At 38.1% G+C, this 71,900-nt stretch overlaps 5 protein-coding genes and 1 pseudogene across 8 annotated transcripts in view; 3 read left to right on the forward strand and 3 right to left on the reverse strand.

The window, feature by feature from the left end:
* Window positions 1-10,282: 10,282 nt before the first annotated feature.
* Window positions 10,283-14,255, forward strand: LOC143616707 (uncharacterized). The gene is made up of 7 exons (XM_077089463.1): window positions 10,283-10,586; window positions 10,999-11,352; window positions 11,763-11,855; window positions 12,512-12,646; window positions 12,726-13,028; window positions 13,245-13,306; window positions 13,694-14,255. Exons 1-7 carry the CDS (start codon window positions 10,370-10,372, stop codon window positions 14,177-14,179), a joined length of 1,650 nt encoding a protein of 549 aa, XP_076945578.1. The 5' UTR covers window positions 10,283-10,369; the 3' UTR covers window positions 14,180-14,255.
* A 2,665-nt stretch (window positions 14,256-16,920) lies between these two features.
* Window positions 16,921-20,215, forward strand: LOC143616708 (pentatricopeptide repeat-containing protein At3g03580 pseudogene; annotated as a pseudogene).
* A 3,907-nt stretch (window positions 20,216-24,122) lies between these two features.
* Window positions 24,123-25,789, reverse strand: LOC143616704 (dolichol-phosphate mannose synthase subunit 3-like). Its single transcript, XM_077089460.1, has 4 exons — window positions 25,699-25,789; window positions 24,906-25,053; window positions 24,726-24,833; window positions 24,123-24,307 (listed from the first exon to the last, which is right to left on the reverse strand). Exons 2-4 carry the CDS (start codon window positions 25,005-25,007, stop codon window positions 24,248-24,250), a joined length of 270 nt encoding a protein of 89 aa, XP_076945575.1. The 5' UTR covers window positions 25,008-25,053; window positions 25,699-25,789; the 3' UTR covers window positions 24,123-24,247.
* Window positions 25,790-27,357: 1,568 nt separating this feature from the next.
* Window positions 27,358-29,506, forward strand: LOC143616695 (FHA domain-containing protein FHA2-like). 2 transcript variants are annotated; one of them, XM_077089448.1, is made up of 3 exons: window positions 27,358-28,000; window positions 28,912-29,066; window positions 29,182-29,506. In XM_077089448.1, exons 1-3 carry the CDS (start codon window positions 27,463-27,465, stop codon window positions 29,389-29,391), a joined length of 903 nt encoding a protein of 300 aa, XP_076945563.1. In that variant the 5' UTR covers window positions 27,358-27,462; the 3' UTR covers window positions 29,392-29,506. The 2 variants fall into 2 exon arrangements, with proteins under 2 accessions (XP_076945563.1, XP_076945562.1); XM_077089447.1 differs by having other exon boundaries at window positions 27,359-28,018.
* A 730-nt stretch (window positions 29,507-30,236) lies between these two features.
* Window positions 30,237-32,738, reverse strand: LOC143616702 (ethylene-responsive transcription factor-like protein At4g13040). 3 transcript variants are annotated; one of them, XM_077089457.1, is made up of 7 exons: window positions 32,517-32,738; window positions 31,876-31,932; window positions 31,576-31,700; window positions 31,402-31,483; window positions 31,043-31,217; window positions 30,690-30,811; window positions 30,237-30,471 (listed from the first exon to the last, which is right to left on the reverse strand). In XM_077089457.1, exons 2-7 carry the CDS (start codon window positions 31,913-31,915, stop codon window positions 30,335-30,337), a joined length of 681 nt encoding a protein of 226 aa, XP_076945572.1. In that variant the 5' UTR covers window positions 31,916-31,932; window positions 32,517-32,738; the 3' UTR covers window positions 30,237-30,334. The 3 variants fall into 3 exon arrangements, with proteins under 3 accessions (XP_076945572.1, XP_076945570.1, XP_076945571.1); XM_077089455.1 differs by having other exon boundaries at window positions 31,043-31,226; XM_077089456.1 differs by lacking the exon at window positions 32,517-32,738 and adding an exon at window positions 32,028-32,094 and having other exon boundaries at window positions 31,043-31,226.
* A 28,823-nt stretch (window positions 32,739-61,561) lies between these two features.
* LOC143616696 (nuclear transport factor 2-like) overlaps window positions 61,562-71,900 on the reverse strand; it is a 13,311-nt gene continuing 2,972 nt past the window's right edge. The window contains exons 2-10 of the mRNA XM_077089449.1: window positions 65,387-65,441; window positions 64,192-64,329; window positions 63,809-64,097; window positions 63,377-63,711; window positions 63,033-63,207; window positions 62,826-62,947; window positions 62,691-62,756; window positions 62,512-62,578; window positions 61,562-62,106 (exon numbers count right to left, since the gene is read on the reverse strand). Of these exons, the coding sequence (XP_076945564.1) occupies window positions 61,835-62,106; window positions 62,512-62,578; window positions 62,691-62,756; window positions 62,826-62,947; window positions 63,033-63,207; window positions 63,377-63,711; window positions 63,809-64,097; window positions 64,192-64,329; window positions 65,387-65,422 (1,500 nt within the window). The 5' untranslated portion in view covers window positions 65,423-65,441 and the 3' untranslated portion in view covers window positions 61,562-61,834. The remainder of the gene's footprint in view (window positions 62,107-62,511; window positions 62,579-62,690; window positions 62,757-62,825; window positions 62,948-63,032; window positions 63,208-63,376; window positions 63,712-63,808; window positions 64,098-64,191; window positions 64,330-65,386; window positions 65,442-71,900) is intronic.

A 71,900-nucleotide genomic window follows, 5' to 3' on the forward strand; every position in this document is an offset into this window, starting at 1 on the left:
CATTTTTTTTAAAATTCAAATTACAAAAAAAAACATATTAAAAATTAAACAAACAATAATACTTAATAATAACACTAATCTAATACAAGATCATCGGGTCGCCTCGCCCACAAATGTTCAACCAACTCATGTCGAAGATCCTCGTGTATCTCACGGCTCTTGATATTTGCTATGTTATGAAGTTTTTGTTGATCACTGATTGTGGACGGTTGTGGCGGAATGTCACCTTGGTAGTTTTGGCAGATAGCTTTGCCCTCGTCTTCTAACGTCATGTTGTGTAGGATCAGACACGTGTAGACGACGTCCGTTATCCTCTCCCGAGTCCAATAACGTATCGGGTTCGCCAGAACATAATATTGTTTTTTATAGCTCCAAAAGCTCTTTCAATATCTTTTCTAGCAGACTCTTGCTTCTTCGTAAAATACTTCCGTTTGTCGGCGATTGGATCTGTAAAAGCTTGAACTAACAAAGCTCATTCGTTGTAAATACCATCGACCAGATAGTACCCGTACTTTAAGAGTTCTCCATTTGCAACAAAAGATTGAGGTGGTTCAACCCCGTCGATAAGGTCGTTGATCAAATTTGACTGATCGATAACATTAAGGTCGTTATTTGACCCAGCAACACCAAAAAAAGCATGCCAAAACCAAAGATCCTGTGACACCGCCGCCTCAAGTATAAGGGTCGGCCCTTCATGATCACCACGGTGGAACTGACCTCGCTAGGCCGTTGGACACATAGCCCATCCAACATGCGTACAATCGATGCTACCTAGCATCCCAGGAAAACCATGTTTTTCTGCGTGCACCTCATATATGCGTTGGATGTCATACATTGTAGGTTTACGCAGATATCTCCGAGCGTAAGTCGATATGACTCCTACGTATAATATATATTACAAAATGTAATAAATATTTAATAAAAAGTAAAATTAATGTTTTTTACCTTGGCAGGAAAAATGAAGGGATTCACGTGCAACCCTTTTCGACATCTGTAAATACTCATCCAAAGCGTCCGACGAGATGCCGTACGCTAATTGACGGATAGCAGCCGTGCATTTTTGAAGAGGGGTAAAACCGGGGAGACCCCTAGCATCCTCCCTTTGTTGAAAAAAGGGATACCGTGCCTCTAAATCACTTGCTATACGCATGAACAATTGTCTGCTCATTCGGAAACGAGTTCGAAAATCCGACTCCTCATATACCGGTTGAGGGCTAAAATAATGCCTAAACAAAGTATCGTTAGCACCCGATCGATCACGATCACGAGGTGGTGCTCTAACCCTCAGGAGTCGAGGTTGATGGGCTTGATTTTGCAAGAGATCGACCACGGTTGCGGTCAAAACCCCCCTACATGAAGAAGCAAATCATCCTCTTCGGAGGAGTCGGAATCAGACGAGTACGACGACATTATTTTTTAAAAAAAAATTGGGAAGATGGGTTGATTTTGGGTTTTATTTTGAAGTTGTGGTGATTGATATGGGTGAAATGGGATATTTTTATAGATGAAATGGGGTATTATATAGGAGTTTGGGATATTATATAAGGGTTTTAAGGTTTTTTTTTTTAAAAATAATGAGAGCCAACGGCTCTTTTGGGCGGGCCCACCGGCTTTTTCTCTCTCTTCTCCCGCGACCACACTCACGCCTGCCTGGGGGCTCGCGCTCGCGCCCCGTTCGCGCCCCGGTTCGAGCCCCGGTGGTGTGGGGTTAGCGCCTGGGGGCGCGAGCGGAGGGGCTCACGCGCCCAGGTTAGCGCCCCACACCCCTCAGCCTTACACTGACTTACACGTACAAGTGTATATTTTAATGTTTTATACTTTTTAATACAAAATTTTATTTTAATGATTTACTCGTACATGGTGCGAGTTTGGTCTACCTTATGTGTTTTTGGTCGATACTCTTAGAGCATCTCAACAACAAATCAATACAAAATGTCACGTAATCGTTACATCATATTTTAAACTTTTTATAAAAATCTTATTTTCTTACACAACAAAAAACATACACCCCTCATTAAAAAATATTAAAGTTGTATATATCTATGCTATATATAAAGCATGAGTGAATGACCTCTTAATTTTTAAGAGATACAATCACTAATGCTTAATATACAATCACTAATGCATAAGATTTTGAAATTTTGAGGGCAATATAGTAGTTTTGACATCATGTATAGTTAATAATATTTAACTTTAGAAAATAGTTACAAAAATGACCCTTCAACTTCAATACAATTTTGTTAATTTGTAAAGTAATTACGCATAAACCCTTTATCTTTACCCATTTAATTGACAAATTCATTTAATTTTTTTATTTCTTCAATATCTTTTAATATATTGTGTTTTAAACAAAAACGAACTTACCATTGCAATATGCTTATTTTTGTTGACGTTTCGATGTAAATTTTGTTTTATTTTGAGATGTTGATTATAATGTACAAGTCAATTAAGCATAAAAGTACAACTCAAATATGCAATTATTAACCTAAAATACAATTACAAATTTCACCCTTCAACTAAACTCAAATTTTATAAATTTAATCAATAATAACTCTTTCATCCCCTTAAGTTTACCTATATAATAATCTATATTCTCTTTCTTTGTTTTTCATTTATATCTTAGAATATAATACGTTTTAATAAATTTCAAACATGCAATTACAACGTGTTAATTTTTGTTGGCGTTCCAATGTAAGAATATTTGTGCGCATGTTATAAACTTATACCAAAATGATTTGGTTTCAATTAAAAAAAATATCAATTTTGGTTCAAGTCAAAATAATCATTTTGATCATTTTCTTTAAAATACTTTTATTGTTTCGGGTCAACGATTGAGGACTTTGACAGGTCGAAAAACCTTCGAGTTATAACTGGATGTAAGTCAAATGAGTTTATGTCAGTATAAAAAAAGTTTAAAATATTGCTTAGGCCAAAACAGACAATAAGTAAAATGAGTTTGAGCCATTTAAGAAAAAACAAAGTTGTCAATTTTGGTTCTGATTAAAAAATATTATAAGCATAATGAGTTCGAGTCATCTTAAAAAATGGTTTTGGTTTGCGTCAAAACGATTATATGCAAAATGAATCCAAGTCATTTAAAAAAAATATTAATTTCGGCTTTGGATAGACATTAAATCTTTGGTCGTTTATGAAGGTTTCAAAAGACTCCCAAATAACCGTGACTAACATAGTAGAATTGGTTCAGGTCAAAATACCCAGCAAAATAAGTTTCCATCATTTGTTTAATATTTTTATTTTTTTCGGATTAACGATCAAGGACTTTAATATGTTAAAATGCGTTCGAGTTATAATGGGATGCAAGCCAAATGGATTTAGGCCATTATAAAAAAAATTAAAGTTTTGTTCATATTAAGATGGATAATAAGTAAAATGAGTTTAGGACATTAAAAATAAACTGTCAACTATGATTCTGGTTAAAACATGTTATAAGCATAATGAGTTCGATATATCTTTTAAAAAAATAGGTTTTGGTTTGCGTCATAATAATTATATGCAAAACGAATTTGTGTCATTTAAAGGAAATATCAATTTTACATATGGGTAAACATTAAATATTTGGTCATGCATGAAAGTTTCAAAAAAACTTCCCAAATAACCGTGACTACCATAATAGATTTGGTTAAAAATGCTCAGCGAAATGAGTTTCGATCATATAAAACTTGTTTCATATGATTCGTATGGTAATTGTAACGTACAAAAACCAACATTCATTTTTTGAAAAAACTGTATCGTGCCATATGTTTAAATAGTTGTAACTACTCAAAATCTGTTTAAAAATATTGTCATCATCGCAGCATCCCGCGGCTAAACTACTAGTATGTTATATATGTCTGTGTATGTGAGACAAATGACCATATAATTAGGTTGTTTCTAGTTTGCTTCTACAAACTTCTTGCAGACATTAAAGACATATTCTACCTCCACAACAAAAAGATTTGTGACTAAAAAATTTATCACTTACCACATGGATTCAAACCTTAGTTTTGTAGCCTCTTATATTTAGTTGACAAGCACGTGTGTCACAACAAGGAGAGTTGTAACAATGTGTATATGATTTTGAGAATTGATTTGTAAATTAGAACTATTCGGCGAGAATTGATTATCTAGGGAGCTAAACTTTGGATTGTTCTTAAATCTTTGAAAATTTACAACTTTAGCTACACAATTTGCTTAAACACTATGCTTGATTCATAGGATATCTTTTAATGCATATATCATTATTGTTTTATGTCTATAAAGTTAACATTAAAATTTTGATGTTAATTTAAGGGATATTGGTTTTTAATACTCCCAACTTTTACTTATTGGTAGATATCACTCCCAAGTTACGTTTTGTCTCCCACCACTCCCAACTTGTAACTTATTTTCTCATGTCACTCCTCAACCTAACGGGACCTAACTCCGTTAGTTTTTTTGCTGACGTGGCAAGTTTTATCTGATGTGGCATGTTATTTATTATAAACCAATAAATAACATTTTAAAATATACTATTAAAAAGAAAATCTAATAAAGCCAGCTATATATACAAGCCCTCGCCATCAACGCCGACCCGTCTACGGCCATCGCCACCTCACACCACTTCTCCAGCCAAGGACTACGGCCGTTATAAGACGTTATTCGATGATCAAGAATAGCAAATAAGAAAGGAATCACCTGGCCGTTATAAGACGTTATTCGATGATCAAGAAAATCGATGTTCCGGTGAAGCCATGGCTGACAGGGGTTTACAACGTGATGTAATTGCTTTTCTTGTATGAGAGTTAAGCCTATCATTTTCAACTGGTTTTAAGGTTCTTTCAAAATTCAATGAAGGAAACATAGAGAGGAATGGATGGAGGAGGTGAGCTTCAATAGTGTTATTAAAATCTCCTCTTTTAGTTTCATTGATTAGGGTTTTTATTTGTAACAGGGATAAAAGAGACGAAGGGGAAAAAATACTAAAAGTTATCGTGGCCGACAAAGAAGATAATCTGTGGTTGTGGGTTCCGGCGGTGGCTGAAGGGGATGAACGTGGTGGTGGGTAAGGGTTTCGGCGGTGGTTGCAAAGGTGTGGTGGTGGTGGCCGTTGACTTCTCTCTAGTTATTATTTATTAGCCATTTTAATATTTTTTTTTTGAACGTACTAACAAAAAATTTTATTAATCAAACTTGTTATTATTTATTAGCCATTTTAATATTATTAATATTATATTATAATAATAGGGTTGAAATTACAATTATGCCACATCAGATAAAACTTGCCACATCAGCAAAAAAAATTAACGGAGTTAGGTCTCGTTAGGTTGATGAGTGACGGGAGAAAACAAGTTACAAGTTGGGAGTGGTGGGAGACAAAACGTAACTTGGGAGTGTTATCTACCAATAAGTAAAAGTTGAGAGTATTAAAAACCAATATCCCTTAATTTAATACATTTAATCCTACCATGGGGGGTAGTAATGTTAGTGATGGAATATTAAAAATTAAAATATGATAATTTTTATTTCAAAAATGAAATAATAATATACATAAAAAGTTATATCTATCAAAATGCCAACGATCCTTTGCTCGGTTGGCAAATGCTAGCTGAGTTAAGAGTGAGACAAAGGAGATTGGTTCTAACTTCTAACCACACATGTGACAAGAATAATGTGAAAGTCTCTTGGGATCCTTGTTCAACTCTAACAAGTATATGTCAATAATAGAAGAAAAGACCACCGTTCTGGAATTAAAACTTTAAGGTGTGTTATATGGGTGTGAAGCCTTTAGTTATGTTAAAGCCGTTAAAAAAATTAAATTAAAATGTTACAAGCTGGTATCAGTCTCCACGATTACACCTAAACTACCTTAGTCCTAACACACCATTTCGTAAATTGAAACATATTACCAAACCTACCTAAGAAACGACCACACATGTATAAAATATTTATACTTATGGTCAAGAGAACCTTCTTGAAAAACAACTCAAACATTGCCCCAATTAATTAATTCATAGCCCTTTTAAAGAAATTAGATAACCATTGATTAAATTTCAATTAATTATTTTTTTTCTAACTAGTTCTTAACTTCTTACCCACTATGTTGTGTTTTCATAATCAACGTAAAATTAAATGAATAAAGAACAAAAAAGTATAAACATTCACAACGGATACGAAAATGGTAATTAGATTAATTTTTGAACATTTATAAGGGTTTGGGTAGGTGACACTCACCCGATTACCTAACCTCATTACGTGACACTATACTACCTTTAAATATTTAATTAAGCATATGTTGTAATTGTTAAAAGTTTGAAATTATTAAAATTGTAAGAAGTGTAGCTAATAATTTTATGTTAAACTCGGTTATTAAGGTAAATTTAAAATCAGTTTCGGGTAAGACGCATGTCAACGGGTAGTTTTTAACACATGTGCGAAGAAAAAAAAAACACCATGCAACCATAAAACGTTAAAGTGTTAAACAACATAGCGGAATCAATCTTTCTTTGGCTAAACTTCTCCAACTCTAATGAACTAGTTAGACAGTTACAATGCAAATAAACAAGGTATTTAAGATGTAACAAAAAACAACCCAAAAACAATATACAAGTACTATGGGGTGTTTGGCCTAGCTTTTTTTTACCAAAGCTTATAGCTTTTTAGCTTTTTTTTATATATAAAATAAGCTTCATTTGGTGTTTGGTTTAGCTTTTTAACTTAGGCTTATAAGCTTATATAAGCTAATTTGCAGAAGCTTATTTGAAGATGGTTTTTTAGCTTATTTGAAGAAGCTTATTTGTTTAAGGGGGTAAATTACTCATTTGCCTTCAAATGGTGATGGATTAATAATATTGAAGTAACTTATTACTATAATAAATTAAAAATGATGGATTTAACAACTTATTAAGATGTATAATAAACTTGTAGAATATAAGTTAATCCAAACATTTAAAAAGGGCTTATCAAATGATATAAAATAAGCTATAAGTTTCAAAAGGATATAAGCATAAGCAAAAAAAAAATATAATCTAGGCCAAACACCCCCTGTGTAACAATAAAGAGGCACCAAATTTTAACATGGAAAATCCTTTGTATGAAAGTAAGCACCATATGAGTATGTGACTAGTGGCTACTGGAGCCACTTCAAACTACTATTACAATTATTATATTAATACAAAGTCATCTTTAAATATACTAGATGTATGCATTAATCTTCATATAAGAATAAAAAAAACAAGACGAATAAGAAATATCATAAAAAGAAAATCGACCTAAGAAACTCCTTTTTATTATTCACGAATGAGTTTTCTGTTTTTCTCACTTTTCAAAGTAGGACAAATTGAAAAAAAAACGTGGGCTCATATTGGGCCTTTCTCATAGGTCAATAAACCCAACAACAAGCCGATAAGGTATACAAACGAACCCAGACCCCAGTAGCTAATAAACAACGAGTATTCAGCGGTCATTAGACCAGTTATTAAATAAAGTTCTATAATCAAATATATGACAAAGATTATCAAAACTTTACTTATTGGCACCATTCATCATCATCATTATAATCACCATCAAGTCATCAACATATAATAGGGTATGAGGTGGGTAAAATGTAGACAACCTGATCTACCCCATATGGATAGAGAAGCTGCTTCCGGTGAGACCCCTGGCTCGATAGTAGTTTTGCATTATGGCTTGTTTGTGTATTTGGAAAGCTAGAAATGAAGCAACGTTCTCCGGGAAAGCGTATACGACCTCCGAGATTATGGAGAAAATAACGTCTTTGAGTTTCATGTAGATTATAAATAGGTCTCTGTTCAAGTCGTTCTCTTGGATTGATTTTTGTGACTTTTCGTTTTAGTTTGGTGGGTTGTTTTCTTTGAGCCTCTAACTCTAACGCCTTATTAGTTGTGCCGATTTTTTAATGAAAGTTACCAAGAAGAAAAATAAAAAAAAGATAGCTCCGGCTCTAAATATCAAAATGGTAATGCCAAACTAAAATACTAAATGTGATGGGTTTAAAAGAAATTTTCAAAAGAATTAAAGTCAACTATTCAAAAGAATTGAAGTTAACTAAAAAATCTTATGGTAATTGATATAAACATAACTCTATTTATCATGAATGTTCCAAACAAAATTCTTGCATATCCCTAGTAAGAAAGTTTTAGGAACATGTTACCAAGCCACGTGCCACGTATATGCAAAATGACACGAATCACTCGATCACGTTACACTTGTTATAGCCAACAAACAACCTACATGGATTATATACCCACGGTCACCTTTGGATTTCATTCACAATTCATAGTATATCACGAGTGGTGGCTGCATATCTCTGATTAAGAGCCAGGAAAACAACGAATCAAAAGCAGACATCCCGTTCGGAGATTTAGGATTTCGAAACACGACAATAAGAAAAAACATAATCACTGTCCCTAGTTTGAATTGTGAAGGTACGTACAAGTTCCTTGTGGCGGCGACAACAACAGCCCATTAAATCTCACAGTAGGGAAACGGGAAATCTTACGTCTATCTATTGTTATAGAGAGACTGCTTCTAAAGAGACATCCGGCTTCAATACAAACATATAGAACTAAAACTATCAACATAGAAAGTTACCAATAACAAAAGAAGTAATGAAAGAGTAATATAACATCATAAATATCATATAGACATATAATCGAAAAGATAATTACTTGCTAAAAGCACCTAAATTGTAGGAGAATGTAAGCCCTTAAGACAAAGCTAAGACACAAAACAACCATCTCCTAAAAATCCTTAATGTTAATCATGCGTCTTCACAAACTCTTAACATCAACTATGTTCTCAGTGAGATGCAACTCTAGCGATTCTTGCCTAATTCGCTCATCCCTTGGGCAAAAGAAAATGTAATTTATGAGTATAGTTAGAGAATGTGTGAGCGTTCATTCTAAGAAAAAGAGTTGGAACGGTTAAACAAACATTTTATATACTATAGTTATAGCAAATATTACAACTATTATGCTAGTATACTTAATTATTGATTGTAATGCAAGTATCATGAATATTTATTTCCAGTCGTAGTTCTTATCGTTTGCGTTCAAAAAATTTTATATGTAAACTACTAATTAGTCGTATTTGGTAGGTGTATTTAGAGATTAAAATTAATAATATTTGCCAGCTGTCGATGCAGGCGAATTAAAAATTTGTATATTAATATAAAAGATGATAAGTTAATTAAAATAATGTATTCACATCATTAAAATTGTTCTTACTATGTTCTAATTTTTTTATGTTTGAAGTTTGGTGTCTATAGATACTGTTTTCTTATGTATTAACACGGTTAGTTAATAAAAAGTAATGTCACTTTATTGTTACATAGACACTGAGCTATTAACTAAACAACTCATAAATCATTTATACGTAATATATAAGGGGTTAGTTAAATATATGAATGTATGATTATGATTGATTTAATTTAATTATGGTCCCACCACCTTAAGCACATTTGTTCGTTACCGCACCAGCGCCCCAAGGGGTTGAACACGGGTTTGGCGCCCATCCTTCAAGGGTTGTAATGGTGGATGACGATAATTATCGGTGATGTGGCAACAATTGGTGCCATAATACCACCACGACACACGGTTTAAGGAAGTATAAGAGATTACCCAGACATGACTTACAAGTTTATGGTTATGCAAGCGTGTGTCTAAGGTTTGAGAACAAAATCTTTGTTATAATCATGGGCATATATAGTATATAAAATGCGCGGTTAACCGACATAGTAGATTTCTTACTTTTATATGTCACGTTAATTTCAATCGATTTTGGGATTTTTGAAGGTGTTGATCCCAAGTACTTTTTAACTTAGTAAAGATTAATCTATATATGTGGTGTGTGAAAAACAAAGTAAAAAGTAAAAATAGAGTATCAGATGCGATTAACTACTTAAATTATAATTATTTTAAAATAGTTAATTAGCGAATGATGCATTATATTTTTGTCTTCGTTATCCCCTGAAAATCCCCACTTTGACTTTCAGTTTTACTTATAACAATGTAAAGTTATCATCATTTATGTGACTCGACCCAACTTAAACCAAACCAAACCAAACCAAAAATTCAACGTCAAGTTAAGACACATTGTTTTTCACACGTTGTAACATAAATCACAAAATCATGGTTGTTAACATAATTCAGAGCAGAAATAACTTCAACTACCTTTTATCAATAACTGCATTTATATTTTTAACCAACCTATTAATAGAATTCTTAGACTAAAATTATGAACACGTTGTAACAACTCTTGACTGTGTTGCCTATAAAAGCAATAAATGTGAGGTACAACTTGCCCATAAGTAGCAGCTATAAAGTTACTACTTAGTTGTTGCACTGGTGTGGTAGTTTTACAAGCTGCGAAAATGGAAGTAGTGATGAACCACGACACCATAACCAACGATGAGGAAGGTAACTTCATATCCGAGGTGTATACCGACGTAGAAGACCCTGCGGAAGCCGGGTTGAAAGCGAGGAGACGGCATCAGTTCTCCGAGGTTGTTGTTCCCGTTGTCACAAAGGCGGACAACGGGGATGAAGAAGAACCGTCGAAGAATAGTACTTATTTAGACAAGTATGGAGGTATGTGAGCTAATTTTTGTTACACTTAACTAATTATGTTAAGAATCGTTTTATCACCTTGCATGGATCGATGATTCCGGATAATCGGGTTCAAATGATCCGAGCTACTCACGAGCTATTCGAGATTGGATAGCTCTAGCAAGCCGAGCCTGAAATAAAGCTCGTTTAGTTATAAATCGGAGCTCGAGGCTTGTATAGGAAGCTCATTTAGGCTCTTTGAGCCTCGTGTACTTTTAAGTTATATCGCTTTTGAACTTTTGTGTATTAGTTTTACACTGAACAGCCGAGCTTAAGCCAAGCTTTGGCTCATTTAAATTTCCACATGAGCTCAAGCCGAGATTAGGTTCGTTAAGGTCTTTCTCAAAAAAAAAATATAAAAATAATTAAAAACGGATATTGGAAACAATTTCAGGTGCAATTGAAGATCTGAATATTCAGAGAGTTCTGAACTCCGTTCAGTACGACGCCAATAATAATGGAATAGCAGAAACGGAGACAGAAATAAAAGCAAAATCGGAACAAATTGAAGAAGAAATCACTGAGGAAGAAGTGGTGGAACTGGAATTCGACAAGGCGAAACGCAACACACATACGATGCACTGTCCTAATTGTGATCATCAAATCACGAAAGTAGTTCTTCGCCGGAAAATAATCAGGAGGCAGCCTCCGGTCACCGAACAACGACAGGAGCCTCCCGTCACCGAACAACAACAGGAGCCTTTGGACTTGCTCGGTTGCTTTTCGTGCTTTAGCTTGTTCACTAACGGTACAAATTAAATTAACCTACTTAACATACAAATATAGATAAATCATTATTCATTTCTAGTATTGAACTACATAATAATTTGCATTACAAAATTTGAATTAGAGTAGAGTAATAATAATTACTCTAGTTTAAAAATTATAAAGTAATAATAATTAATCTAGTATTAACATATTTATTTTAGTTAGTTGTAATGTTTACCGTTTAGCACGTTAAATCTATTTGTATTTGATCTTAGCGGAATTAAAATACCTAGTTTTCAATATGAACATATATAATTATTCACCTTGTTTTATTCTGAACAAAAAATGGTAAACATGATGATGATTTTATGCATATTGTTATGATTTTCTCAAAATCTTATTACTATGATTTTTGGCATGAACATGACTGATTTATGAAATTTATTTCAGATAATGGAGGCTTTAATCCTTTTCCTATATTTGGAAATAATAAGCCAACTCCGAGTGCAGTTGCTAATGGAAACAGTGTCGTTCATGAGGATGGTAATCTATGAGACCATGACCTTTCTAGAATATTTAAATTATTTTAATACAACTCTTTTATTAAAATATTCACGTCTATACCATTACTGCATTTGTATATAAAAGTCAACCTTCCTGCAATGCACGTTATAAGATTTTGCTAAAGATTTCATGTCAACTATATATTTTTAACTTTAAATGTTACATCTAACATATTTATTAAAATATGATGTATACAGTTTGATCTAATACCTTATAACTCTTCAATATAAAAAAATGTTATTATTATAAAATGGCTAACTCATTGATAATAAAAAGTTCAAGACATTTGTTTTTAAAAAGTACAAGATTTATAAAGTATGAAGCATTGATAAAATAGTAAAACAATTTAGATTTCTTCTTTTTTTGTTTTCATAATAACATAGGAAATTTGAAATAGTATATCAATCATCAGATGAGATTTTAAAACGAAAAAAATATAAAATTATAAAAATCCGGTCCAGCCAAGATCGGGTGAGCAAGCTTAACCATCTGGTGCATCATAAATAAAGACGGTTCAAATGTACTTAATCAGACCGGTTGTGACATTTATGCCCGATCCAACCGTCCAATTCTATGCAACGTCCAAACTATATCGTGAACACCCTACTGAAAAATGTTTTGTTAAATTTAAACAGGGAACTGTTTCAGCATCTTTCGAGTTTTCCGTAAAGAAAAAGATTCTCAACAACCTGAACCCGGAAAGGTTGATCCTCCATCTCTTCCCATAACTGAAATCAAAGACGTTTTAAACAAACTTCCAATTCGACAAGGTAAAGTTTTGTATATGTTTAGTCCTTCATGATTATTTATTTTAATGTTACATGAACCGAACTGGTCGAAGTTTTGTAGGACAAAATGGCCAGCCTGATGTTGTAGGAGAGCCATCTAAGCCAGAATATCAACTGCGTGATGGTGGGGTCCCGTCTAATGATGATCAACCACGTTTGGGGGCTAAACTACCTGCGAAAGACGACACAAGTATAGATATTCTACCAGATACCCGTACTGAAATCCAAGATCCACCACGAAGACCAGCGGGACAAGATTCTACCTCGTTTGAGATCTTGAAGAGCATTGTTTATGGAGGTTTGATGGAGGTGATTGCTAGTTTAAGCATTGTAGCATCTGCTGCTGCCGGTGATGCCTCAACATGTAAGTTTTTAATATTATTGCAGTGTTTTTGGACCTCCTAATATAAAAAATAAATACTTTTAAAAATCGTATTTTAATCAAATTTTATCAAACATAGAAAAAATATTAACCAACATAATTTTTTTATTAAAAACATTAGTTACATGTTATGTAAAAAACTAAATATGATGATAAATGAAAACACTTGAGTTTAACGTTGTCTTTTGAGTTTTGCAGTGAACATCATAGCTCTAGCGTTGGCGAATCTAGTCGGTGGAATCTTCGTCATTGGCCACAACGTAAGTAACTAGGGTTGTTCATCGATGCGAGTTTTATTTTCCTCGAATTGACTAATTTTAGTCGAAACCTGAAACCAAAAACCAAACCGAACCTCATTAAAACCGACCCAAATTAAATCAAATTCTAATTGGTTAGGTTTTGGTTTCAAACCTAAAAAATGAATTCTAAAAAGATTAGTGTTCATTTGTTCAAATTTCGGGTTCCGGTTTTGTATTCCCTTAGGAGTTTTCTATAACCGAACACCGATGACCTAATATGGTTTTGATTCAAAACCAATTAAAAAATTGAATATGTAATTCAATTAAAGTTTCGGTTTGACTAACTAGCCGAAATGGTTAAAACCCCATCTTAATTTCAAATAATTTGACCACAAACTCTAAACACAGCTTTGGGACTTAAGAGACGACTGCCACAAATCCTCTACCGAGCAAACAAATAATAACCAAGAAGCTCGTAACAAATACAAAGAGTTACTAGGATCCGTTGAGCATTTCCCATTACACGCATTCTTTGCTATACTATCCTTCCTCGTGTTTGGAGTCATACCACCAGTAGTCTACGGGTACTCATTTCACGAGACCAATGATACGGACTTCACCATGGTTATTGTTGCGGGCGTTTCTCTTGTATGTGTCGGTTTGCTAGCGATATTCAAGGCTCGCATTGAGCAGTGCACAATGTTCTCGGGGTATGTGAAGACTATTACGTATTATTTGACTACTGCGGTTGCTACCTCGGGTGTGTCTTATGCGGTTGGAAATTTGGCAAAGAGACTTATTGAGGAACTCGGGTTGTTTGAAACGAGTTCAAACGTTGCTACGGGGATTCTTCCTGAAGTCGTGTCTATGAATCCGGCTTTGGCATATTATTGAGTGTTGATTACTTATGTTGTTGTTTCGGTCGTTTGTTGATCTTTTTGTAATTGTGGGAGATGTTTGTCATATTAATGTTGTGCTGTTATTTGGGTCCGGTTTGTATTAATATCGGTGTACAAATTTTGAAACGGTGTCGTTTACTCGTTTGATTTTTTATTTTTTTATTTTAATGTTTTCATTACTCTTTTTTTTCTAAATGCAAAAAATAAAAAATAAATAATTAGTTACTCTGAACGAGAATTCCACATGTGTGGTCTAGTGGTAAAAGACTTGGGTTCTCCAGTGAAGACTCAAGTTCGAATCTCACTTATGTTACTTTTGGGTGAATATCGGCAATGAAAGATTTGAGCTAGGCCTTCTGCAAGGTTGTCAGTTCGTTTCGTCCCACTATGTGTTACGCCAGAGGATTATGCTCTTTGTGGCACAGCGACTGTTAAGTGGCATTTGGCGGTATGATGTCTCGGGGGAACGCCCATCCAAACTCTTAAAGCCAGCGTGAGCCCAGTTAAGTTTGGCCAGAGTGGGGCATCGGGGCTCTCCAAATCTGGAGAGCACGTTAGCATAAATACAAGAAAGTCGTCGTTATAAAAAAGTTACTCTAAACGAGATATGTCAAGTCACCTCATCCAACATTATACTATATATAAAAGGAAATCTAATGGTACAGTAAAGATAATATAGATCCAATCAGTGGGTGTCATGTGGCAGCCACTAAGATTCTTTTTTTTTAATATTTTGAAATCTGTTTTTTTTATTTATTGAACTGAAAGTAATAAAAGTAATAACAATGGAAGCTATTGGGGTGTTATTGCTTTATTCTTACAACTTGTAGGTCGCGGGTTCGAGGCTGTCTTAAGCCGGTCTTTGTGCTTATTTTGTTTTTTTTTATGTTTTTTAAAGTAGAAATACATTTTTATATTTCTAGATTTCATGCTAAATGAAACAATGAAAAAGTAAGTTGGTGTAGTGGTAAAGTTATTATAACGTACTATGTTTTGTTTGTATATTTGGAAAGCTAAACAGGAAGCCACCTTCTCCCGGAAAGCGTATACAACCTCCTAGATCATGGAAAATATAAAGTATTTGAGTTTCATTTGGATTAAAAATAGGCCTCGTTCAAATCCTTATCTTGAATCGGTGGTTGTAACTTCTCATTTTAGTTAATTTGGTGTGTTGTTTTCTTTAAGCCTATGGCACCTTGTTAGTTGTAAGTTGCTAAGAAGAAAAATAATAAAAGATAGCTCCGGCTCTAAATATCAAAATAGTAATCCAAACTAAAATACTAAATGTGATAGGTTTAAAAGAAAATTTCAAAAGAATTAAAGTCAACTATTCAAAAGAATTGAAGTTAACTAAAAAATCTTATGGTAATTGATATAAACATCACTCTATTCCAAACAAAAGTCTTGCATATTCATAACTAAGAAAGTTTTAGGAACCTGTTACCAAGTCACGTGCCACGTATATGCAAAATGACACGAATCATCACTCGATCATGTTACACTTGTTATAGCCAACAAACCAACATAGATTATACACCTACGGTCACCTTTGGATTTCATTCACAATTCATAGTATAGCAAGAGAGGTGGCTGCAGACGTGCATTTCGGAGGATTAGGATTTTGAAAAACGACAATAAAAAAAACATAATCAGTGTCCCTAGTTTGAAATTGTGAAGGTACTAGTCCCTTGGCCGAGAATAACAACCACCCAGTAAATCCCACAAATAGTAAAGTTGGTAGTGTTAAGGGAGGGTGTGAGCCGTGAGACGTAGAAAAATCTTACCTCCATCTATTTGCATAGAGACTTCTACAAGAGAACCCCCTAAAGACATATAGAACAAGATACAAACATATAGAACTAATGCTATAGACATAGAAAGTTATCAATAACGAAAGAAGTAGTGAAAGTGTAATATAACATTGCATAGACAGGTAATCGGAAAGACAGTCACTTGCAAAAAGCACCTAAACTGTACGAGAACGTAAGCCCTTAAGGCAAAGCTAAAGACACTAAACAATCAACTCCTAAAAATGCTTAACATTAATCATGCGTCTGCACGAACTCTTAACATTGACCATTGTTAAACTTTGAGCAAGTGAATCAAGAACACGAACACGAGATTTATGGAACTCTCTAAGAATCTTTATAAAAAAACGACAAATGAGAAAAACTTAATAATTATCTAACACATGGAACCTAGGGTATATATAAACTCGCGGTTTCAATCCTACACTAACTCAAATACAGAATTTGAATCCAAAACAAATAGTATTAAATAAAATAAGACCAACTTATCTTATAACAATGAACTAATTATTATATTAAACATTTTCCAAGATACTAGGGCCCTTAAATATGATATTTTCCAAGACACTAACAGCAAACTTCACCATGGAGAACCTTGCGGGGAAACAACCCCCAACTCAACATAACAAGTTACTTCTTCTTCTTCTACTCAAGTGTTAAATTTCTAACACTCCTTCCAGATTCATACTCAAGAATTTTCAGAGCCTGCAACACTTGTATTTCTTTCCGACTTGTCACACGCCTTAACACACGAACTCTATCGGTCACTCCTTAATTCACACAGGATTCTAGACATATCCATCTGCTCCGGGAAGAAGAAGATGATAACTATTACTATTACTTGCCATTCTGTGGTATTGTTACAGGAAGGAAGAATCGAACGATCAAGATTAATAAACCCTAGGTATATTATAAGCTATGCTATGCGATGTTGAATCTGATCTCAAAAGCATTGTGTTCAGCATCAAACATCAAACAGCTTAACAAAATCCATTCAGTTTTAATCACTTCAGGACTCCATCAAACGGTCTTCTTCTCCGGCAAACTCATCACCAAATACTCTCACTTCAACTCCCGATATTCATCCTCATTAATATTCTTCTCCGTTTCCCCTACAACCAACGTTTACCTATGGAACACCATCATTCGAGCCATGACTCACAACAACTTCTTCACCCAAACCTTATATTATTATTCCCAAATGTGGCTTATTATTATACCCGACACCTTCACTTTCCCTTCGGTTATTAATGCCTGTGCCCGATTACTACTGCACCCCCAAATAGGTAAGACTGTTCACCAACATGTCTTGCGTATTGGGTTTGCATCCGATTTGTATATTGCTAATGCTTTGGTTGATATGTACGCCAGATTCGGTCAACTTGATTACGCACACCAGGTGTTCGACCAAATGCCTAACAGAGATGTCGTTTCTTGGAACACGTTGGTTTCGGGTTATTGCGCGCACGACAAGTGGGAGAGTGGTTTGGAGATGTTTTACCGGTCCAGGACGGTCGGGGTGACGCCTGATTCGTTTATGCTCTCGAGTGTTTTGCCCGGGCTAGGTGATGTTATGGAAGGTCACATGGTTCATGGTTTGAGTTTTAAGCTCGGGGTTGATGTCGACACGCGGGTCTGCAACGCGCTTCTTTCGATGTACTTAAATTCAACAGCTTAGAAGAATGCCAAAGGGTTTTTAGTGAAATGCATACCAGAGACGATATTACTTGGAATACGGTTATCTGCGGTTACTCACAAGCTTATTTATATCAAGAATCGGTCAAGTTGTTTATGGAAATGCTGCGTGAGCGACACAGACCGGATATGTTAACGATCACTTCGGTTCTTCGTGCGTGCAGTCACGTAGGCAACTTGAAATCGGGAAGATTTGTGCATGATTACTTGGTTGTAAATGAGTACGAATGCGACACGAAAACAAGTAATATCCTTATTGATATGTACTCAAAGTGTGGTTATTTGCAAGCGGCAAAGGATATATTCAACAAAATGGAAAACCGGGATTTGACGTCATGGAACACGTTAATAAACGGTATTATTAAAGCATCACAGTATGAAGACGCGTTGGCAGCTTTTAGACTTATGAAAATGGAAGTAGAACCTGATTTTGTGACATATGTGACAATTCTTTCTATGTGCACACTTCAGAAGAACTTAATGTTAGCAAAAGAGATCCAATGTGAAACAATTAAAGCCGCATTTAACGCGTGTGTGATTGTTAGAAACGCTCTTATTGATGTGTATGCTAAATGTGGTAACATGGAAGATGCATTGAACCAATTTGAGGACATGAAAGACCGCGATATTGTATCATGGAACACCATTATTTCTGCATGTTCTTATTCAGAAGAGTGTAATCTAGGGTTTGAAATGATCACACGAATGCGACTCGAGGGAATATTACCAAATACGACTACCATTTTATGCGCATTACCCTTATGTTCAACTCTAGGAGCTAAAAGACAAGGTAAAGAGATTCATGGTTGTGTTTTAAAGTCGGGTTTCGGGTCAAACATTCCAATTTGTAACGCGCTTATCGAAACGTACTCAAAATGTGGTGATTTGAGAAACTCGGTTCTCGTTTTCGAGCATATGAAAAATCGAGACGTGGTGACGTGGACCGCGTTGATATACGCATACGGGATGTATGGTCACGGAACAATGGCCACGACCGTGTTTGAGGATATGAAAGCTTCCGGTACCGTTCCGGATGAAATCGCGTTTCTTGCGGTCATCTTTGCGTGTAGTCATTCAGGATTGGTAGAAAAGGGGCGGTTTTACTTTAACCAGATGAAAAAGGATTATAACATTGACCCAAAGATTGAACATTATGCATGTGTAGTTGACCTTCTTGCGCGGTCCGGGAGGTCAACCGAAGCCGAAAAGTTCATACTTTCCATGCCAGTAAAACCCGATGCAAGTATATGGGGCTCTCTACTTAGTGCTAGCCGAGCAAGCGGGCACATGGAAATAGCAGAACGCGCTTCAAAACATATTATTAAATTAAATTCACAAAATACAGGGCATTATATATTAGTTTCGAACGCGTATGCATCTTTAGGGAAATGGGATCAAGTTAGAATGGTGAGAAAATCCATTAAATCTAAAGGGCTTAAGAAAGAAGCTGGTAAAAGTTGGGTGGAAATTAATAAAAAGATTTATGCTTTTAGTAGTGGGGATAAGTTTTTTGAACAATATGAGGTGGTTAACAAGTTGCTTCAGGTTCTTTATGATTTAATAGGTAAAGAAGGGCATGTTCCTAACTTGAAATCTGTGTTTCATGATGTGAATGAAGATGAGAAAAGGGGTATTCTTTGTGGGCACAGCGAAAGACTTGCAATTGCGTTTGGTTTATTAAATACAAAGGCTGGAACGCGGTTGCAGGTGATGAAGAATTTACGGGTTTGTGAGGATTGTCATACGGTGACAAAGTATATTTCTAAAATTGTGCAAAGGGAGTTTTTGGTTAGAGATGCAAATCGGTTTCATTTGTTTAAGAATGGATCGTGTAGCTGTGGCGATTATTGGTGAATAAGATATTTGCATCCACATCTGACATCTGATCTATTTCAAGCTTTATTAATTACACAGTTTGACCCATAAACAATTTGAATTTTAGCATATAGTGATGTAGGAGGTTGTATAAAGAATACACTTTGGTCGATTTTCAATTTATTTAACGACCCCAACCAGTTGACCAGTTATATTAATAGCTAATATTTTGATTAGACTCGTTTGATATGAGTGCCATCACGGTTAGTCAATATGGCATGTAATAATCAAGACAATAGTGTTGCAGCACATATAGATTAACACCGTTATGCTCTTTTGCAAGACATGAATGTGCCAGTTTATACTAGACTTAAAAAAACAACATACAAAGAAAATCAAGAATGAAAACTTATTCGAATAGCTATGATCTTGTCAAACATGTATATGAGCCAAGTGACTCGAGCTGAATTACGAGTGAGCCATTGTTGATAAAGAAAAACATTCTTAATTACTATGAAATCTTTGTTTACGTTTGTCTTCTATATGATATAGTTGTAAGGCTGGTAAAGTTGTATCTTTATTAATATGGTGGACATATAAATTGTTTTAGCAGAGTAGATTAACAAAGGAAACAGTCTATAGCAATGGTTATTCAGAAACTATAAGAAGCTTAAGTTCTGTATTTACAAGGAAAACTAAAGTAACAAAAGAAATAAAATACTTAACTAATTACTTCATGTGACTAGATAAGTGTCTAATGTTCGTCCCACATCGACCAGAAGACAAATCTCCACCTAGTTTATATAGCTTTGGTCAAATTCAATTATAATCCCTGGCATCTGATAAAATTGGAATGATACAGAGAAGATTTTTTCTCACAAATCAAGAAATGGGAACAATAAAAATTTTCCTTCCCTTTTTTCCCGCAACAATTGTTTTTTTTTTGTCTTTGAACACTTTGTTCAGTCTGTGCATAGTTTTAATATCACATTTGCTAGAGTTTTAGGAGTTATGTTACGAATATTGTCTGCTTAAGTTCGATTTCTTATGTTGATACATTCAATCTGTGCATAGTTTTAATACGAATATTGTCTCGCTTATCAACAAGACTCGAGTAGTTATAATAAAGGTCAAGAATTGGATTTGAAGAGATGATGCTAGCTGAAGCTACCTTTGGAAGAGAGTCGGGCAATGGGCTTAAAAGTATCCGAAACAAGGTTGAAATAGATTGTGTTTAATATGAAAGTGATTTGTGTTTTACTCCAGCTCTAAGCATATGCATAGGTGTAATATTTGATTAATCTAAATTTGTACAGGGCAAATGAAGGAAATATTTCTGACCAAGCTGCAAACTTCTGTTCAATGTAACATGTATTTCATTGAAAATGAAAATTACATTCATTAAACCCTTCAAATGGATATTAAAGGTGTTCGACTAATAAAACTGAGGCTTAATACAGTTAATAATTGGTTGGACTTTCTCAACTCGTAGTTTTTCATATCTTTCTCTATCAAACTAAAGACTTTTAACACCGGCTCGGTATGAAACTTCAAACCGACCATGTAAATCAAACTGTTTGTTTATAATCCGGTTCAGTGGGTTGCATCTAGGGGTGGCAACCTTGACCCAAACCATTCCAAATGGGTCAATTTGGGTTGTTTTAAAATTCAAATGGGTTGATTTGGGTCATAGATTTTAATTAAATGGGTCAAAATGGGTCACTTGAAATTCCACATTCTTATTTTTGGGTCAAAATGGGTTGACAAATTTAACTACATGGGTTGATGTGGGTTAGTGTCTTAAGGAAAAGTGACATGTTTGGGTTGAAACGGGTTTTAGATTGGAACAATATCGGTTTAGGTTTCGGCTCCGATCAGCTTTCGTGCCGACACGAGTTTTAGCACTGGACGGGTTGGGTTTCGGTTTCTTTCGAGTTTTCGCACTAGACGGGTCGATTAAGGTTTTTGATTCGTTTTCGTCGACATTTCGGTTTCGGTTAATTTGTCGGGTTTCTTTTTTTTTTTAATGAACGAGGATAACGGCGAAAATATTTTAGTTTTTTTTACTTTTTTCGTTATTCGTTTATATTTTGAGTTATGATTTTTTATTTGTTTTTTTTTAGGGATTTTGATCTTAATAGAAACCATCAAAAAATATTCAAAAAAATTAATAAAAAAATCATAACTCAAAAAATAAAACAAAAACAAAAAAATGTAAAAAAACTAAAACGTTTCGTCCGTTGTCCTCGTTCAAAAAAAAATCGACAAATTAACCGAAATTGAAAAGTCGACAACAACGAAAAAAAACATGCTGAAACAAGCTGTTAGGTGATGAAAGGAACTGAAAAATCGCTAAAGCAAGCTGTTAAGTGCTGAAACGAACTGAAAAATCGCTTAAACGAGCTATTAGATGCTAAAACGAACTGAAAAATCGCTTAAACGAGCTGTTAAATGCTGAAACAAACTGAAAAATCGCTTAAACGAGCTGTTATGTGCTGAAACGAACTGAGAAATCGCTTAAACAAGTTGTTAAGTGCTGAAACGAATTGAAAAATCGCTTAAACGAGCTGTTAGGTGCTGAAACGAACTAAAAAATCGCTTAAACGAGCTGTTACGCGATGAAACGAACTGAAAAATCGCTTAAACGAGCTGTTACGTGATTAAACGAACTGAAAAATCATTTAAACGAGCTGTTACGCGATGAAACGAACTGAAAAAATCGCTTAAACGAGCTGTTACGCGCTGAATGAACTGAAAAATCGCTTAAACGAGCTGTTACGCGCTGAAGCGAACTGAAAAATCGCTTAAATGAGCTGTTACGTGCTGAAACGAACTGAAAAATCGCTTAAACGAGCTGTTACCAGTGTTGCAAAAATCGCTAGTCGCTAGTCGGGCGGTGGGGTGGGGACTAGCGATTAATCGGGATTAGTCGAGATTAATCGGATCGGACTTTATTGCATAATTTTCAGTTTTATGCATACACACACACATTTTTATATGTAATTTCCAGTTTTATACATACACAACACATATTTTGGCTGAAATCTCGCTTGAATCCGCTAGTTTTTGTTAAAGTCTCACGCGGAACCACTGATTTTGGTCGGAATCTCGCCGAAAACCGCTAATTTTGGTCGGAATCTTGCCGGAAACCGCCGATTTTGGCCGGATTTGACCGGAAACCGCCGATTTTGGCCGAATTTGACCATTGACCGATTAATTGGCCGACTAGCCCAAAAAAAATCAGTGAAGTGGGGACTAGCGATTAATCGGGGATTAATCGTTGACTAGTCGGGTTTTTTGCAACACTGGCTGTTACGCGATGAAACGAACTGAAAAATCGCTTAAACGAGCTGTTATGCGCTGAAAAAAACTGAAAAATCGCTTAAACGAGCTGTTACGCGCTGAAACGAACTGAAAAGTCGCTTCAACAAGCTGTTACGCGCTGAAACGAACTGAAAAATCGCTTAAACGAGCTGTTACGCGCTGAAACGAGCTGAAAAATCGCTTAAACGAGCTGTTACGTGCTGAAACGAGCTGAAAAATCGCTTAAACGAGCTGTTACGCGATGAAACGAACTGAAAAATCGCTTAAACGAGCTGTTACGCGCTGAAACGAACTGAAAAATCGCTTCAACGAGCTGTTACGCGCTGAAACGAATTGAAAAATCGCTTAAACAAGCTGTTACGTGCTGAAACGAAATGAAAAATCACTTAAACGAGTTTTGACCCAAACCCGTTTTGACCCGTTCCAACCTTTACCCGTTCTAACCCGAACCTGTTGACCCTAACCCGTTCCGACCCGAACCAAAACAACCCTTTTTTAAGTGACCTGTTTCGACCCTAACCCGTTTCAACCCTAACCCGTTCCGACCCATGACCCGTTTCGACCCCACCCAACCCATTTGCCACCTCTAGTTGCATCATAACCAGCTACGAATTATGTAATCTGTTCCAGGTCCAATTTGTCAGTCCAACTTTAAGAACACTAATATCAACTGTAAGTCCTACCTAGATTTATATTTTAACACTAGCCTTTAATCATAAGAGCTATGCAGTCAATATCAGTGGTATCTCGATTATCAATCCTCGCGTGATAATCAATCCTCGCGTGATATATCGGTTATACTGAGTGACATAACACTGATATTCACGATATCAGTGCTTTAAATTTTATTTGACAATAAAATTCAAAGTTTAATGAGGTTAATTAATTGAACTTTCTCAACTTGTAGTGATGCAGGTGAATCTCCATTATCTTGTATTTCTGTGTTTTTTCGTACCTTTCTCTATCGAAGTAAAGCCTTTAATAACTGCTCAGTATGAAACGAAACCGACTATGTAAACAAAACCTTTTGTTTTGAAAATCCTGTCCAACCACCAATCTGGTTCAACCTTTTGTGTCATATCCGCCAGCCCAAACAAAGGCAGCTCAAGAGAATTGTACAACACCAGTTATGTAGTTGGTTCACGGTCCAATTCATCAGTCCGAATTTAACAACACTGATATCAGCTGTAAGTCCTACCCAGATTTAAATTTAAACACTGGGCTTAAATCACACAAGAAATCAACCAATAGAATATGCTTTTGTTTTGTTTTACAATTTGTTAAAAGTCGTATACTTAAATCTGTATACACGTATAGCTAACTCAATTTTATCGAACATATAGTAATGTGCATAACGACAAACAAGAGATGATATAACTCAAATCAGAATTCAAAAATCAGATACACAAAAGTAACAAGTGTCAATCAGAACCCACATCTACCCCATTATGCTTCAAGAATTGCTTTGCTTCAATTACATCCTGAAAAAAGACCAACATAAGTTCATACAGTTGACCCTTTAAGTCAAAGTCACAGTACAACAACAATTAAAATGCACTAAAAAAGATACATAATACATTTTATAGTTTCTGTTCATTTTAAAGCAGATGATGAAATGATACAAACTAGAAACAGTTTATCACATTGGTTAAAAATTTAAACATGACTAAAATAAAACGGACCAAACATGTACATTTCAAATGCTTACGGCACGCGTTAGACTTTTTGAATGAACAAATAGTTTAAAGCATTTAATGAAAAAATGTCAACATGTTTCACTTGACCCGTTAGATATAAAAAGATAACCCAAATCAACTCATTTCTAATCAAGCGGATCAAAGTTCTAACGGGGATATTGAAGCAGAAAAGAATGAACTTTATTAGCATAAAGATAAATACCTGCTGTAACAAGGTTGCTTCATGAGGGCAAGTTGGAAATCGCATCAAACCAACTCCAACCATTAGAAGCCCATAGCATCCTAACGACACAATGAAGTACAGCGGCAACTGTTTCAAAAATAAATAAAACAAAGGTCAGCAGACAATTAATTAAAACTCAAAACAAATCATTTCACTCACCAACCAAGTATGACTTTGTGGAATCATTGCAGTCTGCAATAAACTGATCCATACGGCTGTTACAGCCACCAAAAAAGTCATGATCTTCACGATATGTTTCATTTGATATTCACAGAAACTGTTAACCCCACACTTGCAGTAACTTAGTCTGTAACATTATAACATGACATTATTAATCAGAGCTCTGATTCTGAAACCACAGAATTAAGTTTGTTAACAAACCAAACGAACACAAATGGATCATACTCGTGTTCGTTCTTTAGCTTAACCAAACAAAGGATCGAACACTAACATTTAAACAGACAAGGTTTTATTGTTTGTGTTCATTCGTTAAAAAAATGAAAATGTTCATGTCCGTTTGTTAATAGTATAAACAAACAAGTCACGGGTAGATATAAAAAAACATAACCAACCCGACATCAATCAAAATTAAACAAATTTGTAATGAGTGAAGTGATATTTTAATTAAAAAAAAACTAGACAAGTGATATTTTGCCTAACAATAAACTGTTTTAGGCCTACAAAAATAAAAAGACACAGTTTTTTTTATAAATAAAATTACTAAGTGAAACCAAGTGCAGATCAATGAAATGAACATAATCACTTATAATAATTTGCCATCAGGTGGGATGGTTATACCGTTGAAATTATTTTTCATGGTCCCGTTTACGATAAATTAGGGACTCAAAGCCCTTGCGCATTTTCCCAAACATCATTTGGCATTTCAACAATTAAATTATCAATTAGCACAATGTAATTAGCAGCAATTAACACACGAGATCGTAACGATTACCTTGATGCGAATAAACTGAGTTGACGGTTAAGGTTTTTAGAAAGGAAAGATGAATTATTGGTGTTCACTTGGTATTGACGCTTTCAGCTGCCAAGATATTAAAGAGTGTTTTACTTTGGATTGGATTGGATTGGATGCTGATCTGATTGTGTTTTGTTGTTTAATTACCAGCCCAGCCCAGCCCAGCCCAGCCCAGCTCAATAATTTAAGGATGAGCTCGAGACCCGATCTCGAAATTTGAAAATATTTTATACTGGTATTGATATTTCATGCAAAATTTGGGAAATTCTAGACGCTAAAACAACAAATATTAATGTGTGGTGCAAAGACATAAATGAATCATGTAGTAGTCTTGAAAGACAACTATTTTACATGACACACTAGTGAAGGGGAAATGTTTATTCTAAACAGGAACATGACGCTTAAATTTATATATGTGTCTTTTTATTTCATTATATATGTGGTTCTAAACAGGAATATGATGTGATTCATGTTGCTATTCTAGGGCGACAACTGATATATCCATTGACATTCTTGTTAAATTGAGATGTAATTTGATAACGGGTACCTAGTTTTGCACTCATTGTTTCTTCTATAAGGGTGTGCGGAGTTCTCAACTCAGGCTCCGCGAGCTCTCTAGGGGTATGTGCACTCGGTCATGGTGTGGGTGTTATGAAAATGGTATTATTATACTTAGGGGGAGTGTCCCTCCCACTGTAAGGGAGTAAGGGATGAGACTCATCACCACTATAGTTTGTTATTATGACTAACTAGCTTTATTTGTTAAGAACTTAGTGTTAAGTGTTAACCTAATATCTAAGTACCTAATTTGATGCAGTGCGAAAAATGTGATTCTTTTGTGCGAACATGAACATTGAAAAATGTTTAAAAAATAGACTAGGAGATTTTAATTGAATTATAAAAAACATCATTAATAAGTATCGCAACAACCAAGTAAGGTAATGAGAAAAATTCGAACACTTTAGTTTATTACTGACAACCCAAGTCTTAAAAAGATAAAGAGATAACAATGAAATCCGTAAAAAGACAACAAAAAATGAGCATCTGCTTAAGGCATGAAGGTCGAGCAAAACCTTTGAGCCAAGTGACGTGACATAATATAGGTTTAAATCTCGTGTGTTTGCAAAATTGATTTATATAATCTCGCTTACCGTTGGTTAACCGTTTGTTAAAACTAAGACGTCCAAAAATGAGAGCAGGTTGATGTAAGTCCATTTTAAAAAGATTGTTTAAAAAAACATGCCAAGCGGTTTGGTTATAGTGAGTAATTTAACTTTAGATGCTAGTTAGCGACTAAAACTATTTGGAGATAGTCATGACGTAGGAGATTGTGACGGTGGTGCTGGGGAAGGCGGCAATCGCCACACTTTAATGTACAAATAAAGCCCCTATAAACATAAACATGGTGTGATGATAAAATGTCTTCACTCTATTCTAATGTGAGGGTTCAAATTGCTCATACCAGAATTAAATGTAAAGATATTTTTTTTGTGTCTTGTAAATAAATTTACAAATAAAAATTGTATATTTTGGCCTTTCTGTATAATTTTTTTCTGGATACATAGAAATGGATGCATATGCACACCTCCATAATAATATTTCATTTTGTATAATGAATGAAAAAAGAATGACAATAATAAAAACTGAAACCAAAACAAAACAAAACAAATCCACCCCCAAAACACAAAATTTCCCCCAATTCCCAATTACCAATCTCCGATCAAACCCTAACCCTAATCACCGATGTCAACCACCGATGTAGAAGCCGGATTCGCAAAGCTCCAAGGCGAAGACTTCGAATACTACATGCAAACCTACTCCATCATCCTCGGCCGCAACTCCAAGAAATCCACCGTCGACGTCGACCTCTCCTCCCTCGGCGGCGGCATGAACATCTCCCGCCACCACGCACGCATCTTCTACGACTTCCAACGCCGCCGCTTCAACCTCGACATCCTCGGCAAAAACGGCTGCTTCGTCGAAGGCGTCCTTCACCTACCCGGTAACCCTCCCGTCAAACTCGACTCACAAGACCTCCTTCAGATCGGAGATAAAGAGTTTTATTTTCTGTTGCCGGTTAGGAGTATCCTCGGTGGACCGGTTTCGGTTCCGCGGGGTTTGAATTATCATTCGGTTTTGCCTCCGTTGTCGGGTAGGGGTTCGGGTGGGAAGAGGAGGAATGTGAGTGAGTTTGATGATGATGATGTGGAGGATGATGTTGTGGGTGGGAAGAAGATGAGGAGAGGCGATGTTGTGGCGTACGGTGGGGCTTCGGGCTCCGGTGGGAAATCACATTCCGGTTAGTGGTTTTATTTGTTGTGTTATGTTTTGAAATTATGCATTAGGATTTGCTTGTGTAATTAGTTTCAAATGTTATGTGGAGTAGAATTGACATGTAATTAACTGTAGGGCTGTTCACGAGTCGAGCGTAGGTAGGTTTGAGCTCAAGCTCGATTAAACGAGTCAGCTGAGCTAGGCTCGAACTTGGGACGAGTTTGGCTCGGTTACAAAAATGAGCCAACTCAGCTTAGGTTGTTTCAAATCAGGGTTTTTTAGCTAGTTTTATTCGAGCTTTTTGAACAGCCCTAATTGACTGATTATAACCAAGTACATGGTTTATAATAGTAATTGGATTAAGAGCTATTATATTTGAAAATGATCATGAGACTAGATAAAGTTAATGGGTAAAGGCGTATTAACGGTTGCACGAAAAAGAAATGAGAACAAATTTATTATCAAATATCAAAAGTTATCCAAACATTACCACCCGCTGGTGCATTTGGATTTTGGAAGACTTGAAACGAGGCAGTTTTTGAAAAGACAAAAAAAAAAAATTACTCGTATTACTGAGGAGATAAAAAACAGCAGTTTCTTATGGATAAAAAACAGGGAAAATATGGATGATCTAGCCTAGGATATGTAGCGCAGGTTCAATATGTAAAGTTGGATTGAGGTGTGTTTCTCTTTTGTTTGTCCCGGACTTGGCGTTATGCTTTGCTAATTTGCTTTACAGGAGCTTTTAGTAACCAAAACCCTAAGCTCAATTGAAGTGAGTGGCACGTCAACTATTGGCTTAAATGAAATAGAAAATGTAACTAGATTATTAAGGTTGTCAAAGTAACTAATATGAATGTCTTAAGTCTCAGCTGTACCTCAAATAATTGTGTTTTTCCTTTATATTTGTGATTGTAGATAAGAAAGATGGAAGAATAAGAGTTGACCGGGAATCTGATAACCAGCAGCTGTTACAATTAGAAGAGAAAGATGTAGTATCATCTGTAGCTACTGTGCTTTCTGATCTTTGTGGTCCGGGTGAATGGATGGCATTGGAGAAACTTCATGCAGAGGTAACCCACTAACCATTAGCTTAGGTCAAATGGTCAAACACATCGGCTATAAAACTGTTTTGTACATAATTTTTGTGGATAACACGCTAACATTTATTTTCAATATGGGGTGCAGTTGTTGGAGTTATATGGAAATGTTTGGCACCATAGTCGGGTTCGAAGGTATCTGACTTGTGATGATAGTTCGGGGTCTGAAGCTCAGGGCAAACCGTGGGCCAGGCTGCTTATGTTGTTGAGGAAATACCCTGAACATTTTGTGATTAATACTAGATCTAGAGGCCGTGTTACACTCGAGTTTGTGTCACTTGTTTCACTCCTTTCGTGAAGTGGCTTGATATTTAGGAAATGATGTCTAGTTTGTACTCTGGTATTGTACTTTTAACTATGAAGCTTTTGACCATTTGCTTTGCTTCAATATATTGTCAAAATGTTAAATCTTATAGCATGTGTTTACTAATTTTCTTTGCTTCAAGAAAGCAAGCAAATTTAATCTATAAGTTATAACAACCGGGCCTGGTATGCAATAGGTTTGGTTGATTTTGTTTGAACCTGTATAGTGAAGCAACTAGGAGTCCAGGATCAACAGTCCGGTTATAAAAGCACTGGTTATACAATATAAGCAGGCTTGAAAATGGACCGAGAACACAAACAAGGGCTTGTTTTTGTTCCTTTATTTAGCATCGGCTGAACAAACATGAATACTTAAATTTTGGATTTTTTTGTTCGTGGTCGTCGTTAAGATGCTTGTGTAATTCGTTAATATTATTTTCATTCATTAATATATTAATTGAACGTAAACAAATGTAAACGAACGAAAATGAAAGAACATAAATGAAGATAGTAAATGAAAGTAACTAGTTAATAGATCTAGATGACTATGTAAAACAACACAAAAGAAACAACATATATAATGAACATGAATGAACGTTTGCGCAAGTGTAGTGGATTGACTGGGATATATGTTCATTTCGTTCAATTAAGGGTACAATAAAGTTTGTTCATAATCGTTGATTCAATAAATACAAACATAAACGAACTTTTTTCGAAATCTAATTATACGAAGATTTAAATCATTTTTTATTCTGTGATCCTCAAGAAAACTCAAGGCACTAAATGATTCAAAACAAGTACTTGATAGTTGCCATGTCATTTTAATGGCATGCTCCTAGGGTGTGCGTGTGCCTGTGCATTATAACCTAACACTTGCTAAAATCAGGCTAAAGATTATAACGGTTTAATAAAATGTATTGCAACAATAACAATTTTAATCATAAGGAACCCGACATCTCTGCATCTTCAGATCCTGAGGAGTTTTTTCCTCCTTGATCCGCCTTCATTTTCGGGTCACCATTGCTCTGTGACGGTTGCTCAAACTTCATTCGGGAGCTCACCCTTTTCTGATGTTCTGAATAAAAAAAGTATAGTCTTCATTTTTAAAACATATCTATTAAATAAATAAATAAAGAATGGTTACATTATAAGCCAACATGTTTGATCCATGAAATGTCAAAAAGCTTGCTCAAAACTCTTAATTTTCATGAATTTTTGTATTATTATTGCATTTATTCCAAAATTCTGAAAATAGTCTGACCACTAGAAAAGATGAAGAGAAAGTCGAATTACTTTTGCTGTTGATTGCTGACCGAGTCATGGTTAAGAAATCATCCCAACTCAGTTTACTGAGTTCGTCCTTCTCCTCAACCGTGAGCTCAAAGTTGGGTTCTCTACCACACATGAAAGCCGCCCTATATGAACATGAAAACAAAATGGGTGGGTCGGTCAGGTTGGGTGACAGGCCAAAACAGTAGAGTTATACGTGACATTTTTATAAAATTACAAGTAACTTTAATGTGCCAAGTGATATACTTTTTATGCATACTTATCATGTATCAACCCGTTTGACCTGTTTATTTTTTAGTTAACGAGTTAACGCATTTAATAAGAAAATGGTAAAATATTGTGATGCAAATAAATACCTGTCATACAAACAAGCAGCTTCTTGTTGGGAGCCAACTGTACCTAAATGGATTTGTTTTTTGTCCACTTTAATGGCAGCTTGCCATTTCATGTTCTTATAATATACCCCTCTCATTAGGCAAGGCTCTTGGTTCTCAAAATGTTTTCTTCTGTGTCGTTTCCGCCTTTTGAACACTGAAATAGCTACAAACTAAAATGGTCAAAAAAAATATTAAAAATATAAAAACAAAACACCATTTGTATAACATCAAATTGTTGGTTGAGTCACTGAAACCGTCTTTTACACAAAAATATGTAGCAAGTTTCAACCTTTTTATTTTCTTATGCTATGAAAAACTATAAAAGATGAGAGATAGACCTGGATGTCGAATGGGCTGCTTATTTGATGAGCTCGATTCATTGACATTTGAAGACTCGGGTTCTTCAGATTTTGTTTTCTCCTGCCAAAAACACGAATAACATGAATATATAACAACATATTATTGTTATTACACAAATGTGATATGAATATATAAGCTATTATTATTATTACCTCTGCGGACCGGCTAATGTCAACCGAGGGTGTTGGAGGCACGCTGACATGTCGGGTGTTGTGGGCCCAACTTGGAGGTTGCCCGTTTTCAAATGAAGGTATAAAATCTAGAGGAGGACTACTCCCTGATACAGATACCATAGTACAACATTAACACAATCACAACAAAAATAGCATTAAAAAAACATGTCCATTAACAAGATTCATAAGATAAACAATATATACTTAGTTTCAAGTTCAACTAATTAACAATCAAGATATCTTTATCATATAACAAGTAAAACAAGTATGAAAATGTACCATAAAGCTTGATCAATCTTTGTCGACGTATGCTCACCATAACTTCCAACCACAAATCTAAACCACTCAATGAAAAAATGTTCTCAACAAAATGTTCACACATATCAAAAAACAAAATTCAAGTAACCATGAAAACCTGTTACAAAACTCACAGGACCCATCAATACCCTGCTAACCAATGAGATCAGCTAAAACACAAGTCAACCCCCTTAAAGGTTACACACTTACATGAATCAATCTTGTATACAAAAGACAAATGTTTTCTTTAAAATTTAAGATGCACAATTAAAACTTATTACAGAAAACATGACTATATGTTTAAGTCAACCCCACTAAAGGTGACAAAAATCTTGTAATCATGTTCCTAAATCAAACATCCCAAATGGGGAAAAAGTTCAAATTCCTGAACTTACACAGACCCTACACAATATCATAACCTAAATTAAACAAACATATGAAAAAACCAAGAAATCAAACACAATTGTGTTGATAACATTTAAGTCAACCCACCAACCTACCACCTTTAATAAACGAATGGTTGATAAAAACCCAAGTCTTAATATTTAATAAACCACACTTAGAAAACAATAAAAAAAATCCCACTAAGATTTAAAAAGTGAAAGAATTTGTGATGTATATACCTAAAAAGTTGGAAGATAAACTGGGGTTATGATCTGGATGGTAGTGAATAGATTACAAGGGCAAGGTGGTAAGGTTGGAGAGAGAAAGTTGAGATATAGATATAGAGAGAGAGATGTACATATAAATTGTAGATAGAGAGAGGGAGTTGGTCATGCATCTACCACCTTTTGTTTTTATTTCACATCTCATTATGTGATTATGTTTTATTGTGTTGAGGGTCCTAATGAAAGATCATTTCTAACTTAATAGCTCTAATATTTAATTTTGAGGTCATAGGTTTTCTTTGGAAATTACTAAACTACCCTTGATGATAAGTTCAAACCTATAATCGATCGAAAGAAGCGGCAATGAGCATGGGTCGATTCGATTATCAATCAAAATCAAACCTATAATCGATGTTTGGTATGGAACAAACAAATTAGTTACAAAATTAAAAGAATAAATTAGCATCGGTCTTGTAAAATTCTTCATGAAAAACAAAGTTTTAATTGGAATATTCAAAGAAAAGGCGAGGAACGGGGAGGGCACAAGATTTTGAGAGGATATGTGGATAGGTGATTTATCAATGTACGTGTTTAAAGTATCAAAAATTGTTTTGTTTGGAAACGGATTAGAGTCATTCCATTGCTTCTAATTGAGGAGTGGAAGGACAAAGTTGGTTTTGGCGAAGACCGATTAGGGGTGGAGTGGAACATGAGCAACTTGACCGATTAATGACGGATATTTCTCAGATGGTGTTCAACAACAATCAGGATTGGTGGGTTTGGGACTTGATGTTGATGATCATTGGGGTGAGGGTGGGAGCATAAGCAATTTGATTGTCTGATTGTGATATTTCTCATATAGTGTTCAACAATTGGGATCCGTGGATTTGGGACTTTGATGTTAATGATTCGTGGGGAGAGTGGAACATGAGCAATTTGGTTGTCTAATGGTGGATATTTCTCAGATAGTGTTCAACAACAATCGTGATTTGTGGGTACAAGAAATTGAGGCTCTGTCGACAAGAGCTATAGAGATGACATCTTTTCGTCGACATAGGTTTGTCTATAGCTACAATGTGTTAGCCGTATATAATTTTTCAAATCTTAGGTAGTGTTTCGTACATAGGAATGACATGTGAAATGGAATAAATCATTATTAGGGAATGAAAAAAGTGTGATTGGTTGATCAATGGAATAAAATCAACCATTACATAAGGAATCACATTCCATCAAAATCATTGCCTCCCCCCTTCCCGATTTTCCATTTCATTCTTCTTTAACCTTAGTTTCTCAACACAACCGGCACCATCGTCCCTACCGCCACCGCCACCACTTGAAAACTGTTACCACCATCACCACCACTGTTGTCGCCTCCAACACTGTCACCACCACCATCTGATCATCACCACTACCTTCGCCACCGCTGTTACCACTGTCACACTGCCACGACCGCCATCGCCATTGCCATTTTTTATTTTGGTAAATTTTCTTTATTTTTAGTAGGGGCATTTTTATCACTTGTATTTCATTCCTGCTTATTTTTGTGTTTAGTGTTTACCAAACAATATAAAGTAATAATTCATTCAATTTTCACATGTTAACCAAACAAAACAAATAAACGTACTTATTTACTATACTCCCTTGTACATTCCATTATGTCTCCAATACATTATCTCATACCAAACAGACTTTTAGGATTTTTGTTACATGTCTCGACTTGTATTCGCCATAGTAGTTAGGTGGGATTTATGAAAAGTACTCTCCTAAATACGAGTACAAAATATGAGGGGTGGAGGGTTGTTTAGGAATATAACAATATTAGATGAGAAATAAAGTGTGTAGGGTAAGATAAGAAAAACACACAGCCCAAGGTGGCTAAAAAAAGCCAATAAATAATTGGGCCGGTTTGGTTGGTAGCAAAAGAACGAAGGATGTATAGTGTAAAAAGCACCGACGAAATGGTTGTTTGGTGTAGCGGCTTGCCATCAATACAAATAGGGGTTTATTGTATGCTAATATAAACATAAAGGATTAAAAATGTAACTTTTTTGTTGTTATTATTATTATTATTATTATTATTATTATTATTATTATTATTATTTTAGATGTTATTAACTTGCGTGATGATATTGTAGATTATTTCTTTAGCATATAAAAGTGATTTTTCTGTATTTTTTTCTCTTAACTGCCAAATTTATTATAACCCAGCCAAAAACAATCGACTAGCAAGCAAGATGCTAGACGACCAAACAACACATCAAAGGGAAAATGAACACTATGTTTTCCAATCCAATCTCTCTAGCCCTATATGATTTACTTAATGAAAGAATTTTTTCATTTGAACGACTAAATTTTACATCTTTCAGGGATTGAACACTTGACCTCCTATTTTGCACCCTAATTATCTTACCACCCTGTTAAAATAGAAATGACTTTAATCAAAGAAAGCTAAGTTGCTTTATGTCTTCCTTAAGTCTATTAACTGAGACTCTTTTGTTGTTGAAAATGCCATTGTTTCTTATATATCATATGCATCAACATTAAATGAATATCACCGCTTGAATTGCCTTTCATTTCTTGTTATGAACCCCTGCAAATAAAGTAATTCATTTGGAGAATTTGAAAATAAGGCTAGGTAAATTGGTTTTATATAATAAAAAGAATATGTCAATTTCACATATCAAGTTTTTTATGTAGGCTAGTGTTCATTGACTTATCTACCTATACTAATAAAAGAAAAAAAATTCTGATACATGCCATTCTGAGATTAATTCTCACTATCAAATTCCCCTTCAAAATCACTTATCTTCTATTAATGGAAGAGAAAAAAAAAATTCTAATTCTAAATATAATATTGATTATAAATTCAACATACAATATTAATTGGTTAATATCATAAATTATATTCTAAACATACTTAATATAAAAAAATATTAATATAATAATTATGTGTTATAAATATATTTTCTTTAAGATTGAAATGTATATATATATAAAAGAGTTTATGTTTAAAGAGCACATTAACATTCAATTTTTTGAGAAATCTTCATGTTGAAAAAAGCTATAATAATTTTTTATTTTTTTTCTTTTACAAATATTTAGTCTTAAAAATCATAAACAAATTTTTTATTTTTTATATTTATTATAAGACTATTGTGATAGTTGAACAACAATGTGTTTATAAGGACAACATGAAAGATGTTTAAAACGGAAAATCGGTTGTCTTTTTTGTCTATGGCATGGTTTGGAACGTATAACATTTTGCTACATCTTTCACATCGAAATGTCTCATTGTTTTAAATGTTGTTTCCAGTAACATTGTTTCATTATTGTATACCAATAATAGAACAACCCATTATCGATTTAAAATTCAAATATATTTGATGATATAAAATGACTATATTTGCAATACATTTTTTTACATAATATAAAGAGACTTAATTATCTTTTTTTATTTATATTAACTTATTCATTGTGATTTATACATTAATTTATCCCGTATAATACAGGGTTTCTAAAGCTAGTATTATTATATTATTATAACTTGACCATTAGTAAAGGTTGGGCTTAACATAAACGTGGGCTTATCCACAAGGCCCACACTCTCGGTGTTCTACATATGACCACCCCCTTACGAATTTACCCCAAATCTGGATTTTAGTTTTCAACAAAAGGACATGCCCACATCATTGGTGAGCCCATAATTTACATCGAATAGATTAAAAACTTTCTAGACCTGTTTATTAGAAAGGTAAGATTATTAGATTATATTTGTTATATAATATTAGCTATTTGTAATCATATTAATTACATTTTCTTTAAACGTGTAAATTCATTTGTTCTCTCTTTCTTACCACTGTTGTTGTCAGCCTTTTATTTTTTTAGTGTTTGGCTTGTGGAACATTTGCTCGTTCATTTCATGAAATTCGTAGTAATTTAGAGAAATTGGAAGTTAATTTCACTTGTATTGTAGATTTTATAGTTTGGAGAGAAATGACAAAACATCATGTTCCTCAAATAAAAACTATGGAGAAAATTCATGATAACGTTCAAGTTCAACTATATATAGATTACTGTATGAGAACTCAATAATACACTAATTCAACTAAAGAACCGTACGAACACTTGTACAAATGTATGTACTATGTGTGTTTACAAGAAAAGAATAGTATGATGAAAAATAAGTACCATAAAAAAATCAATAGTTTCGCTTTCATCACTTAAGATTTGTACTTGGATGCCACTATTCACAATAACTTATAAGTCAATGCATTTTAGAATATTATAGGCTTCAAGGAGTGAGTGCCTGGAGGGGATTGGTACCGCTTGGCCTTGATGGGAACACCACCCTCTCCCCTTGACATAGAAAAAATCATACCCCGAGAGGAGGTGTGAGCTCGTCCCGATGGTGTCCAACGTTCATATGACTGTTCAACGGTCACGTTTAAAAAAACAAATTAATAACAATGATTTAAACACATACATATTAATCCATCTGCACATTTTTCAAACCAAACCAAAAAACTTCTAAAAAAATTCCGTATTCACAACCCACAAATCTATCCATTTAAAAAAATCTGAACTAAATTAAAATTCCACCAACTAGCTCCGATTTTGAAAGCGATAATAAGCAAGAAACCATATCATTCCTTGGTCTAGACGCACAAGCGGCAAGTCATCCTCGAATAGAAAGACGAGTTTCGGTGAAGAAGAATTGCGAAGCAACACATGAACAACTAATGAGAGATTTTTTCGTTGAAGCTCCCAACTTTAGTAGAGAAATATTCATGCAAAGATTTTGGATGCCTCGAGGGCTATTTTGAGAATTTTTGCTAATATGGAAGCAAACTTTGAGTGTTTTTTAACAATGTTCTGATGCTAAATCTGGAAAGGAGTTCTCAACAATTCAAAAGTGCAACAAGCAACGAGGTTGTTGTCGACGCTTACAGTGAGATACTAGCTATGTCTGAAAGAACATCGTGACACTTTACAAAACTTTTGTGACGGCATTATTCAATTGTACGGAAAATAATATTTGCGTAGACCTCAACCTGTTACGACATAGAAATTTTATACGACGCTCATGACAAACTGCATGTATTTCCGGGTATGATATGAGGCATTGATTGTAAACACTAGGATTGGAGGAATTGTCCAAAGAGTGGTGAAGCCAATTCATGTGAGGCGATAATAAGTACACAACGATATCATTCGAAGCAATTGCCTATAACATGCATTTTTTTGTGTTGTCGAGTCGAACGACGAGTTAATGTTCTATGCCAGTTGTCGTTACTCAACGTGCAGATGAATGGCGGCACCGAAGTGCTTTTTTAATGTGAACGGCACTATTTTCTCTCTCATGTTTAATTAAATAATACATTTTATACCTTTATCATTATATATTCTCTCTCTTCTACTCATAACCACTTTAAAAAAATATTAAAAATTATACGATATGTATAGTGAATTCTCAAATTTAACTTTCTCATATAACATTTTCTTCTCTCCTCTATTAACAACCACTCATAACTGTACCATATAATTTACAATTCTTTCTCATTTTAAGGAACGAATTAAAAATGCTCTTATTTGTGTGTGTATATTCCAATTGTTGTACTTCTATATTTTTATTAAATGCAGGTTAATTTTGTCTGTATTTTACGCTCCAATTGTTTTATTTTTATATTCTTATTATTGAATGCCTTATTTTCAATTAATGTTCAATAAATAAAAAGATGACCATTGAAAGTGATAACTATTTATGTATTTATTTTAAATTTCAAGCTTTTATTATTTTATCATATAGCTAGAGTTCAACATATTTATTTTTTCTCATCATTTTCAACAAGAATTTCTAGATGATATCACCAAATATATTTCACCCATTTCTAGTTTCTGTTCAAAAGATTTATAGGGTTCTAACATAGGAAAAAATGCTTACCAAGAGTTATTTTTTGCTTTAGGCCGGGCCGGTAACTATAAACCCTAAACCCTTTTATTGTCAACTTCAATTTTCCCGATTTACAGACCTCTTTGTTTCCGTCTAATCTTGTCGATCTTCCGATCACCACATATACACATATATTTTTTTTCAGAGCTCCCCTACAAACGTTTTATCCTTTAAACTTTTGCTAATTTAGCATCCTTAACATTTTAAAGTCTCTGTAATCACCCAAAATTTCGTAAGTTTAAGTTATATCAACAAACCTTGTAAAATATGACAATACGATACTCCAACGTTAAGTTGATTTAAACAAAGAGATAAATCTTCCTTGATATTTCATGATAGTTACATAAATTATAAATTCAAAATTTGGAATATAAATGTTGGATGCTGATCTGATAAGCTACGTTTGATGTGATCTAAAGAGTAAATAGTTAGAACACATAATACTATAGTGATGGATTAAAGACCGTAAACCATTACTAATATTGATGGTATTATTACTATTAAAAGAAAGAGTTCCTCCTAATGGGAACTAATTGTTGAAGTTAAGAATTTCCTACCGATGGAAGTTACTAGCTACTAATGAACAATGCCTTCATGTTGATAAAGTTGTTAGTACTGATTATGATTATGATTATACTACTGAGTAAGTACCTTTTGTGGATGAGAATTTTTATCTTGTTAAGAAAACCGCGTAAAATCAAAGCAATACTATGATAGAAGATTTGAAGAGTTTTATCTTTAATTTGCATTCATCTCTTGTAACGTTGTTCGATCGCAATTATCGTTTGCATAATTTCAAGATCTTAGGTAGATTTAGATTTAGGATTTGTACAAATTCAAACCGTAATTTTAATAGTTCTAAAAGCGTTGCAATTGTCATATTGCAACAATTTAAGTGTAAGCTTTCAGTAAGTGGTTATACTGAAGATTCACACATGACCCTAGATACCCTCGTAGGGATCTCGTCTTTCCAATCATCGCGTTAGATTGACTTTCTTAAATATTTATGGCGTTTTTTTTGTCTTTTTCTTGACCTAATTTCTTTAGGGTTTCAGTTTGTCTAACTAAATCTCGGCTTATAGTACTCATCCTCTATAATTCCTGCTACTGCACATTAGATCTCCGGTATATTGCTAAACATTTCACCTTTCTGATAAGCTTCAACCCTTGAATTTTGATCTTAGAATCTCTTTAATGATGCTTTACCACGTGGAAGATCAATTTTCTATCAAGATTAGATCGATGGTTTCAAATTTTATTGTAGTTTATAGGTTTCGTATACGGTCTTTCCAAAGTCGTAAATTTAATGTGAATAGTCTTAATTAGTTAAAAACGTGTTTATTTGTTTTAACATTCTATAAGTAGTTGGATGTGGTGTGTTGATTACTTTGGTGATGAACTCTTTGCTTTTATATCGGTTTCTAATTCTAATCTTCCTCCCCAATCTGATATTATGGTGTCGGTCACATCAAAATTCAATATAGTTTAATTCTAAGTGCAATAAATATTAGGACCTTATATTTGATTGATCACAATTCTATAGATTTCATTTACTATGAAGGCTCCTAGAGAAGTCATTAGAGGGATCTTTCCTATTAAAATTGTTTGTTCTTGGATATAATTACTGTGACAATCGTCAATTTCAGGTTAACTCCGTTAACAACTCCGTCAACTCAAACTTAAGATCACTGAATCTATAACGCACACCTCATTACATTTAAACTAGGGTTTAAATGACACTTGACACTTACTACATGTGTAGTCTTTCGGGAATTGCACCGAAATGCAAACGAGTTGACGAAAACAATTGGTGAATAAACGAAAAACGTCAAAACAATAATTATGTGATAATTATGTGTTAACATATGTGTTACTTAATTATATTATATGTGATGCTAGACAAGAAACAAGAACTAGTTAATTAAGCTAGAAAAGTAACAATTAAAAGTTGAGGGACTAAAGTGTAACATCTTGTTATTATTAATATTAACCTAGAACCCTAATCTCTTTCTCTCCTCTCCCTCACAATTGACGGCAGCCTACTCTCTCTCCTCTCATCACAATCGGCTCACACACACACACATATCTCTTGATTTGTGATCTTGTTTTTCACAATTGAAGCATCCTACACCCGATTCTAGTCATCTTCTACCTTCCCCTTGCTTATTTTTGTGCTTTGGAAGGTATAATTATAAACCCTAGAATTTGGAAATTATATACATGATGTTCATATGTCTTGTTTTGATTTAAAGATGTATTGATTGATGAATTGATAGCTAGTATTGGTGTTATTGCATGTTAATCGTTTGTTTCTTGATTTGGAGTTCAAGTAAAACCCTAATCATGGATGTAATGTGTATTTGATGTGCATAGATAATGATTATGGTGTCTATAAGGTCATATGAACGGATTATGGTCCATAGATAGTTAATAGGTTGAGTTTTGTTGCAAACAGTTTCTGGACAGATTGTGTTGTTGATGTTCAATTGACTGTAACGGGGTGTAAATGTGAAAATTGGTTGAGATTATTGATACTAAAGTAAACTAGGTTGAGTCTAGTTTCTAAAGAATATAAATTTGCAATTTTTGGACGTGTGAAAGTTAACTTTTATGATTTTACAAAAACGTTGTGCAAAGCTGAGTTGTTAGACATGCTGTTAGGTTGTTTTGTAAATGTTATATCTCATGAACTACGACACCAATTGGGTTGGTTCCACTTCTGGAAGTTGACTTGTTGAGTTAGGAACCTAACCCAAGTGGTCTTGCATTTGTTGGATTTTTCATTTAACGGGAATTTCAAATAACATTCTGTTGCGAATGAATTTGACTGTTATGAGTTTGCTGTAATGTTTTGATCATTGTGAGAAACATATGTGGAATAAAAATAAAATAAAATATGTTCTGGAAACCTAATACATGTATGCTTTTGTGATGATTTTTGGTAAATTAATTGAGATGCTATGATCGGTGGAATAGACTAGTTTTACAAGTAGAATTCTGTTATTAAGAAACTAGTTGCTGAATTTTGTAAAAGTTGCATGAAACATGGTAATTGCTAATTAATTGTCGTGTTTTGACCAAATTGCCCTTGAGGGGAATAATTGCTAATTAATTGTCGTGTTTTGACCAAATTGCCCTTACGGGGAATAATTGCTACTTAATTGTTATGTGTTGACCAAGTTGCCCTCACGTGGAGTAATTTCTAGTGATGTACGTTATTAATACATGACACGTAAATAATTGCTCACACATGTAATGTATCACAAATGTACTTGTTAAAGTCACACACGATTCACAAACGAAACACGAAACATATTGTGTGCATAGGTATTATGTGCCGAGTCTAGAGACTCGATAATAGTTCCGACACTTAGAAAAAAATCTCTTTGTTGTTTTAGAACGCTAGAGAGAGTTTTTCTGTGACGCGCGTCCTTTGGTGATTTATTTTGGGAATTCTTCGCAAACAATGAGTTCACTTACCCCTCTAAACTATTTTCAAACGCTTTTCACTTGGGGAGATAACATACTCCGAAAACGCATTTAAGATTTTGTTAATATAAATTATATATCACTTGTAAAGACTAAGTGGCAAACGCAATAACTAAAGTCCTTCATTCACATCGAACCGTTTAGTATTGGATAATAGCGAGTCATTGTTGAGTAGTACTACTGGGTTTGACAAACCCCACCTAACGCTAAACTCGACTGGAGGTCGAGTGGGTGTAATCTTGGCTAAACACATACCATGGTCGGGATAGACCTAGTGGCAAGACAAATGATAAACAGTCAGCTTCGGTGTCGAACACTTAGTAATACTTGTTTTATAGGCTAGCTACCTATAGATATATAATTGACATAACACTATCTGGTAACGCAAAACGCTGAACGCAAAACGCTGAACGCAAAACGCTAAACGCAAAACGCTGAACGCAAACGCTAAACGCTTTATTTTATATAAACTTGTGAACTCACCAACCTCGTGTTGACACTTTTAGTATGTTATTCTCAGGTAGCCGAGGCGGGGGCGCGGTATAGGATCATGCATGGTTTTTGAACATTCTGATATGCAAACATGTTTTTAACTATTATTACTTGGGTTTTAAGTCGTCCTGCGTGACGCAACTTTTGTCTTTTGGTTTTTACGCTTCCGCACTTATTTTCATTTAAACGTTTTTATGGTTTGATTATAACTAATGATTCTGATCCTGTTAGTTCACACCCTCTGACGGTAAAACTCCGTTAGTGGATTTTGAGGGTGTGACAATTGCGCTCATCGTTTTTCCAGATGTGTCTTGGGATACATATAATTCCGAAGGATATGTGAGTGATTCATACAAAATATGTTTTTTCTTTATCCGGGGTTCTACCGATTGATATCTTTAAGACTTTTTGAACTTATCTATCTCACAAATGTAAAGAAAAATAAATACATTTTTTGTTGTGTTTCATTATGGTTCATTCGGTAGAATTAATTATATGCATAACATTTGTCTTTCTGCCAATCTTAATCTTAAGAAATAAGAACTAAATCACAAGGCTACAATGGAATAAAAGTTTTTATATATTCAATTAATTAGTTGAAACAAACGTTATTCTACAAATATCAAGATATAAACATTTGTTTTCTTCTCATTATTTGTAACTTATCCTATGGACCTATTACACCATCTATTGATACAAAGTTATACATATGAAGTCATCTGCTAAAACTTATCCCACACGTACATATCGAAATTAATCATAGATGTACCGAAACAAATATATTTTTCCACCATACAATTACTAGTTAATTGAAACTTATCCTACATGTAGTTCACCATGTGTATATACTATATAGGTGATAGCATGAACAACTAATTATACACCAGACATGAACACAAATCACATCCAATCATTCTTAAACCTACAAATAAATCTCAAAACATGAACATCATAATGCATCAGAAATGAATACAACACACAATAAATAAATAAATAAAAACTTCAAAACCATAAGTTTATTTATTATTGAAGCAGCAACGCTTATTGAAGAGGTATGTACCCGCCTCAACACCAAGCGAGGCGGGTCAACCCACTAGATATGGACAAGAGTCTTGAAATCAAGACATTACGAAGGCAAAAGCCAAAACCTATGCGCATGGCGCATACCACATATGCCCAGGCACAAAACATGCTCAGGCATCATATGCCCAGGCACCACAGATGCTCAGGCATCACATATGCTCACGCATATCACATATGCGCGTGGCGTATATCACATGCTCGTGCATATCACATCTGCGCATGAAACATCTGCGCGTGAGAATAAAGAGAAGACCTCGCGCATCCTCAGGATAGGCGCGCATCACATATGCACATAATCAACTTCATCCTTATCCAAATCAGGATTAGGGCAACTTTGATTGTGCACGTCAGACAACCTTCCAGAAGGTATCTTTCTAAGGAATAAGAATATGCTGATGTTGACAGCTGCCAAATGAAAGGTGGACAGCTCAGCATGACACATGTGCTACCACGTGATTACAACCAATGAGAAAGCACCAGGTGTCCCAGAGGACACGTGGCGCAGAGCAATTGGAGGAGGCCAACAAGGCTGAGCCCAATCAGGGGAAACCCTAGCACTATAAATACAGCATCAACTTCACAAGGAAAAGATCATCCAACAACTGACAGTTACAGCCAGTAACATACTCATTCATTCACATTCAATCATATTTAATCACATTCACTCACAGACAGTTACAGTCAGTAACACTCTCAATCACAGAAAACTACAGAGTATTCAGCTATTAAGCAATACTCTCCAGATTTTCTTACTCTCATAACATTATCTTCTCCTACAGATACTTATTCTCACACCGGAGGGTTACCCCAAAGAGGACCCCTCTGTCCCTTTCTGAGGGGTAAGTTGACGGTGTTGTTCATTTTGTAGGTGGAAGAACCCAGATCCAAGAAAACCATCGGTGAAAGAGTATAATCACACCCGAGGAAAGTAGATCGTCTACCAGTGAGTCGATCCACGTCTCTTCATTGGCGCCATCCACTGTTACAACGGCAATCAGATCTCGTCAGATCTATATATAAAAAAAAATCACCATGGTTTCTGGCGTTCATAACGTTGATCAAGTTCTGGAGGATATGGAACGTGAGGATGTTAATGAGGGACAGCAGTTTCTGAGGGGGCCGCGTGATTCTACGCGCACCACCAGTAACCGTCCCTTCATCACAACTCCTCACGGCCAGACTGAAACTCCTCCAGACGATCTCACGTTACAAAATCTTGCCGGCGCGAAACAAAAAGGACCAATGGGTCCAGAAGATGAAACAAACGATCCTAAAGAATGGCTCATAAACGAGCAGCGGCGTCTAATGGACAAGTATAATGAGATGGTCAAGCAGAAAAAGCTAGCCGACTTAACACAAAGGCAAGCGCTTGATAAGCAAACTGTTCATGGAGCAAAAAGGCCGCGCGTGCCGGAAGAAGGACATTCTGTTCACACTACACACACTGAGTTCAGTGATGAAGAAGTACACAGCATGAGGAAGACGCGAGATACTCATGCAGGAGGCTCACAGCTCCGCGCGCCTGTGAACATGGCGCCGGGAGCCAGAGCCGATCTGGATCTGCACATGCCGTACAGCCCACCAGTTAGAGGGCAAGTGGACGTAACCACACCGTATAGACCAGCCATCTTGGTAAAACATTCAAAGTTCACGGAGCGCATCGCGAAGGCTCCCATCCAGCACAAAACCAAGATGCCAAGTGGTTTGGGCAAATATGACGGCACAACAGATCCAGACGATTTTTTGCAAGGTTTCTACAACACGGGAAACCTTGAGAGCTGGACGATGCCAACATGGTGTCACATGTTTGCTCGCTGCCTCACGGGCGCGGCGCGTGTCTGGTTCGAGAGCTTGCCGACTGGGCAAATTGATGGGTTCGAGGAACTATTGGAAAAGTTCCAAGCCCACTTCGTACAGCAGCGCAGACACACGCGCGATCCTGATGACATCATGCACTGCGTGCACAGGAATGATGAAACGATTGAAGACTACATCACTCGTTTCAATCAGGAGTCTCTGGCAATCGGAGGCATAACTGAGCAACTACTGCGCGTGGCCTTTATACAAGGCGCGCGCAGTGATCAACTCCGCCGAGCTCTCGTAAGCAGAGATGGCATGCCCACCACGTGGGCCAAGTTAATGGAAGCATCGCGAGTTTTCGCGAGAAATGAAAAACAAATTGCCCAAGATAGGGCAAGAGAAAGAGTGCATCAAGCTGAGTCACCGCGCAGCAAAGAAAAGAGGGGCAAACAGAACTCTGTATGGTCCAGGTTGCAACCAACCAGTTTTTCTTCCGCAGAAAAGCAGGCGCAACCAAGCTCACCCCAGCCCCAAAAAGATGTTCGTAATCGCGGGGAGGGTGACAAGAGGGAGGGCGGCAGAGATCCTAACAGACCTCTGCCAAGAATATGGACTCCCCTCACTAAAACGCCTTCACAGGTGTTAAGCACTGAGAATGTTCAATTCAAAAGCCCCAAGCCACTACACTACAAGGGACCATCAGACAGTGGCAAGTACTGTGAGTTTCACAAATCCACAGGACACAACACTGATGCATGCCACCACTTGAAGGATGCAATTGAGAAGGATGTGAAATCAGGCAAGCTGGCGCACCTGGTAAAAAACTCAAGATCAGAATATGAACAGCCAGAAGGAGCCTCTGCCAGCAAAAAGTACAAAAGAATCTGTGTAGCCGAGGGAGGAAGGCAAGGGCAAACATCAAGAAAAAGAAGCGCGCAAATCCAAGGAGATTGGCGCGAGCAACAAGTCATCTTCCCAAGAATCAGGGGAGGCCCTTCCATCAGCAGTCCTCTTGTTATCACTACACACATTGCTCATTACGAAGTGTCAAAAGTCCTGGTGGACACTGGCAGTGAGTCAGACATAATGTATGAGCAATGTTTCAGGAAACTGGATCCGGCAGACCAAGCAAGGCTTGAAATTGTGAATGCACCGATCTCTGGTGTTTCCAATGAAATCATTCATCCCCTAGGTCAAATACAATTTGAACTAACCATGGGGGATGAGAAACACAAGCGAGCCGAAGTTGTCAACTTCTTGGTCTTGCCCACCACTTCTTGCCACAATATGATCTTGGGTAGGGGAACGATTGCCCAATTTAACGCCATACCGTCGCCAGCGCACGGCGCGTTGGGGTTCCCAACACCAACAGGTGTAACTTTCGTATACCGGGATCATTTGTGCGCAGTGACAAGTACTCCGCGGGAGGGGAGAATGAAAATTCCAATGGCAGAAAATGCGCCAGAGGAATGGATTCTCAACCCGAAATTCCCGGAGCAAAAAATCACAATTGGCGCTACGTTATCAGATGACACAAGGCTGAGAATGAAAAGGTTGCTCACAGCATATATGTCGGTCTTCGCGTGGCAACACTCTGATATGACTGGGGTTCCGCGTGACCTGGCGCAGCATTCTCTAAACACCTTCAAGTCTGTAGAGCCAATTGCTCAAAAGAAGAGAATCATGGGGGATGAAAAGGCGAGGGCTATGAATGAGCAGGTTGAGGATCTACTGCGCGCAAACATCATCCGCCCGATACGATACCAGACGTGGGTAGCCAATCCTGTGATGGTAAAGAAAAGTAACGGGTCGTGGAGGATGTGCATTGACTTCAAGGACCTCAACAAAGCGTGCCCAAAGGATTGTTACCCCCTACCAAACATCGATGCAAAGGTGGACTCCGTGGCGCCATTCAAGCTAAAATGTTTTCTGGATGCCTACAAAGGCTATCACCAGATTCAAATGGCACCACAAGATGAGGACAAGACCGCATTTAGAACTGACAAGGGTGTTTTTTGCTACACAAAAATGCCCTTTGGTTTGAAAAATGTGGGCGCCACCTACCAAAGACTTATGGATTCCGTTTTCAGCGAGCAAATCGGAAGAAACCTAGAAGTCTATGTGGATGATTTGGTGATCAAGAGCAGGGAGGAAAAGCAAATGCTCAAAGACATCGAAGAAACCCTTGGGCGCCTAAAGGAAGTTAACATGAAGCTCAATCCGAGCAAATGTACTTTCGGCGTACTAGAGGGAAAATTTCTAGGTGTAATGGTCACCAAGGATGGTTTCAAGGTGAACCCTGAGAAGGTGGAGGCCATCCTTGACATGCCCTCGCCATCCACCATGAAAGAAGTTCAGAAGCTGAATGGTAGATTGGTTTCAATCAACAGGTTCCTAGCGAACCATGCAACCAAATCTACCCCGTTTGTCAACACATTGAGGAATTGCTTAAAGAAAAGCCAATTCAAATGGACTCCTGAGGCCGAGCAAGCTTTCAAGGAGATAAAAGAAGGTTTGATAAATCTGCCCGCGCTCACAGCTCCTCTTCCTGGTGAAACTTTGACATTATACCTATCAGCAGGAGAGCGCGCCATCGGCGCAGTATTATTGGTGGATCGCAAGGGAATCCAAACACCAATATACTACGTGAGTCGGGTGCTGACAGATCCTGAGACGCGCTACTCCATCATGGAAAAGTTAGTTTTATCACTAACACACGCGTCGCGCAAGCTTCATAGATATTTCAATGGTCATCCCATTGAAGTTCTGACTGGTTACAACATCCAGCAAGTCTTGCGACGCCCCGCGCTCTCAGGAAGGCTGACAAAGTGGGCACTGGAATTAGGAGAGCACACGATCTCCTATAAGCCCCGTCCAGCAATAAAGGGACAAGTCTTGGCTGATTTCATTGCAGAAGTCCCCGAAGGAAAAATTGAAGAGGCTCAGCGCGAGGTAGACCCTCCGCGAGACAATGATGAAGAAAATGTTTGGAGATTGTTCACTGACGGAGCTTCAAACAATGAAGGGTCTGGCTCAGGCCTCAAACTGGTGGATCCAGAGAATCATGAGTATACTTACGCCATCAGGTTGGACTTCAAGAGCACCAACAATGAGGCTGAGTATGAAGCCCTGCTGGCTGGCCTGCGCATCGCGCAAAAATTCGGAGTTAAAAAGCTAGAGGCCCATGTTGATTCATACTTGGTAGCAGCACAGGTCAATGGCCTTTATGATGCCAAGGAGAACACCATGCCTCTATATCTAGAGCAGGCGAAAAAGCTCATCGAGCAATTTGACTGCTTCAGAATCATTCATATTCCGCGCAGTGAAAACAAATCTGCAGACGCGCTGAGTAAGATGGCATCAACCAGTTTTGATCACTTTGGCAAAGATGTCAGGGTAGAAGTAATGAGCAACCCGTCGGTGGTAGCGAAGTCTGTCCTGGTAACTCATACAACCCCTTCATCATGGATAACTCCAATAATGGAATTCTTGAAGGAGGGAAAGGTACCAGATGATCGCGCACAAGCGAGGAAGATAAGACACAAGGCGCAGAACTATGAACTGCTTGACGGTACATTATATCGCCGCTCTTATCTTGGGCCGCTCATGAAATGCCTAGATGCTGAGGAAGCAAGCTATGTGATCAGAGAGATACACGAAGGAATCAGTGGAATTCATGCTGGCCCGCGCATGGTGGTTGCAAAGGCAATGAGCGCAGGCTACTATTGGCCAGGCATGTACTTGGACGCTCTAAAGGAGATCCAAAAATGTAAAGCATGTCAGAGCTATGCGCCGAACACCATGCGGCCAAAGAACAACTTGATTCCAGTAACCTCAGCATGGCCTTTCCACAAATGGGCAATCGACATTGTGGGTCCCCTACCGCAAGCGCCTGGGCGAGTAAAATTTTTGGTAGTGGCAATAGACTATTTCACAAAATGGGTTGAAGCCAAGCCACTAGCAAAAATCACAGCCGAAGTGATGAAGCAGTTTATCTGGAGCCACATCATATGCCGTTTTGGCTTACCCATGGAAATTGTGAGCGATAATGGCAAGCAATTCACTGATAAGAAGATATCCAGCTGGCTCAAGGAATTGCGCATCAACCAAATTTTCACTTCAGTTTATCACCCTCAGGGGAATGGACAAGTGGAACGCGCGAACCAAAGCTTGCTGAATGGGCTGAAGAAAAGGTTAGAGGGAGAATCCCATTCTTGGGTCGAAGAGCTACCTAATGTCCTGTGGGCGCACAGGACATTAAGCAAAACTAGCAATGGCGAGTCCCCGTTCAGCCTAACCTATGGAACAGAGGCAATGATTCCGGCAGAAATTGGATGCCCATCCCATAGAGTGCTCATGATGAACAAGGTTGATAACGAGCGCGAAAGAAGGTTGGATCTTAACTTACTTGAAGGGCGCAGAGAGGCGGCTATCATCAGTGAAGCCAAGTACAAGAAAAAGCTGGAAAAATATTACAACCAGCGCGTGAAAGAATGCCACTTCAAGAAAAATGATTTTGTCCTTCGAAACAATGAAGCTAGCCGCGCGATACCCCCGGGAAAATTGTCCCCCAATTGGGAGGGACCATATCAAGTCTTGGAAGAACTGGGAAAAGGCGCATACGCCTTAAAAGATTTGAATGGAAAGAAGATCCCGCGCGCATGGAACGCGGCACAGCTTAGAAAATGTTTCATGTAAAAATTGTCAAGTTTGTAATCAAGGCTTAATAAGCCATTATGAATAATGATACGCGCTATCTACTCTTAATGTGGATTCTATTACTTTTTGCATACATGTTTCATACTTCCCTTTATTAGTTTTGAGCAATATGACAACATTGTATTGACATCAAAACGAATTAAAAACGAAGTAAAACATACATGCGCGAGCTTCAAGCTCAAACGCGTTAATGAGTCTTAACTCTAAAACGTCAGGGCCTTAGCCCAATTCTATTACCTTTTGCATACATGTTTCACACTTCCCTTTATTAATTTTGAGCAATATGACAACACTATATTGACATCAAAACAAAATAAAACGAAGTAAAACATACATGCGCAAACGCGTTAAAGAGTCTTAACTCTAAAACGTCAGGGCCTTAGCCCAATAATGTGAGCCTTAGCTCAAACAACTCACAACATCCATCCTACATGCTGCGCAGCCTGACCATAAAATACCTAAACACAACTAAGGCAAAGCAAATGCCAAAACATAGTTGTTAAGGTCTCAGGTCGAGGTCGCGCGTAAATTGTAATGGATATCTGAAGTACCACATTGACGCGTAAGGCTAAAAAAAATCATAATTCCATAAACGCGCGATAACGTCGTGCAAAAGAGGAATAATGAAAGCGCCAAGACACGTGTCAACATAATCAAGATATGGCAAAATCACTTACAATATGACAAGGGTTAAGTATAATAAATTCCTTACAACCTTGTTCTTATATTCAACAAGCATATCTTATATAAAGAGATGAATGGGAATGCGCAAGATGCGAAGAAGGGAAAAACAAAATTTCATTCCAAAGCATTGAAATTTACAAGTTTACAAGATGAGATACAAACTACAAATAAAAAAAAAAAAAACATGAAGGGCTTCTCAAGTCTCCACGTTGACATCAGCCTCTTCATTATCCTCATCATCGCCCTCGGCATCTGGCGCTGCCTGCTCCTCGTCATCTCCAAACTGACCATAGTCAAGTTCTTCATCTTGAATGGAGTCTTCTATCACAACAGCGTCAGGAGCGGATCCTTTGGCCACGCCAGAGCCGCTAGCAACGCCAGCATTCGCCGCGCCATCATCGCCGCCGCCAGCCCCCTCGCACTCGTCAAGTAATTTCTTTAGCGCGACGAGATCGGGCTGGTCAGCAAGCGCGGATATCTGCAAATCATAAGCGAAAATATGAGTACAAAAAGACTTAGAAAATAAGTCAAGCTAATCTCATTAAGGTTAAAATACCTGCGCAAGGATGGGAATGGGAGTATTCATATACTTCTCCCCCATCGCGGACATCTCCGCGCAGGCAGCGGAGCTCTGATAAGGGTACTCGGATGGGTTCTTCTTCAGCATGCCATATTCATACCCATCCGTAAACCCTTCAGCTCGCCCCACCAAGCGCGCGGCAGCGTTGCAGTCCATCACAAGGGCCTGAAACTCGTCTGAGTATTTCATCGCGAAAGCGCAACGAGTCATGCCCTGTGAGATGAGCCAGTGGCGATCCTGCGCGAGGCCAGCAACAGACGTCTCGAGGGCAGGAACCTGAGAGTTTAATAACTCAACAGTTTCCTTAGTTTTTTTCAGATCCTCTTTGTCGGACGCTGCTGCCGCCAAGATTTCTTCTTTCTCCGCCCGCGCAGCATCAAGTGCTTCCTGGCTAGACGCTGCCGTCGCCAAGGCTTCATCTTTGTCGGCCTGCGCGGCCGCCAGCTCCCTCTTCAGGCGCGCAACCTCACTCTCCAGTGATGATTTTTCAGTGATGGACTGGACAAGAGCTTGGTCACGCGCCTCAGCCTCAAGGTCCAAGTCGCGCGCTCTGCGCGCGTACTTGGCCGCTTCCGCCTCCGCCACCTGCAGCTTCTCCCGCGCCGCCTGAAGCTCATGCCCGCGCTTCACGAAGGCGCTGTTGGCACTGGCTCGGTTCTCACTGAGCTCGGCTTGGAGCTTCTCAGCTCTTTCGCGAGCATCAGAAAGATGCCAAGCAGACACCTTAGCCTCTTGCTTGGCTTCCGCAAGAGCATCACGTACTTTAACGTAATCAGAGCAAAGCTCTTGGGAGGCAGCAATGAAGGCCGACCCAGCAAACATATGATCATTGAGCAGGTCGTCGCGAGCGCGGTCCTCCTGGAACCTCCTTTCAGATGGAGGCACAGCATGAGCCCAGAATTCCGCACACACACCCATGGACTGAAAGGTGCTGTCTTCAGTTATATTCCATCTTGGGCGGTAAGTGTGATCGGCTTCCTGCAAAAACAAAGAAATTATCCAAGTCATCAAAACATTAAGATGAAAGTCCGCGTAGCGAAGCAAGAAAAAACCTATACCTGCGGGGATGAAGCAGAAAAGTCAGCGCCAGCCCCACGAGAAGGCTCCGCCGCGAAACCTCGTGGCGCTGCAGGGCTGGCGCGGGCGCCATCGGAGTCTTCACCATGAACCTCCTCATCCTCCTCTGAAATAGGCCTCTTCTCCTGCGACCTAGAATCAAAATCGGTCTCGCGGGGAGGGCTGTGCGCAGGAGGAGATGAGGGAGGTCTCGACGCCGCCAGGTCAGCGCGCAAAACGGCCTCCTGCTCCTTACTGATCCCGATGAGGGGAGATTCATCGCTTGCAGGAGCAGGAGCAGAGCCAGCGGCGCTGGCGCCGGCGCCAGGAGTGCCGCCAGAAGCTTGTACGCCAGCTACAGCTTCTATGAAAAAATCAACAAAAAGAAATTGTTCATGACTTGATCTAAAAGAAAGTCAGAAAAAAAAAAAAAAGAGCGAAATACGTACCTTGGCGCAACTCCGTTCGCGAAGCGAACATCGCCATGAAGTCCATTCTACCCTTCTTTGCGGGTAAAACGGGGGACTTCGAAGCGACATCCGGCGCAGCCTCGGCATCTTGTTGCGCTGTCGCCGGCTCTACAAAAATTTGAGTGAGCAAAGATTCATTAGTAATTCTATCAGAATCGCGCTCATAGAACCAAAAAAGATAAGCAAAGGATAAGCAAAGTATACCTGTCGAGGGCGCAACACCGCTTCCCTTTTCCGCCGCGGGAAGGGAGGATGTAGCGCCACCATATCTCAAGTGGACAGGAGGTCTGCCCACTTTTTGAGGCAGGGAAGCCAAGGAAACCTTGGTGGTAAACCCCGGGGTTTTCCCAAATCCCCCCGCCTGAGTAGGAGGATCCTGAACAACAGGGGCATCATCCTTCTTCTGTTTCTTACTGGCCCCTGCGCCAGTTTTCCCCTTAGCTTTACGCTTTAGTTGGGGCGGCTCCTCTTCATCCTCCTCTTCCGCGAGCTCCAGCTCATAATTTTCAAGCGCATCTACAATACACACAACAGAAGTGTTAGCAAAATTTGGTAATATAAGGGAAAATGCATAACTACAAAGGCTTACCAGGCGCATCGCTATCGAAGACAAATCCCAGATCAACAGGGATGAACATGTCATCAAAGCGATCAGGGAAACCAACCTCCCCAGAGCCGAGCGCGACGGATCCACCCTCCATGTGCTCATCATAGGCGGCATGGATATAATCCTTGGTGACTGCACAAAAACAAGTCAAGTGATATCAGCAAAAAGAATTATATTCGCGCAGATAAAAAAGCAAGGAGATAAACTTACACAACCCGTCGACTTGGATAACGGGCTCAAGCGCGCTGTCCGCCCACCTCCTGCTCATACCAACCCCCACCAGCGCCTCCTCACAAATGTTCTTGGCGGGGGATGGTTCAGCGGACAACTTATTAACCCAGGCGCCAGTTGGGTTCTTGAGGACACCCACATCCGCAGGCGCAGAAGAGATCGAGCGCATGGTCATACGGATGGGGATCACACCAGCCCTTATGTAAAAGAACCTCTCAGACCAGTCATGAAGGCTCTTAAATGAAACAGTGGAGCACTTCACCTTCTGACTGCGAGGAACAAATGAGAACCAAGAATCTTGGATCTTGGGCTTATAAAAAAATTGAAAGCGCCGAGGGGTGGGCTCCTCGCGCTGGGATTTGCACATGAACTCAAAGTGAGTCATGCGCACAAGTCCAAACGTATGGACTTGGGATATATGAATCCCATAGAACTTCAGCAGTGCACCCACAAACCTTGTCATCGGGAGACGAAGGTTGCAGTGGGTGAAAAAATGGCTATATAGGGATATATAGCCGGCAGGCGGGTCCGCCGCCGTTTGCCCGGCTGCAGGCAACATGCAGCCAAACACAGGGAGGAAACCCTGAGAGGCGATAAGGCTGTCAAGATCAGCCTGCCTCAATTTGCAGGGGATTTCATTCCACCTTTTCACGGCTTTGGTCCTCCCTACCTCCTCCGATGAGACCTCAGCAGCCTTCTTCCCCTTGCCGGTCTTCTTCAATGTAGACATTACTAATGATTTTCTACGACAATGGATGGGGGAGATTGTGTTGTCTGAGCTATCAGACATACAACTTTGACAACGAACGAGGGTTGTTTCTGAGTAGCAGATATTTGGGAAGCAGAACAAAGGTAATCAGAAGACAAAGAAAGGAAAGCTCAGAAGAATAAACAAGAAGATGAAGGATAAAAAACTCTAAGGGCTGGCTTTTATAGGCCCAGGAGAGAGAGAAATGGGTGCTGATCGGACTTCACGCGCCCCCACTCGCAGGTGTAGGCCAACGCGAGCGCGACACGTGTCCCTGACAACTGTGTGAGGGGACACGAAAAGAAAAAATACAGCTGTTGCCAGAGTTCACGCGCCACCACTCGCAGGAACGACCAATGCGAGCGCGACACGTGTTCCTGACACTCTGTGAGGGGACACGAAAGGCAACTGTAGCACCTCGAGCACACGAAAGGTCTGACACGTCTCCATCACTGACCCATGTCAGCAACAACCAACCACGTTCAGGGACGTTTCGTTTTCAACGAAAAGGATAGATCTTCGCGCAACGATGAATAATAAGAAGAAAAAGACAAACCCCTACTAAAAGAGCAAACTGTTAAGTCTAACATCTATCTTGCCTCGCTCGCGCGAGACAAGACACACATTAGACTGGGGGGGCTTGAAGAGGTATGTACCCGCCTCAACATCAAGCGAGGCGGGTCAACCCACTAGATATGGACAAGAGTCTTGAAATCAAGACATTACGAAGGCACAAAGCCAAAACCTATGCGCATGGCGCATACCACATATGCCCAGGCACAAAACATGCTCAGGCATCATATGCCCAGGCACCACAGATGCTCAGGCATCACATATGCTCACGCATATCACATATGCGCGTGGCGCATCCGCGCGTGGCGCATATCACATGCTCGTGCATATCACATCTGCGCGTGAGAATAAAGAGAAGACCTCGCGCATCCTCAGGATAGGCGCGCATCACATATGCACATAATCAACTTCATCCTTATCCAAATCAGGATTAGGGCAACTTTGATTGTGCACGTCAGACAACCTTCCAGAAGGTATCTTTCTAAGGAATAAGAATATGCTGATGTTGACAGCTGCCAAATGAAAGGTGGACAGCTCAGCATGACACATGTGCTACCACGTGATTACAACCAATGAGAAAGCACCAGGTGTCCCAGAGGACACGTGGCGCAGAGCAATTGGAGGAGGCCAACAAGGCTGAGCCCAATCAGGGGAAACCCTAGCACTATAAATACAGCATCAACTTCACAAGGAAAAGATCATCCAACAACTGACAGTTACAGCCAGTAACATACTCATTCATTCACATTCAATCATATTTAATCACATTCACTCACAGACAGTTACAGTCAGTAACACTCTCAATCACAGAAAACTACAGAGTATTCAGCTATTAAGCAATACTCTCCAGATTTTCTTACTCTCATAACATTATCTTCTCCTACAGATACTTATTCTCACACCGGAGGGTTACCCCAAAGAGGACCCCTCTGTCCCTTTCTGAGGGGTAAGTTGACGGTGTTGTTCATTTTGTAGGTGGAAGAACCCAGATCCAAGAAAACCATCGGTGAAAGAGTATAATCACACTCGAGGAAAGTAGATCGTCTACCAGTGAGTCGATCCACGTCTCTTCACTTATTATATGATGATATTCATGTTATAACAAAACATGTATATATCAATGCAACATTCGAAAGTTTATCAAGTTTTATAATCCCAAATAATTATTCCAAACAATTGGAATAACAAAACTACGATTGCTGGGCTGGTGGTTCATCACCATCGTCACCACCGCTGCTACCACATCCACCGCTACCTCCTGCCCCATCGGCACCATCTTTTGGACCTTTTGGACCCTTTGGATCTTGATCTTCCCTGTAACAATGGATTTCGACACCGAGCAACTTAAACTTGACATTATTAGGTTTTGGCACTGTCTTCACAGATGGTTCGCTACCGCCATCATCAATGCATTTGGCTCTTTTTTCCGCTTGTTTGTCTTCATCGCCTTCGTCTTTGTCTGTGGCAACCGCCTTACCCTCATCATCAGACACAGCATCCATCGGAATTTGGTTAAGATCGACTGATGTTTCATTGGAAACAACATCTTCGGGTTTGGCTTCAACACTACTGGCAACTACTTCTCCTTCAGATTCATCGCTGTCGAGAATAAAACCATGAAATCAAATGAAAAATTAAAAGAAAAAGAAAACCCTACTTTTGTATTAATTAAAAATGATTGTTTTAATAAAGTATATTGATTTGATAATGAATAGAGTATGTTGCTGCATTGAATGTGAAAAGGTTTACATTAGAATATTAGATGGCTTATTTATTTAAATTCTATAATTTTCATTTAGCATTTAATAAACTTAGTTAATAATAATATGTGTGATGTCTAACATTTTGAAAGAAAAAAAATGAAATACATATGTTTAGTTTATTTTATTTGCTTATTTTGGAATAAACTTTAATGAAAATCGAGTTTTAAGTAAAGTATTTTGAATCATGTAAACTCGTAAATATTTTATTTAAACTAATTTATGCACAAATCGATCGGTTTATAATAAAATTTACATCTAAAAATGAAAAACAATACTCAAATTTGTGATGTTTTAATAGTTTCTTTAGGTATTAGATATTAAAAATTACAGAAACTTTAAACTAATATGCTAAATGAAAATGATAAAAGAATTAAATAAAACATCCTATCTGATATACACATTATTAGAGAACATGTAAACTATATGTTAAATTATTATTATAAAAAAATAAAAAATAAAAACTATTCAAGATTGATTGCTTCCAATTTCACATGAACTTCAAAAATAAATCTAAAATTGTATAGAACCACACTTGTAATTAGAATGCATATACATCCATACCTTTTCTTCGGGGATTCCATGTATTTCTCAGTAGCAGGTTGGCTCACATCGCTAGGCGATTGTGGTTCTTCATATTCATTCTGAGAAATCTCCACTGGTTGTTCCATACTCGAAAATCTTAGAGAGAGGAATTGAGAATGCTAGAGAGAATGTGTTTGATATGTGTGTGTTTGTGTGTTACTTATATATAACATAAATAGTACTTGTGTAAAACCTAAAAATTAATAATGAAAATAATTATAACCTTTAGGCATTAAGTACAATTATAAATTAAAAAATAATTATAAATTAAAACGAAACACATAAAATAAAAATAAAAGGTTAATAATTTTCGTAAATTTATTTTGTACTTAGTATTTTTTTTAATAGAAAGACCGCAAACACTCTTTAGGCTATGTGAAAATAAAATGTTAAAAGAACTAAAAATGATGGCTCGTACTCTCGTAAGCACCACGTGTGCAAGGATTTCACCTTTCATCCAAGTATATTGTATCATGGGATGTGAAATGTGGCGGGTGAGCAATAAAAAATTTGATGGCGTGGATGAAAAAGTTAGTTTAAATATTAATTATTAACTAAATAAATAGAGCTCTCACGCATAAATCATCATTTTTTTCTCTTATTGCCACTCCGGTTGTGAAATTCCGCACCCTCCTAGCAAAAGTGGCGGGATTTAGCATCACCTTTACCACAACACATAGCTTTAATTCTATATCTAAAATCCACGTAAATACCCTTAGTTAGATTTGAACTATCATCGCTTGATTGAAAAGAATTCACCAGTGTCATTTAGCGATAATAAAAAAGTACATTTTTAAAAACTTACCATGTATTAAAAAAATCACTTTTACCATATATTATGGTAATCAATCGCAGATTTATTTTGAACTTATAAAATGTAAGGTATTTTAGAGAATGTTTGAGATTGAGTTTGAAAAATGTTTATTGGCTTATTGGTGTTTTTAAAAAGCCATGTGTTTGGCAATCACAAAAATGTTTATGTGTTTTTTAAAAAGTTAAAAAACAGTTTTTAAGAAGCCCCAAATTCTGTCTTTTCTAAATAGTTTTTAAAATAACTAATAAGTTAATATTTTTCAAACTAAATCCCAAGCATGCTCTAATTAGTATAATATAAAAATTTTGAAATACCACACTACCTATTTTATTGTTTATTTTAAAGAAATAAATAAATGGAAATTACCCATGTATTTGACTGTTTTCTAACATATTCAACCTTAATTGATTTAATCTTTTTATTTAATAAGCATTAATTAGAAAATACTTTTTGTGTGTAATCTTATACAAACTCTTTAATTTATAGTTGTCAGATATTATACCTATTCCATATATAAATATTTTAATTAAAAAAAGTACTTTTTGATCAATATTGACTTGACTGAAAAGAAAATTAAAACGTATTCGATAAAGACATAAAGCGTATGACTGAAAACTTGGTACAAAATTTATCGAACATATTTTTTGGAAAGGGCTGAGAAAACATAAAATTACTTTTGTATATTAATTTTTTAACAACTAACAATACTAAAATGATTAATATAAACATTTTTGCAAGTTATCTATTGACTTTGTTCCAACAATTATCTTTTAATCAGTAATATTTTAGGGCTTAAGTTCGAAACCTGATTCAATGAGATTTTCTTCATAATGATAGGTTTCCTCCTAAATGGTGTTCCTTTTGAGTTAGGCCTAAAACTTTAAAATCATATTGATGATTGACATCTCGTCTCAATAGGACTCACTTGGATACTGGTGGTAATTCCAAACTTTGTTTTAAAAAATAAAAATAAATAAAGTTAAAAAGACAAAAAAAAAAACACTTCTTCTATATACTAAATACTTTATATATAATAGAAATCAAATGTTATGAAATAGAAATGCAATTGCATTAGATAACTGTTGTACTTTTATCTAATTTGATAATTTCTTTTGTTTTGATAGAATTTATTAATTGTAATAAGTTGAAACGGTAACTAGATAAATAATAAATTTTGTATAATCATTTTAACGACTACTCATACCCATTTAATCATACTCTTACTTATAAGCTACTTTAATTCTTCAAGAAATAATCTCATGCCAGAGTTTGAATTCAAAGAGAGAACGATTCTAATTTAGACGATAACATCAAACTTTTAAAACACAATTTATGCATAAATAATTAAATGGAATATTTACTATCTTCATTTATTTCAAATTAAATAAAGGTTCATTTTTGTTAAATTCTTTTAATTTAGTTTGGGTTTTAAGCCATTTTCTTAAACTGAACACACAATTTTAAGTTCAAGTGATATATAAATATTATCACAAATGACCAAATGTTTACATTTTATACATGTGACGTGATGCAAAAGGCCCTAAAAAATGTTAATCAGAGAGTATCGAACAGAAGCATCACGAACGAACAATCTATTGACTGTATAGAGATCGATATTGTAACATCTCAATTTTATCGAGGTTATCAAATTAGATGTCATTTGTTTTAGGGTTGATTTCATTCAAGATTGAGGGAGAACATTAAATTAAGACCAATATAACATCATCAACCGAAAAAGGGATGATACGGTAAGTGTTCAGTAGATACTAGATACGAGTTGTTGAGGAATATGATCACAGCATGGAATATGATGTTAACTTGAAGATATAACACATAACGTAGTGTAATCAAATTAGAACCATCAACATGAAATAAACTAGTGTATAATCATGTTAAATGGGTAAACTTTGGTATGGTTATGTTAATTTAACCTAAAATGAAGTATAATAACTGTTGATTATTATAGTTAATAAAGAATACTATGATCAATCCTTAAAGTGAAGGTCATAGAATACGAGGAAATGAACTAGTTATGGTGACTTGGGGATTTTATTACAAATGGGGTTTTATGCCTTGTAAATTTGTTGGATGGATATAATATACTTAGTTGAATTGGTTAGTATAACAAAATAATTAACGATAAAAATGGGATTAGAAGATCACATGTAGTTAGTATAATGAGTAACGTTTACAATGCATACACAATACATTCTAATGTCGTAAGTGGACTTGCAAATTTAACCATTTGAAAATGCTTAAATTATTTAAGCTAACGTTTGTAATTGGTTAACCGAACTCAAATTTATTAAAATAATCGGTTTTATTTCAGTTTTTGCTAAAACTTCTAATTAGTCTCTAGAGGTGCACAGAAAACCTAAACCTAGAACCGGACCCGAAAAAAAAAACCGGAACCGGTTTTTTATACCCGGGTTTTATAATACCCGAATCCGTACCCAACCCTACCCGTAGGGTACGGATAGGGTATGCATTTTAGTACTAAAACCCGTACCCGAACCGGACCCGATTTGTACCCGTTTATACCCGTACTGTTTCCATACCCGGAACCGGGTTTTTCAAATACTCAGTCCATACCCGAAAAATAACTGAAAAATACCCGAAAAATACCCCTAAAAAGTGCAACTCTTAAAAAATTCTAATCCATACCCCAAAAAAACCCGGAAAAAAACCCGAAATACAATTTTTTTTCAATACCCGAAAATAGGGTATTCAAATACTCGGTTCTATACCCAACCCGAACCCGATACATAGAGTATGGTTTTTAGAGGCAATACCCGGACTCGAACCCGACCCAGGTATTACTAATACCCATTTTTCGAATACCCGATCATACCGAACCCAGTTCCATACCCGAACCCGGATTTTCTAATACCCGATTTGTGCACCTCTACTCAAACCTATGGTTAACTTCACTTTCAAACTGGTTTCTTGTATACCACTTCCGGTTAACCAGCTATGATATGCACCTCAAATCTATGGTTTAGGGATGAGATCAGAACCGTACTGGTACCGACCGGTCCCTATCCCGGTCCCGAAAATCGCGAATTCTTGTTACCGGTACCGAAATATCCGGTTTAGTACCAGCACGGGACGGTACCGGTATTTAAGGTAAAAATTCGGGAATACCGGTCTCATACCGTACCGGTCCCAGTATCGGTACTGAAACTCAATACTTCGGTACCGATTTAGTACCGACGGCACCAAATCAGTACCGATTTCGGTACCGGTACCAATACCGATTTTGCTCATCTCTACTATGGTTAGCTTCACTACCTCCAATCACTCGAGAGAATAGATCTCTCTCCGTTGCACTAACCACTTTCATCTCATCGCTCTCGATCTGCTTCATGAATTCAAGCACAAAGTATACATGTCATATCCTTAGTCCCAAGTGAAACATAAAAAAAATCATAAATCTCCTCATGATCATGCAAGAAATAATCAGTTGCACACCCAACAATAAGATCATCATCATCTACTCTACCAAAATCCACTTCCAAAGATGAAAAAATAATAATAAGACAGATAGCTGGGATGAAGCTATACTACAACAACACAAGTTACCAAAAACCCAACTCTTTCCAAGCTGGACAAAGAATTCCCAACTAAATCAATCAATGTCTTTGAATCCTCCTTCCCTACCAATGCCCAATAAAAACCATTCACCCACTTGTTCAAGCAGTTGCAGACACCCGTGGCGCCACATTCTTGGCGGTTCCATTAACAACTACTCCGCGGTTCACACGCTCCCTTTGATATCCATCACCACGGTTGGGTAATGCTCCACCACGCCCACCACCTCTGTTGCCGCCATAATCATTTCTACCACCACCAAAGTCACCAGCACGATTGTACCCTCTTCCGCCACCGTAGCTTCCACGGCCCCTCAGGTCTTCATTTCTGAAGCCACCCCCACCCCTTCCAACAGGAAACCGACCACGTGCTCCTGTTTCAAAATATAACGGCTCAAAAATAACACGCTATGATGCATTTTTTTACTTTTTCAGCGTCGTTAAAATTTGTGATCAACTTAGAGGTGGCAATTTAACCCATTTAAGTACAGACTCACCTTTATTCTAAAAGTTATACTGATGTCTTAGAACAGTTGCTTTTAATCATATATACATTAGACAAAATGTTGGAGTCAACCCAGCCCCCAATTGGATCCATAATAAAATTATTCATTCTGAACCACACGTTATTATTATTATTATGAATCAACCAACCCACACCCATTTTTGCTACCTGTAATCTATATGCATTATATGTTTCTCTTACTAATTTGAAGCACATTACAGTTGAGATATTATTGAAGAAAAACTTAAGTCGTTAATAAACATAAATAACTTGCCTTTTGAGTATGTGGACCGTTTCTCCTCAGCAACGGTATTGCGCCCACCGATTACGACTGGCGAGGCCTAAAACAGCATATGATATGTATATCAGATTACCCGATAATATAAATAACCACAAACAGACAAATAAGTAAGTACATGAATGATTAGCATACAAACAGAAACTGACGCATACCTCAATCGCCTTTTGAACAGCATCAGGCTGCTCAAATTCAACGAATCCAAAACAGAACCCCTGTTGCTGCCATAATATTTAGTGAAAGTTAAAAACTAATAACATAAAAAGATGCTTTGAAAAGTAGATATGTACCCGATGGCTCTGAACTTGAATACCATTGGGCTTAATAGGCCCAAATTTCTTGAACTCATCCTCCAACATAGCAGGTGTAGCACTCATAGGAAGCCCCTTAATGTAGATGGAGAACCCATCACCTGCCCAAAACGAGAGAGATTAAATATATCATTTGTGCATAAAATCATAAAAGTATGAATATGCTTTCAAAGAACATAAGCATACCTTCTTCCTCATGAATATCATTTTCAACTGCCCCAACTTTAGAGATTGCTGCCTCCGGAACCGGGACAGGTGGCGGGACACTGTTCACCTTCTGCTCTTGGATCCTAGGTTGATGTTTCTTCGGGACCGGTGATGGAGATGAAAACGGAACACCGTTCTGCTTCAGGTCCATTACCTTAAACAACAATAAAACATCCAATATATTATGTGAATGAAAAACTAGATTATAAAGATAAGAGAAAATTGCACAAATGTTTGGACCAGTTTTGTAACTTTTAAAATCTGGGGACCAAACTTGCAATATGAACAAACCACGGGGACCATTTTCTATAAAAACAACTTACAATAGAAGCATATGACTTCTTTGGGGCTTCTTCAATCTTGGTGTTGGACTCAACTTCAACAACCGGTTGAACAACTTGATCAGATACTGCCTCTTTCTCCTCCACAACCGCCACCTGGACTTCATCAACAACTTGAGGTACTGCCACTTTCTCCTCCACAACCGCCACCTGGACTTCATCAACAACTTGAGGTAATGCCTCTTTCTCCTCCACAAGCGCCAATTCTGCCACCACGTTCTCTGGAGGATTGATAACTACTTCAACTTCAGATTCTTTAGGTGGTTGAACAACTTGATCAGTAATATTATTCTCCACCACTTGTACACGTTCAACCACTGCAGATAAAAAGATGAAGCATATAATAGCTTAGTTTCAATTTCCAATGAAAATTAAGTATAAAATGTCTGGGTGTATCTTAAGTTCTTAAGTCACCTTGCTCGGGATTGATGGAATCCTCGACATGCTCAACTGGGTCGATGTTTCCATTATTTTGAACACTTTCTTCAATGTAACGAAACATATCGTTTAACACAAAGTAGCCTTTGTCTTGTGGTGCAAGAAAGAAAGATTGAGTGAACTTTTTAAGAACATTGTCTTTTCCGGTCAGGTACCCTGTGACTAAAACGTTCACTCCGCCACTCAATGATTCTTGTGCATCCACAGATTTAATCTCCGCCCTGAACTCGTCATAGTTAAGAGATAATATCTTAGAATTGATTGCCTGCACATTAAAAGTGATCAGAATTAAAACATTATAAAAAATTATCTTCAAGAGAACACTTATTGACAAGCGTATTTATAATAACATTACAAACGTCCATGGTAGTGGTTATGCTCATGGAACCGTCTTCCTCGGGACGTCCAAGTTTACTGATATTTTGATAAAACCAATGAACTAAACCAGGAGATTGGTGTAGTATACGATAATATTGCTGGACAAACGCATTGCCAACCTATTTACAAACCAAACATTAAATATAAGCATGTTACTGCAAGCAATACAACAATATAAAAATTCTAGTTAAAGTGGTTTAAAGATGCACTCAACTACTTTGTAAACAAGAGTAAAGAAACTTTAAAGCTTAAAATAATAGACATAAATTAGACCTTTGATGAGAAACACCAACTAGGTTTTTCACATGGACTACTAGCAGCTTTTGATTAACAAATTACAATAACAAACCAAGTGCATAAAATCAATAAGTAAAATGTTGCTGTATTAATCCATGAACGGTGACACCAAAAAGTAAAGAACTAAAGATTGAAAAAACCAAATGAGGTATATGTGTAAGCATTTTAACAAAGCATCAAAAGAGACGAGAAGAAAGTCATACTAAAAATCCTGAATTCATTTATAATTTGCATAAGTTTACATCAATAACACCCTATAAATTAAAAACAGAATCACTTGCAGTATTACTGATTAACAACCAAACAACTATATAAACATTAGATACCCACCACTCCAGATGGTGCATTATGAGCACAAACCATTAAAATTAGACTTAACATAAAAAAAATTATATATTAACTCATATCATTTGCATTTTAGCCCCTAATATCAATTGCCGTAGAATCCATAAACACAACTATGAACTATCAGATAAAAGAGAAAAAGATGAAAAGGGTGAAGCCAAGAAGTATAATGAAAGTGAAACAAGAAGCTTAGAAACTTTGTTGTTTAGTTGAAATTATGTTGACATAGCTCACTCGATTAAACGCCGATATCCTAATACTAATTACGATACACTCCTGAAAGCCTAAATCACACCAAAAACTGCGTAAAACCAAACAATATAACTAAACAACATAAATAAAGTACCATTAAAATCATACAAAGGTATTGAGCTCAGCACATCAATATAATAATAATTATTATTATTATTATTAATTAATTAATACAGGTAGTTTTGGCACACAAATCATTACCACACAGCAAAAGGATAACTTATGTTGTAAGTTTAATATTATACGAAAATAAAATAAAATAATGAAAATAACAAAACATACAACTTGAGGAGACACAGGTTGCTGCTGAGCTGCCATTGTTGAATGTATGGAAACCCTAACAGAAACAGTGAAGAGGTAGGTCCCAGCAGAGCCCAGTTGGACCCGCAAGACTCACCTTAAACAGGGACGTCTGCGCAGAAACCAACTGGATCCGCAGGACCAACCATGCTCAGAGACGTGACGTCCTTACGCGCAGTACGCAAGCTGGTCCCGCAGGAAATGCCTCCCAATGGTGAAGGACTCCGCCTGTCCCCGCAGCCTCGGATACAAGCCATTAGGGAAGGCCACCCGCGCAGCAAGGCTACACGCACAAGGCACTTAGCTCTCAATCATTCAGTGTCACCTGAAGGAATGAGCGAAGCCGGGAACAATCCCGCACAAGGGCGGGAGGGGGAATACTCCCGCCCAAATAAGCCAGTCCGTACGATACGGGAAGATCTTCTGTACTGTACCTGACGAGGTATGGGAAAAAGATCTGACTAAAGATACGACAGCTTATGGACAACAGTATGGCGAGCAGCATGCTCCTACACTGTATGTCACTATTAGCCGCTGCCTACTCACCAACTCTTGTCATACCACGTGCGTAGCCGGCAGTTGGTGGAAAAGGAATAGTATACAGCAGGCCTGGTCGCTATCAGCCGCTACCTACCCACCAACTACCAGCAGGGCACGTGCGTAGGCTACTGTTGGTGGAACAGGAACACTGTTGCAGCCGGCCATACCTCCTTGGAAACCTACCTTCGGCTATAAATACCACAAATGGTATGACCATCTCATCTTATCATATCTTATCTTATATTATCATATTATACCTGATATCTGCTCTAGCAATCTCTTAATATACATTTATATTTAAAGAGCAATCTAGTCTGATTCTCACGCCGGAGGGTGGTCACAAGGAGGAACCCCCCCCCCCTTCTCAGTGACAAGCTCACGGTGTCTGTTTTGCAGGTTATCAGAAGAACCATCTTCCAAGGGTCTAACCCCTCGTGGGAAACATCTATCTAACCCCCAGGTTATCAGTAATCTGTCCGGGGTCCGGTTAGTGTTTCTTCATTGGCGCCATCCGTGCATAAAGCTAGAACTACATTTTTCTCCAGTTTTTTCAAACTTCTACAAAGATGGTTAGAGAAATTCCGGTAACCACAACCCCAGCTACTGGGGGGAATACCGGTAACACAGTTTTTACAAACACTACCCCGGTTACCCAAGCCGGGGCAAGTGAAGTAAATTTTACGAACACTACCCCAGTTACTCATGCTGGGGCAAGTGCAGTAAATGATCGCCTACTGGGATCCACTGATACCCAGTTTGAGAAACGAAGATTCCCCCGCCAAACTCTCGATGAAGTTAAGGCATGGGCGGAGGCACGACAAAAGGAATTCCAGGCTGAGTTGGACGAACGCTTGCGTTCCGTACAACAGGCCGACGAATTCGAATACTGGGAGGATGACTCGGAGGAATCCGACTCTGACGCGAACCCTCGCCATAGGGCAAAAGGGAAGCGTAAGGAAATGGAATCCCAACCGAAAAGGCATTTTGGAGAAGCCTTCAAACCAAAAAGCACAGGTGGAAGTCCACGAGACTTCTCCAAAACGTTCAGACCAAACGTTGCAAATGCGGGAACGTCCAAATTTGCAAGGGACATTGCGGAAGCAATCGCCCCAAAGAGTGCCAAACAAATGCCTAACATAGGCACATATGACGGTATATCTGATCCAGACGATCATTTGAACAGGTTCATAGCGGGGGCAACCGTCAGCAATTGGACGGAACCCACGTGGTGTTACATGTTCCAAATGACGCTTGTTGGGGCTGCTAGAGCTTGGTTTGATCGTCTACCGGTCAACCACATCTACGACTGGGCAGACTTCCAGCAGAAGTTTAGCCAACACTTCAGCCAGCAACGGAAGTATACCGAGGAGCAATGGACAATCCTCAAATGCATACGAGAAGAAGATGAATCTCTGCCAAACTTCATCACTCGCTTCAACTCAAAGAAGCTAAGTTTGGGCAATATCAGCGAAGATCTTGTTCGCGCTGCCTTCATCCAGGGCGCGCATGACCCAGAGCTCATCCGCACCCTAACGGGTAAAGATGGCATGCCATCCACATGGGATGCCATCCACATGGGATGCCATCATGACAGCAGCAAAACGCTATGCGGAAACGGAGAAGCAACTAGGTAGAGATCTCCCACAGAGCACAAACCTCTACACTCAAAAGACGAGAGAAGACAACGTCCTCACCGCCCGACTAAATAAAAAGCGGAAGCTAGGCATTTGGCAGTCAAGGGTAAACTTTGACACCTCATCCGGCTTGCAACATCGATTGGGCGGAAGGGATAATGTACAGCCGCACCGGAACTCCAGATGGACGCCACTCACCAAAAGCGTCACTGAGATATTCGCCACTGAAGAGCTCCCGTGGCCAAAGCCTCCAATAATCCGACATCGTCACGATGCTGATCGGAGCAAATACTGTGACTTTCACAAGACAAAAGGCCACAACACTGAAGAATGCATAGACGTAAAAGACATGGTCGAAGCATTTGTCAGAGATGGGACGCTCGCGCACCTCGTGGCGCAATAAAGGCTGAGCAGGCGGGTGCGTGTAGAACCCCAGATGGGGAAAACACGAATAAAAATTCCAGCTTCAATGTCGACACTACATGCTGCGTAAACAACGAGATCCCGAACCAGGTGCGTATCGGCTCGATGGCACTCCCATCCCAACAACATGGAAGGGAGCTCATTTACACAGTTTGCATGTAAATCAATTCCAATTTGTAAAGAAAAGGCCAAGAGCCACTTCTAATGGAAATGATTCTCTTTAGAACATCGAAGCTGATGATTTTACATTTATACTTTTCTGAACACTAATATGCCGGCTTTCACCGCATAATTACGTGAAGAATCGTGGCATGGGGAAGACGGCAAAAGACCGCATAAACCCAAAAAGGACAAAACCTTCACGCAGGTCAGTTGAAGGGGAAAAGTTCAGCACCCAAAAATGAAAGTGCCGGTCTATCCGCACGAATCATAATGAGGAAACTGAACAATAACCTATCAACAACCGCGCGTCGAACGGTTAAACTATGCAACACTGGTGACGGCATTCACATTACGTGAAGTCGTTGCGTGGGAAGGCGGTCCTACCCGCACAAACCCAATAACATGACAAACCTTCACGCAGGTCAGATATGGGTAAAGTTTTGCCATCCTACTAAGTGCAAGTGACGGTTCTACCCGCACAATCACGAAAGAGGAAGCAAAACTTCACACCTATTATCAACCACGTTCAAAGGTTAACTTATCCTCAAAGGATGAGGAAAACCTACACGCAGGTCAGATATGGGTAAAGTTTTGCCATCCTACTAAGTGCAAGTGACGGTTCTACCCGCACAATCACGAAAGAGGAAGCAAAACTTCACACCTATTATCAACCACGTTCAAAGGTTAACTTATCCTCAAAAGATGAGGAAAACCTACACGCAGGTCAGATGAAGGTTAAAGTTTAGCCATCCTACTAAGTGCAAGTGACGGTTCTACCCGCACAATCACGAAAGAGGAAGCAAAACTTTAACCCATTATCAACCACGTTCAACAGGTTAACTTATTCTAAACACTTGGAAAATTGCTAATTTAAACTAAGTATGCAAGTCATAAGTTTATAAAGCAAGAAACCCAAAGAAGGAAATAACAATCTTATACGCAAAAAGATTTGTATTTCACAAACGAATTATTACAAGAATGGCCGGGTAACTACCCGCCTACGAAAAGAAAAAATAAATACATCTGTACAAGACTATCCTAGCAATGGGAAGGGATCTTCAGGATCAAGCTTCAGGGCCGCTTCCACTTGGACCCGCTCCATCAGAAGAACGGGGCGGTTCGAGGAAAGCTTTAAGGATAGCTAACCCATCATCAGCAGCAGCTACTTCCTTCACCTTCTCCACCACCGGATGCGGGAAGGCGGCATATTGGTTCACCGCTTGGTCATATGCAGCTTCGGTGTCCACATCGAACAAAGGGAAGTTGGAAGGCGGGACGCCTTTCTCAACGAACCCTAAACCAAGCAGGAAGCCGGCCCTTTCCCCATCCTCATGAGAAGCGTTGAGGGCTGCGCTCATGGCATCATCGTAAGTAGTCTCTGAGAAGACCCGATGCACAACCTACAAAGAAAATACAAGTGTCAAACACCTTTTCTATGTACAAAGGAAAGCGTGAAGACGTAAAGCTAAACATACCTGAGTCAACGCTTCTCGAAGAAGCCATTCCTTGGCAACCAGAGCTTCTTGGAGGGCGGCTTGAGCTTGGGTGCGGGCGCGTTCGGCTTCGCTTTTGTTAAGGTTGGCAAGTAGCACTTCCTTTGCAGCAGCCTCTTCAACGCCCTTAAGCTTCCGCTCGGTGTGGTCAAGCACGCCCCTCTGGTCCAGGATCTCTTGGAGCTTCTTTGCATCCTCCATTGCCAAGGCATCATGAGCCTGCTGAAGAGCCTCTAATTTTGCTTTAAGCTCTTCATTCTCCACGCGTAGAGGCTCAGCAACAGCTTCAGCCTTGGTGGCCCTCTCGGTTGCGTTCCTCGCAGTTTCCTTAGCCAGCCGAAGCTGTTCATTAACAGCTTGGGCAGCCTTGGAACGGGCCTCGAGTCGAGCCTGAACTTCAACCTCAAGGGCCTTGAAGGCCTTCTCCTTCTCCGCAGCCGCTGCGGAGAGTTTTTGGTTCTCCTCCCGGATAGCCCGCGCCTGAGCTACTTCTTTAGCGCGAGCTGCTTTTAACTTGTCGTTTTCACGACAAAGCAGCTCGACGCGCGGCTGCATCCGGGCGAGGAGAACCCGAAGCTCATTGCTTAGCCTACCCTCCTGGTAGCTAGCCATGACTTCCCCCAACGCACCACTGGGAGCAGCGTGACGAGCCCATTCCACGCACTCCACAGGGGTACGAAGGGTTGTTCCTCGGCGTATGTTCCATCGCGGAACATACACTTCATTGGAATCCGACACTGCAAAAAACAAAAAAGCAGTTAGGAAAAAGATGATAAAAAATATAAGTGAAAAAGGGCCAAAGGAACCCTACGCACCTGTAGGGTCTATAACAGGCCGATAGCCGCCGAACCCATCACCTGAACCCAAAGGAAATCCATCCAAAAGGTCAGGCAGATGGGAAGGTGGCAAAGATTGGCGAGAGCCCCCATGCGTACCTGATGGGCCGGCCGTCGGTGCCGGTGGCGGGGGGCATGGTGGCAGTCGCCGCAGTCACTGCCGCAGAATCCGCAGCAATGGTAACCGCCGGCTCGGTGAAGGATGCTGTAAAAATCGCACTCACGCGCCGCGGAGACGTCAACTCGGCTGGAACAGTCGGCTCAGAGTGAGCAACTGGACCAGCGGAAGCAGGCGCAGGCGCCTGGGTCGTCGCCTCTGGTAGGCTGACCAAGCCTACCGTCATCGGCGGGGAGATAGTACTCGGCACTCCACCCTGGAATGCGTCAACATCCACGCCTGCGTAAAGAAGAAAAGTGTTAAAAGGATATTGAACTATGAAGATAAAAGCTGAAGGAAGTTCTACTTACTGGTTTTCTTGAGCCTGAAAATACGGACGGGCGGGGACGAACCCGATGGAGCCGGCCTCTTTGCGCCGGTCACCGTCGTCTTCTTGGGCTCTCCGGAGGGGACAGTCGCAACCTCCGGAGCCGTGGTCTTATCACCACCGGGATTCCCCGCCACCTCGTCGCTCTCTGTCTCCGAGTCAGACAGAGGCACCGGATCGGCAGTGGAGGCCACCTTCTCCTTTCCCTTCCCGCCGGCAGCCTTCTTCTTCCGCACCAACGGAGGACCATCTGCGGATTCCTCATCAGAACAGACGATTAGAGGAATTCCAGCAGAGGTTTCAACATTGAGGGGTCGAGGGTTGAAGAGCGCCTTACCTGGCCGCTTGGCGCTAAGGATCTCATGGCCTTGCGGATAGACCTCCACGAACCGATCAGCAGTTTGTTCGAGGATGGGCAACTCGTTCTCGTCAAGAGCGCGAGTACCCATCCGTACGGGACCGTCAGCCTCCCGCGGGTTGAGGAGCGACTTCAGGTCGTTCCCCTCTGAAATAAACAGAAAAAGTTAGAAGAAATTTAAAATCAACAAAGGGAAAGAAAGCATACCGTAAGGAACAGAGTTCGAACCGTATTCGAGGACGATCGGAACCTTCTGCGCGTCCGCCGCCTTCCAAACCCGGCTCATCCCCAACATGACCATCCCGGACTCCGCAAACCGGTAAACCGGAGATTGGATCCGAGATATCCTCGAAAACCATTCCGCCTCCTGGTAGTTGGAGGCGTGAAGGCTTGGGAGAGCTTGCCCATTTTTAAACTTCATGGCAAGGGGAATGGCGCGGGCGGAGATAAAGAAAAACTCCCTCTTCCATGCGCGAAGACTGCGCTCCGTCGCGCAGATCTTTAAACCCTTAATCCGGGTTGTCAACGTGTACCACCCCTGGATGCACCTCCAAGTGTAGAAGGT

Source organism: Bidens hawaiensis, unplaced genomic scaffold (assembly GCF_021521415.1).
Source record: "Bidens hawaiensis isolate Kalapana, Puna unplaced genomic scaffold, B.hawaiensis_p1.1 tig00048969_1, whole genome shotgun sequence".
Lineage (NCBI taxonomy): Eukaryota > Viridiplantae > Streptophyta > Magnoliopsida > Asterales > Asteraceae > Bidens > Bidens hawaiensis.

Excerpts from the sequence above, each read along its gene's own strand:
- LOC143616707 (XM_077089463.1), top strand. The coding sequence starts at position 10,370 with ATGGAAGTAGTGATGAACCACGACACCATAACCAACGATGAGGAAGGT. Across the intron at positions 13,029-13,244 it reads TGCCGGTGATGCCTCAACAT|TGAACATCATAGCTCTAGCG; the intron begins GTAAGTTTTTAA and ends TGAGTTTTGCAG. Across the intron at positions 13,307-13,693 it reads TCTTCGTCATTGGCCACAAC|CTTTGGGACTTAAGAGACGA; the intron begins GTAAGTAACTAG and ends CTCTAAACACAG.
- LOC143616704 (XM_077089460.1), bottom strand. The coding sequence starts at position 25,007 with ATGAAACATATCGTGAAGATCATGACTTTTTTGGTGGCTGTAACAGCC. Across the intron at positions 24,834-24,905 it reads CACAAAGTCATACTTGGTTG|TTGCCGCTGTACTTCATTGT; the intron begins GTGAGTGAAATG and ends TTTTTGAAACAG. Across the intron at positions 24,308-24,725 it reads AAGCAACCTTGTTACAGCAG|GATGTAATTGAAGCAAAGCA; the intron begins GTATTTATCTTT and ends GTCTTTTTTCAG.
- LOC143616695 (XM_077089447.1), top strand. The coding sequence starts at position 27,463 with ATGTCAACCACCGATGTAGAAGCCGGATTCGCAAAGCTCCAAGGCGAA. Across the intron at positions 28,019-28,911 it reads CGGTGGGAAATCACATTCCG|ATAAGAAAGATGGAAGAATA; the intron begins GTTAGTGGTTTT and ends TTGTGATTGTAG. Across the intron at positions 29,067-29,181 it reads TGGAGAAACTTCATGCAGAG|TTGTTGGAGTTATATGGAAA; the intron begins GTAACCCACTAA and ends TATGGGGTGCAG.
- LOC143616702 (XM_077089455.1), bottom strand. The coding sequence starts at position 31,915 with ATGGTGAGCATACGTCGACAAAGATTGATCAAGCTTTATG. Across the intron at positions 31,484-31,575 it reads ACATTAGCCGGTCCGCAGAG|GAGAAAACAAAATCTGAAGA; the intron begins GTAATAATAATA and ends TGTTTTTGGCAG. Across the intron at positions 30,472-30,689 it reads GTCAGCAATCAACAGCAAAA|AACATCAGAAAAGGGTGAGC; the intron begins GTAATTCGACTT and ends TTTTTTATTCAG.